Consider the following 53,837-nt stretch of genomic DNA (forward strand, 5'->3'; position numbering starts at 1 on the left):
ACAACAGATCAAACTCAGAAAAAGTTTAAAAATTATATTTGCATTCTTTATGTCTCTTGTCATGAATTCAAATCGATCTAGAATTCATCATAGTACCCTCTGATCACATCTCATCACCTCTAAAAAATTAGAAAGTTCCAAGGCTCACGAACTTGATTAATACTTCTGAAGCACCATTGAATGGAATATCTTTAAGGTCCACTTCATGAATTTAATATCTTTCTGTTTTATCCTTCGAGCAATTTACTTTCCGCCAACATTACAATTTAAGCTTTGTTTTTACTTTTTTTTTTTTGTTAGAAGAATGAATGAATCAGAATTTGAGAAAATCAAAGTTGAACAATAATCACTTATGAAAAAAAATAATCCAAAGTTTATATTTTTTCCTGCTTTATTTCTCACGAGTCTATGAGTTTTTTTAATTTTGTTTTAAACAAAAATTATGGCCGATGAGGATTGGACTATAAATCCTCTAAAAAAAAAATTGTAACAAATGTGAGCAAAAAATATTGTTAAAGATTGGACTTTAAAACCTCTAAAAAAAAGATTAGTAACAAACATGAGCAAAAAATAATGTTAAAGATTAGACTTTAAATCCTCTAATAAAAGATTAGTAACAAACTTGAGCCAAAAAAAAAAGATTAGTAACAAACTAAGCAAAAAATAATGTTAAAAATTGGACTTTAAATCCTCTCATAAAAATATTAGTAACAAACGTGAGCAAAATATTATGATTCAAAATCTTTTAGAAAAAGATTTGTTAGCACTATATTAAATGGACTATAAATCCTCTAAAAAAGATTAGTAACAAACGTGAGCAAAAAATATTGTTAAAGATTGGACTTTAAATCCTCTAAAAAAATATTAGTAACAAACATGAACAAAAAATAATGTTAAATATTAGACTTTAAATCCTCTAATAAAAGATTAGTAACAAACGTGAGCAAAAAAAAAAAGATTAGTAATAAACATGAGAAAAAAATATTGTTAAAAATTGGACTTTAAATCCTCTGATAAAAATATTAGTAATAAACGTGAGCAAAATATTATGATTCAAAATCTTTTAGAAAAAGATTTGTTAGCACTATATTAAAAATATTAATAAGTAGGGTTCTCACAGTTCATAGTTCGTTCCCGCATTGTTTAGTTTTTCTCAACCTCTCTCCGCCCTCTGCATCAGAATTCAGAATTAACCTGTAAGTTTTTTTTTCTTTCATGTTACAACTAATCAAAGTTGATTAATTTTATGGATTATTTGACTTTGCTGGTTTATAAGTGATTATGATTCAAATTATTTACGATTAATTTTAAGAATTATTTGACTTTGTTGGTTTTTAATTGCTTATACAAACTATGATAGTGTGTGTTTTTTTTTTTTAATCTATAAGCACGCCTTTGGGTTGGACTTTTCTTTCCAAAAATACCCTTAATTTTAAATACAAATAGTCAATTATAAAATAATACGTGGATTAATAATCAATGTCACTAATCGTCACTGTTAACCCTCTTTAACCTCTGTTAACCAAAGATCAAACTCACAAAAAAACTAGCACAAAACAACAACTCATGTTACTTTTTTATCAGCCGCTTTTATGTTGTACATCTGTGTTGTTCCCCTCAATACAACCGACAAAGATTGTCAAGTATTATCATATCCCTTCCACAAAAAATAGTATTCCATATTATTTTATTGATATAAATTACTCATCCTTAGTCTTTGATCAATTGTAACAAACGTGAGTAAAAAATAATTGAAAAGATTGGACTTTAAATCCTCTAAAAAAAAAGATTAGTAACAAACGTGAGCAAAAAATAATGTTAAATATTGGAATTTAAATCCTCTAAAAAAAATTAGTAACAAACGTGAGCAAAAAATATTGTTAAAGATTGGACTTTAAATCCTCTAAAAAAATATTAGTAATAGACGTGAGCAAAAAATATGGTTGAAGATTGGAATATAAATTCTCTAAAAAAAAAGATTAGTAACAAACGTGAACAAAAAATAATGTTAAAGATTGGACTTTAAATCCTCAAAAAAAATATTAATAACAAACGTGAGAAAAAAATAATGTTAAAGATTGAACTTTAAATACTCTAAAAAAAATATCAGTAACAAACGTGAGCAAAAAATAATGTTAAAGATTGAACTTTAAGTCCTCTGAAAAAAAAATTTAGTAACAAACGTGAGCAAAATATTATGTTAAAGATTAGACTTTAAATCCTCTAAAAAAATATTAGTAACAAATGTGAGGAAAAATTAATGTTAAAGGGCATACCATTCTCAATGTCGGAATCTATTTTCCACGACATGTTTTCAGTCATGGTCAATTATATGTAGCTTTATCAAGAGGAGTTTCTCAAAATTCAACAAAAGTTCTCATTAATGAAGGGAAAATAGAAGGAGAAGATGGAGACTTTACGAAAAATGTAGTTTTTAAAGATATTCTTTTATCGCAATAACAATGTTTCTTTTACATAAAATGTCATTTATACATTTATGTTATGATGTTACTAATTACTATTAGAATAAACAATAAAAGATCATTATTTTTTCTTTATTTTATATGCAGACAAACTAAAATATGTTGAGTTCATAAATAATTGTTATATAACTTGACAATATTTTGTTTATAAATCAATATATCAATAATTTCCATTAATATTTAAAAATTTAAAAAATTTAATCAAAATTATACAAACAAACATAATAAAATAATCACATGCGTTAGTGTAGTAGAAAGAGCGGACAGACGGGCACGATAGTGCCCGTCTTTCCGCTAGTCATGATAAAAAAATCTATAAATTATTGAATGTCATTTTTTTTAATTCGTAACAAATTTGTCATATATTTAATTTACATTTACTAAAAATAAACTTTATGACGTACATGTGAATTTATCTCATCATGTGTTTCTAATAAAAAACATTAATAAATACATTTCACTTATGAATAATATAAAAAATATAGGAAAAACATTTTAAACCAATACTTCAAAAAACACGGGAAAGAAAAGTAAATAGAAAAGAAAAAAACACAAGAATTATTTTTGACAAAAAATAAAAAGCATAGGACAGTTTCTCACTTATACATATTTTTACATCTAAATTTAATCAATTATATCCAATTGAATGATCACAAATAAGATAACTTTTAGAGAGTTACAAAATCTTTCTCATTTATAAATTATACACGGGTTAGTATTTATTATGAGAAATACAACTACTTTACATAAATTTACACATCTTCAAGATTATTTCTTTTGTATAAATGATTTTCATACATTTTTTGGTTTATCTTAATGTCATATTATAAAATTATTATTTTTAATCGTTATTCATTATTAAGCATTATATCCTTTCAAAGAATGACTATAAAAAAAACACAAGACAAACATTACTCTCTAATTAATTAGACATTAACCAATATTGTTGTACAAATCATACATGAGACAACAATCAATCACATAATAATTAGTTAAATTGATTTTTTTTTTGTATTGAATCTAGGTATGGCAACAAAACCCATACCCGCGAGTACTCATCCGAACCAAACTCAATTTGACGGGTTTTTCCCCGCTTTGACTCAGTTTGAGTTTTCCTCGATTTCAAAATATGGGTACGGGATGAGTAACGGGGATATGGGTATACCCAAACTTGTCCTGAATGTAGAAAATCATTTTATTGCTCCCTTTTATATAAAAACAAACTCAAACCATAAATCATTTCAGTCACACAATCAGAGTCTCATTCTATCAGATGACACTCACTTCTCATAGTTTTCCCTATGTTCGCTTCTCGATAATTTTGAGATATTTTGCAGTCAGTTCCCGATACAATTTTTTGGTCTACTCATGGACAACAGGTTTAGCATAAACAGGTTTTTAAACTATTGTCCATACTTTTGCAAAACATCTTTTCGGTCGAAAATCAATGTGTTTGGGTGGAGATTTTAGCAGGCAATGATTTTACATTCTTTTTGTAATGGATTTTGAGTACGATTATACTTTCTTTAGTAAATTTTTCATATAAAAGTTATATGTATACGCGACATTTTACATATTATTATTGTTTCATTTTTATAATGATTAAAACATGGGAACTTCTACGGTACACCCGCAAATTAAGGTGTACCGGTACTCCTACTTCAAAAATCTTTAAATTAACTATTATTTTTATGGAATAAAAAGCTATTTGTTGATATTTATATTTTAGAAAATGTCATTTCATAAGAAAAAACATCATTTCATTGTTTATAAAAATCATACTAATTTTTTTACATTTTATTGTAAAAAATAATCAAAATTCTCTATTATGAGTACTAAAAATTTAGAAAAATTAAATTTTATTCCGTTGACGGTTTTGGTAAATAAGATTTAATTATTATAATTATAGGTGACAGAAAACAATATTTCTCTTCAAAAAAAAAAAATAACACATTTAACTATTAATTTATTGATTTGGTGTACCAATACACTCAAATCTTTGGGTGTACCATAGAATTTGCCTTAAAACATACATAGAATAAAGAAATGTATATAGTTCCAATTCCAATTGTAGATGGGTGGTGCTATATATAGGGAATGTTTTTCGCGAATTTTCACGAAGCAAAGTTGACTACTTTTTAGAACGTAGGCAACTTAAGATACAAAGGAATAGGTAATATTAAAATGGAAAATGCTAAATCTCGTGACTAAAACAATAGCGAAATTTTCACGAACCAGATCCATGCATTCTCGGCTTCTCTCTGTGTTGAACTTATACCTTTCCGAAGCAACCAACTCCCTTCTTAAAATTGAAGCGCAACCAATTCACTTCCACTGCGCGTGTCTTTGTTTATTGTTATGAATCAAATGATTCCATGGTTCAAGATCAAATGTAATGGATAGGTAAATTGTGCAGTTCTCTCTAGGAGTCATCACAAAGATGCAATTGAATAAAAGATGTGAAATAGTACATAGGTGTAGCTTATTTATAATGATTTGGAGTAACTAACTCCCTAACTAACATGCTTGCTCTCCAAGTTACCTTCTCACTATACTCTAATATTTATCCCATCACCTTCGTGTGTGCATCTTTCATCGATCACGTCGCCATGCGTAGCTTTCCTTTGTTGTCCTTCATCATCATTGTTCGTTTGTCTTCGCCGTCGTCGCCGTTCCTTTATCATCACGTTGTCGCGGTTCGCTTTTCATGCAAATTGGATATTTTTCTTAAGAAAATTTAATTGATTTTTGTATGTTGTGCTCTACGTTCCATAATTAGTTAATTACCACATGCAAGATCAAGCAAAGGATGTTTGCTATTGATTTTATTGACCTTGGAGACATCACATATACTACCCATATCACCATATGTAATAGCATCTAATAATAAGACTAATCTAAATATAATCAAACTAATAAACATTTTTTTGAAAGAAATAAACCAATGTTATATCTATAAAATAAAATTCTAATCAATGATTTATATACTTCCTTTCTCAACAAATCTTGTGAAAATTTGAATGTTTTATTATATTAAAAGATGGACTTGCCGTAGCTCTATACCCTTCTTTTTTTTAATGGCAAAGGTTTACCCTTGAACCAATATCTATTTAACTTGTATCGTAATCCACATGCATTGCACAATTTTCCCCAAAGGACCCAACCTTCATTGAGTAGTGTATTTGGTCTCACAATGGCTGCGACTTCTCTCTCCTTTGATTGTCTTGGTTCCATCATTAGGCAAACTTGTATCAATGTTCTGATCTTGATTTATGTGAACATTTGATTTTGTGTTTCCATCACCTGTTGATTCATCGAATTTGATGACCTTTTCTAATTTCTCCATGTCACCCCAGAAAGTAGTGTAGCATCCTAAATTTTCCGGTGCTTCCCGTGGGATATAATAAGGTCTCTCTGCAAAGTTTAATTTCCTTGTTGTATCAAGTAATATTCGAGTTCAAGTGGCAAATAACTAAAGCTAGTTCTCGAAGTCCTTGTGAGCTTAGCTCAGTTGGTACGAACAATGCATAATATATGCAAGGTCTAGGGCTCAAACCCGGCCACCAACAAAAAAAGCTAGTTCTAGAAATCTGAGAATTACCTCAAACTGATGAATACATCGCGATACACACACAAAGTATTAAACAAAACCAAAATTTCTTATTCAACACCAGCCAATAAAAAATATAACAAAGAACCACAAGATTTTAAATTGCAACAGCTTATCAAGATTTTAAATTACAACGGCATTATGACAATTCTACCACTAATTATTTATCAATCCTACCACTAACTTGACAAAGAAAAGAGAAAATTAAAAGGAAAAGAGCAAAAGAAAAAGAGTTTGACAAAGAACTTCAAGAGTAATCCATGCAAGAACTCAACAATGTAGAAAGCCAAACAAAAGAAAGGGACTAATAACGGTTACTAACTTGATGATGAGGCTCGCCGGCACTGATCACCAACTTGATGTCCACTCATCCCTTGTTCTTTTCTCAAATTAGCCATTTCAAGAAGCAAAAGACAAATAAAGACCCAGAAGAGGTAATTGGAAAGAAAAAAAATAATTCTTGAAGACGGAGTAAAGACAGAATTGAAGAAAATATTACCTAAAGGGCTAAATTCTACTTGGTCCCCAAGTTTTGCGAATATTTTGAAACGCAATCTAATATATTTTAGAATGCAATATGAAATATTTTGGTATGCAATCTAATTATATTTTAGAACGTAATCTAAAATATACTTTGATACTATATATAATATATTTTTGTACTCGTTTATAATATATTTTGGTACTAAATAAAAAAAATTATAATATATTTTGGTATTAAATAAAAAAAATTGAGGGAAAATATAATATATTTCTGTACTAGATCTAATATGTGAATTACATGTTCCAAAGTTTCTCACGTATTAGTTGTGAATTTTAGCTATATAAATAGAGATACAAATAGAGTGCCCACACAGTGCATTCCACACACCGAAGAGTATTCAGAAACTTCGAATACTCTTCTTCTCTCTGCCCCTTTTGACTTGTGTGTTGATAAGTTTTTCTTCTCTTTATCTCCTTTTTCTTTCCCTTTGAAATTAAGAGTGTTCTTAAGACCATAGTCCTTTTTTGATATAATGTCCTTTCAAAATTATGAATGGTCATAATTATGAATGGTCGTAAGTGCATAGCCCTTCGATAATATATGTCCCTTTCGCAATAAAAAGAAAAATATTTTTAAGATCATAGTCCCTTTTCAAGAATAATGTCCTTTCAGAATTAAGAATGATCTTAAATCCCTTTGATATTTTCTTCCCTAGAAGAAGTTACATGTTAGAATTGTGATAACATCATATTTGAGTGATTGAAATACAATATTGACATTTGGAGATGTTAAAAGTTATAATGATGGTAACACCATATTTGAGTGGTCACAATACCATTGTAGCACAATACCATATTGGATTGATTTCAGTGTAACTTTGATTGGTCTTAATTACCATATTTGAGGGTGTAATTCTCGAACGGTTATAGCGACAGTTTAATAGTTAATCAGACAGTTGTAGTTGTGATTGTTTGAGCCTGGAAACGGTGTGGCTGATAGTCTGCCTTGTTCAGTTTTAGACTGACACGAAACGTCTTAAAAAAAGAGACCTGATCGTGACTCATTCTAGTAACAATTTTGGTATATGAAAATTATTTTTCGAAATAGACTTTGGAAATCCAAATAAAACAGTTTGGAAATCCAAAATCCAAAAATTTTAAGATGGAACAATTGTCATTCCAACAATTTTTAAGACGTTTCAGTGTGTTATTTCTACCAAATAAATCATTTATTCAGGTTTAGTTGTTACTAGATACAACAAGGATAAATCATGTTATATAAATACATTTTTCGACTGAAACAATGAAGTGCTTGTTGTTTCAAACAAGGACACTAAGGAATTCACGTATGCCGCTCTGAATCAATTTGAAATTTGTTTTTAAAGATAAAAATGGCATTGTGAATAAGAACTGCAACTGCCACAAGAATGAGAACCCCAAAAAGTTCTTATAATGAAAACCAACATCCACCTTCAAGAAATCAAACTAGGGCAGTCTAACCTGACTAAAGAAAAATTCACTGCTATGACTAGTTAAATTAAGCTAGTTGGTTGAAGTTAATGGTGGGTCAAAATCAGTGTCTGCTATGATTTGTGTTACTGCTGAAAATAAGAAAGTGTTGTTAGAACCTTCTTACACCACTATGGTTGTTGCATTAGAGATGTGGAGTTGTTATTCACGTCGGAAAAGGAAATTATTCTCTAGGGCGCGATGCATGCTATATAAATAAAAAAGAATCTTGTTTACAGATTTCTACTGAATGAGACTGTGTTCACTCAGACTTAAAGAGAGACTTGTGCGCATTGTATTCTTCTTGGGTTATACGACACCACTGAAGGTATGTTCAAAATTAAAATTCTCCTTTTGTTTTTACCATTTGTTTGATTTTAATATTTGTCATGCTGGACATTTTAAAATTATCCTTTTGTTTTTACCATTTGTTTGATTTTAATATTTGTCATGCCAGACTTTTTTGTGGTGATAAAGCATATAATATAATCCCCACATTTTCAATGAGTTTTGTATTTATCATAAAATGAATGGTAAAACTGAAAAGAAAAAATTAGAACCTTTGTTGAGATAGTTGTTTAAATCATACTTAATTTCAACACTACGTCTCATTCTTGAGGGAAATTTTATTAATTGTTTGATTTGTGCTAAATAAAGTACTCAAGTCTAAGAAGAAAATTTATACTTATGAATTTTTTAACAAAAGACAATCCAACTTATCTTATTTTTGAATTTGAGATTGTCTGGCCTATGTTTGGATTACGGACCCCAAGAGGGTGAGCCTATGGATGTGTATTCATTTGAGATTGTAGAATTAAACGATGCCCATTTCTATGAAAATAAATACCCATGCAAATTAAAGAATAGTAGAGACACTAGTGGTGGCAAAATAAATTCCCTATTTAAATTATGAACTAGTGGGCCACTACATTTGATCATTCTAGTAATCAGAAATAGTGATTGAAAACATCAAACAAAATGTCATAGAACCTCAAAGATGTAAGAAAGCAATAATTATTTAGATTTTGGAATGCAATCTAGTATATTTTGCTAAAATATTTTGGAAGGCAATCTAATATATTTTGATATGTAATCTGAAATATTTTGGTATGCAATTTAATATACTTTAGTACTAAATGTGAGATATTTTTGATACTACATCTAATGTGAATAACTTGTTCCCAAAGTTTCTCACATATTAGTTATGAATTTTCTCTATAGATAATAACAAAGGAGGTTAGGAATTCAACAGGATAACATAACATATCAAAATAAGGGTTACAAAAAATTTTGCTCTTCAATGTTGATATTCTTGGTTGCTATTAGAGTTTAGAGACCCTTAGTTGCTATTAGAGTCAGAGAAACAGATACTTAAATTCTCACATTGGTCGCTTCAGGATTTAAAAATAATGTTCTCCTCATTAGGATAGAATTGATATTGATAAAAAAAAGTGAAAATATTTGCATATATTTATTAATTCAAAAGAATATGCATATAAGCTCGATATATATATCATCACCATCATGTGAAAATAACAATGTTACATCTATAAAAACAAAAAATCTAAACAATCGTTTAACCTTCCTTTCTCATCGCCTTCTTGTGTAAATTTGAATGATTTCTGATATCAAAAGCTGGACTTGCCTTAGGTCCCCTTGAACCAATCCATTTAGCTTGTATCGTAATCCACATGCATTGCACAAAGTATTTTTTCCCAAAGGACCCAACCTCCATTGAGTAGTTTCTTTGGTCTCACATTCGCTGCAAATTCTCTGATGATGATTAGGCACACTTGTATCAACATTGTCCTGTTGATTCATTTGAACATTTGACACATTGAAAGATGCATTTTCTTGTGTTTTTCTCTCATCCATTGATTGATCCAATTATCAGATGACTTTTTCTAATTTCTCCATGTACACCATTCCAAATTTTGTAGTGCCTCTTGTGGGATATAATCAAGTTTCCCTGCAAGGTTTGATTTCCTTATTGTATTAATTAATATTCCTTGCAAGGTTTGATTTCCTTATTTGATCAGTGGCTCCTGTATCAAATATCCATCTAATTCTCTTACCATATGTGGGAGATTTAGGAGCAATACTTGAAAGGTTGTTCATTGTCGACACTTGATTCGCAACACTAACCAATTTTGTCTAATCAATGAGTTCAAGTAGCTAGATCATGCAATTGATCTGAAGTCAGGTTGTATGAGGAGGTTGTCTCAAAAAAAGGGCAACCCGGTGCACTAAAGTTCCCGCATACGCAGAGTCCGGGAAGGGGTCTCACCAGTTGGTGTATTGTACGCAACCTTACCCTGTTTTTAACACAAGAGGCTGTTTCCAGGACTTGAACCCGTGACCTTCCAGTCACATGACAACAACTTTACCAATTGCGCCAAGGTTACCCCTCAGCCTGATCAAAATTTGGAATTCACATGTTGCACTCTAGAAAGGGAATTTGAAAAACATTTCTTATCCCCTTGAACATTTACTCGCTTGTGCATGTGACAAATGTTTATGATATGGCCCTTGTAGCCATAGTCATTACCTTTAAGATGTTTTTCAACGATATGTCCAACAGGGTTGCAGCGATCACATTTGAGGTGTGGATACCTTGGTTGATAGTTCATGTTGGAATTTTTTAGTTCATGTGATAGTTCACATTTGGTTCTCCAAGATTCACATCTTGAAGCTTTGAACCTCACCCAAAGACCCTCAACCTTTAGTATCTAAAACCCTAAAAGTTCCCTCCTTTGGTTTCCATGAGATTCACCAAGCTTACCCAACAAAATGGGTCAAAGAATGCTTATAACGTGTTTCAGATCTGTCAAAATCGTGTCACGTTTGTCCGAATCGTGCCACGATTGATACGTACGACCCAAGGTACGACCAACCTTATCCTGAAAACGTGCCCAGCAAGCCGAAAATCGTGTCACGTTTTCCCAAAATCGTGTCACGTTTTCCCTCCAAGACAAACATGCATTCGGCCCTCAGAAATCGTGACACGGTTGCCAAATCGTGTCACGTTTCTTCACTTTTCCAAATCTTCAATTTTTGAGTCATAACACAACATTCTCCACCTTGACTCTAAAATGATGATGATGCCACTTTAACCATCGACCACCATTCTCCTTAACCATGCCTTGAACTATTCCTCAAGACACAACACCAATCAAGTCCAAATCCCCGCTTGAACCTTGATCCACACACCGACCTCCACTTGCATCCAACCACCCTCGGTAGTTCCACAAGCTTCCAAGTCTTATTCCTTGCATCCAACTACACTTTGTAGTTCCACAAGTTTTCTCACCTTTACCTCTTCAAACCTCGAAATGCCTTCCGCTCTCTTGAAGTTCCTTGCATCCAACTACACTAGGATTTTTTAGGTAGTTCCACAAGCCTACACCATAACCTCTTCGGCCTCCGGAGTGATCAAACCCGTCCTCCCGAAGATTCACTTGCCTCCAATTACCTTTGGTCTTTTCCGGTAATCCCACAAGCCATGCCAAACATTCTTCAACCCCTGGAATGCCTTCCGTCCTCTTGAAGAATTCACATGCTCACAACTAGAGCATAACACCCAAGGCCTCCATAGTCGTACCATTCCCGGTGTCATCAACTCCACCTCAAGTTGAGCTTTCTCTACCTCAACTTCCAAATGCGTACTCACACTATGCTTCCACCTTGCCACTCCACCTCAAAGGTTGATCGCGAGTATTCTTCACACCGCCTCTCCAAGCCGAACTTGATAATTGGGAACACACACATCACCGCCATGACATCACCATCATGACCTCCTCTCTTCATACTTTTCCTTCTTCGATTGTGTTAGGATGACCGGCTTCAAAAAACCTCAACCTTCAATGCTTCCATACACTTCCATTGAACCATGCTTGCTTCCATCTCCAAGATGTAACCTTTGGTACCCATGGTGCACACTTGACAAACTTCTCCCCTTGCCCCACGGTGGGCGCCAATTGTTGTGAATTCCGGACTCAAATTTCACACCAATACAAACTATGATGTGTGGAGCAAGTATCAATGGCAACCAACAACCAAAATTAACCACAAGCAACAACAACAATATAAACCTAGTCTATAAACCAAGTGCATAGCAAAACCACAATCCAACCAAGGAATAAACAAGATAAAGAGAGTAAAGAAAAAGATAACAACACCAAGAAATGTTCACCCATTTCGGTCCAACTTGACCTACTCTGGGGGAGAGATTGATCTCTCCAATCCACTATCAATGAGTTCTTACAAAGAGATACAAATGGGTTACAAGAAATTAGCTTTAACAAGCTCACAAGAACAACCCTAATTTCTACCCATTTTCCCAATCTCACCAATGAACAAGACACTCAATGATTTTCACTCACCCAAGGTGTTTACAATTGTTTCCCAACACTAGAATCTAACCCCCAAAAGAGAACCAACCCTTAGCCTTTGATTTCACTAAGGATCTTCTCTTTTGGTTTCACAAGACTCACCCATGTTGCTTACAAAAGACTCTTCACTCATGTGTTTCCCAACCCCATGAATCTTCCCCAAAAGGCACCAACCCTTTTCCCAAGAGCCCCCTCTTTTGGTTCTCCAAGATTCACATCTTGAAGCTTTGAACCTCACCCAAAGACCCTCAACCTTTAGTATCTAAAAGTTGAGGGTCTTTAGGTGAGGTTCAAAGCTTCAAGATGTGAATCTTGGAGAACCAAAAGCTAATTTCTTGTGACCCATTCGTATCTCTTTGTAAGAACTCATTGATAGTGGATTGGAGAGATCAATCTCTCCCCCAGAGTAGGTCAAGTTGGACCGAAATGGGTGAACATTTCTTGGTGTTGTTATCTTTTTCTTTACTCTCTTTATCTTGTTTATTCCTTGGTTGGATTGTGGTTTTGCTATGCACTTGGTTTATAGACTAGGTTTATATTGTTGTTGTTGCTTGTGGTTAATTTTGGTTGTTGGTTGCCATTGATACTTGCTCCACACATCATAGTTTGTATTGGTGTGAAATTTGAGTCCGGAATTCACAACATTTAAGATGTTTTTCAACGATATGTCCAACAGGGTTGCAGCGATCACATTTGAGGTGTGGATACCTTGGTTGATAGTTCATGTTGGAATTTTTTGGTTCATTTCTGACAACAAAATCTACTGCATCCGATGTTACTTGTGAAGAAATGTCTTGTTGTTTTTCACCTTGAATGATGAGGGAAAATACTTATTTGGGGGGGCAATGGATCCATGAGTAAAATTTGTCCTCGAGCTCCAGTTAGGCCACAAGATGCGACCATGCAGATTATTTTTCCTTGCAATTAAACAAGCTTGATACTCATCCTCATGGACCGTGATAGCAATCCTATCACATTTGATCATCGGTTGAGGTAGCTACGATAACGGCATGTCATAAACGTTGTTGAAGGCGTTTGTGAAGAATTTCTTTGTACAAGAGGTCAAATGGGTTCGGGGGAAGATTATTTTTAGGTCGGGATTTTAGATATGCCCAATAAAAGATTACATTTTCGGTGGTGTTTTTGGTGGAAGTGATGGTGGAGATGGTGCTAAAGCGGTGGTAGGTTTAGGCTAGGAAACTTGCAAAGAAGGAAAGGTTTGTAAAAAGTGCTATTTTCCCTATTTTCGCCAAGACAAAACATGGTTTTCAGAAGTTGACTATATTCCTTTGTTCTTTAATTGTTTTTTTTTTTTTTTGACGTTTTGTTCTTTAATTGGTTACATTGCATAATTGTTATTATTATTTCTGCACAAATATGCAACGTTGATTAGCATCGTTGCAAAAATAACTAGGCATTATTTTTTAAAATTGATTTTATTCCTGGAGGATCTTTAGTTGATTACCGCTACGGCGCTACCATATAAATTATAGCTTTAATTGACAATGGAGCCCTATATTTAGAATTGAGAAGCTATACTTCTATAATGGAATTAACATTTTGAAGCAGTGATGGCGGTAACGAGGCTTGTAAAAACATCATTGAGTAGGAAACACTCAAAAACGAGATGGTGGTGATACAAGTCTGAGTTAGCAATGATAATGGAAATGACAGAGAGATATGGTGAGGGATTGAAGTTTTACAATATGCATACGGTATCACAATTTTCTCCAAGACAGTAAACAGAGTATGTTATTCCAGCCAATTACAAATGTTATCGCAATGTGTCTATTACAAGAAGCAGACAATCAGTTATTACGAATCAAGACACTCAACTTTATCGTATGGTAATGGATAATGATGAATGCAAATAAATAATAATCTTGAAAGGAGAAAACACAATGTCACCTCTCATGTAGCTCAGGTCCGGAAACATCCACACACAAGAATTCCAACAGTCAAAGATGACAAACTGTGTCCGTACTTGCGCTTAAAAGAATTTTATCAGGCATAGCACAAAACTAGATTGCGCACAATAAATTAAAAATATGTTAAGTATAATGCAGTTGAGACTTCGTTATAACATCACATGAGTAATAATAACATTAATTTAAAGTATTGGCAGAATCTTAAACCAATGACATAGTTTGAAAATAATAGGAGTTTGTATAATATGGCTTGTGGAAGAATACTTTGTTAAGAATATAGTTACATTTTCAATAATTAATTTTTGTGTATAAATTTTGAGTATAACATATATTTAGATCAATGTAGTCTTTAGGCTTAGCAAGAGTTCATAAATTATGAGTTAATGTGCAATGAAAGTAAAAAATTCAAACAATGTTGTAAAACAAATATAACAATTATTTTATTTAGATTATGTCATGACACTTGGTTTATTGCATGAATAACACTTAGCTTATTGCATGTATTTCTCTTAAAATTTTGTTTGTTGCATGTATTCCTCACGAGTAATGACAATGAGTTATTGCATGGGTAACACTTAGCTTGTTGCAAGCATTACTTTTGACACTTGGAATGCTTTTGGATGATGATTTATATCAAAAATAGTTTACATCGATAAAAGCATAAGATTTGAATGATGATATCTATCAACACTAGTACATGTCTATCAAAGCATAACTTATGCATGATAATGCCTATCAAAGCTACTACACGCCAAACAAAGCATAAAATTTGGATGGTGATGTATATCAAAGTCATTACATGCCTATCAAAGCGTAATATTTTCAAAGCTACTGCACGCCTATCAAATCATAAGATTTGGATGATGAAGCAAATCAAAGCTAGTTCACGTTAATCAAAACATAAGATTTTCATGATAGTACACGCCTATCCAAGTATAAGATTTTCATGATGATGCCTATCAAAACTAGTACCCTTATCAAAGCATAAGATTTGCATGATGATGCCTATCAAAGATACGATTTAGATGATGATGTCTATCGAAGATAATGGATGCCTACCAAAGCATAAGATTTGTATGATGATGCCTATCAAAGCTAATACATATCTATTAAAGCATAAGATTTGCATGATAATGCCTATCAAATCTACTACATGTCTATCAAAGCATTAGATTTAGATGATGATGTATATCAAAGTCAGTACATGCCTATCAAATCATAAGATTTGCATGATAATGCCTATCAAAACTACTACAAGTCTATCAAAGCATAAGAATTGGATGATGAAGCAAATCAAAGGTAGTACACATTTCCTATAGCATAAGATTTTCATGATGATGACTATAAAAGCTAGTACACGCCTATAAAATCATACAATTTGCATGGTGATGCCTATCAAACCTAGTACATGCCTATCAAACTTAGCATGATTTTCAGTCATTTTTAGTAGGTTTTACAACCAGAATAGAGGAGTATTAGAGAAATTGCTTATGATTTTGGGACATTTGTAATGTTTTATATATTTGAGTCTGTAATTTTATTCTTCTCGAAACATAGCAATTTTAGGGTGTTTTGTTGTGATTCACGAACAAATCATGCATATTGGCAAACAAAGACATCTGAAGATTTGTGTAGTCCTTGGGAAGATGAACAATGTAGATTCAAGAGGCCTAAGAAGACATTACAGAGGGTGGAATTTTGTTCCCAAGTTCCAAGACATCTTATATAGAAGCAAATACCCAAAAAGACGAAGAAACGTGCGTTTTTAGCACAAGACGACACTCACATGCGCCCAGAGCACATAGTGGGGTACCATGCGCCCAAGAACACTACAATGGAGTGCATGGTTCTAGGCGCTTGTTCCTTGCGGGCCAAGGTGTTGTTTTGCGACTTTTTGGTGCAAAAATTCCGGTATTTTAGCCCAAGTTCATATGGAAACTCTCCCTATAAATACAATATTCCTCATTCACAATTTCTCATTTCGAATGAAGTGGTTCAAGAGGAAGACAAGCACTAGGAGCTACAAGGGAGCATTTTCTCTCCTCACTCCAGGTTTCTCTAGAGTATGTTTTATTTCTTTTGTAATTTGTCTTTAGTTTCTATGAGTAACTAAATCTTTTTAGGCTAGGGTTCTATGATGAACTTCTATTTTGTTTGTTGGAAAATTATTTAATTTTAAGTCTTTTGTTCAGTTATTTTTTGTTTGCTATTTAGTTTTACTATAGTGCGTAAGATTTGTCTCCTCTGAAGCATAACCCTGACTTAGGCACTTAGAGATGTGACATTACCTAATATTGATGTATAAAAAAAATATTTGTCTAATCAGAAAGTAATTAATTAGTAACTAGACAAACAAATTGAAAGCAAGCGTACCCTGATAGTAAGTACTAAGCGAGATGACATGCCTAATATTGATGCACATCTGTTGAAATCAAATTGTAACAAGTTAGTAATTAAGAAAACATATGACTTCACAACTTAAATCAGCCAAGTAACTCCATTCTTCTTTCACCTTGGTAAAGTAGACGCTGATAGGGCTGCCCATTTGTAGAATTACCGAGAGGGAGAGTATGTTATGTATTTCTAAGATTCATATATGCTGGAACCTTTAGGAACATTGGGAAGTCATGCCGTTAGAAATTTAGCAACGCTAATTTAAGTCTACGTTTCAATTACCTCTGAGCGAGTAAGACCTCCATGAACCGTCACGTGGGTCAGCAGATGCAACTCATTGTACATACTATAAAATGTCCTAGATAAAACAAGAAAAGACTCGATAAAATTCTAATATAAATCATATGATGAGGAGTCATCACCTTCCCTAACCCTAGTAAACCCTGGAGCCCAACTACCATAAAAAAAATTCACAAAAAAATTAAAAATAAATAGCTCTTTACTATCATGAAAGGTTGAAAAGGCAATGAATTTGTTTGAAGGATAATGTAATGAAATGTGACTTATATAATATTCAATTCTTATGATTATCATGTTTATTATATGATCACCTTTCTGACTATGGTAAAGGGTCAAACACAACTCATTGATATACTTAAGAGACCTTTAGTAAAAATTATGATTCTATTAATTCTAACTTTAATAAACATTCTAGTAAAAATTCTAATCAAGATTATCAAGTTTATTATTTAATTATTTTTATGATAGAATGAACTTTATACACTATAAATAGATCAAATACATATCCTAATTTTTAGATGAAAAGAGGAAAAAATATGGCTGAAACTTTTAAATTTGTTTATGTTTTAATTTTATTTATTTCCATATGTTTTGTCATAACAGTATCTGGTTCTATTAATTTGAGAAATCATTCTTGTATAAAAGATAAAGATTGTCCAAGGGTGGGAATTCTTAATATTAGGTGTCGTAAAGGTTTTTGTGTACATATCAGCTGAATGATTTCTCATGCTAGCAAAATCAGAGAACAATGTATCTTATGTTAGAATATTCCATGAGCTTTTATTTAGTTTTAGTGCATGCATCGAATAATTGTATTTTTTCCCCTTCTTTTTTCCCTTATTTCATGATTTTTTTTTTAGTAAATTAATTTCATGGATATTGGAGTTATGATTTTTTATTTTATTTTTTGGTAATTTGGAGTTATGATTTTTACTCTAACACGATTGCAATGAAATGAAATAAGGTACAAAAGAGCTTTATTTATAATGTCTCCTTTACGTGTAATTTTTTAGGTATCACCATGACCTGCAATTATGACATATCACACGTTTTCTCTAACTCCACCACCTGTACAAATCACTTTAATATGTTATAACACCATATAACGGTATCAAAGTATTTAAGATTATCATATCCATAAGGACTGGTAATTTTCTAACCGTTTAACAATTTTTTGTATTCTATGAAAAAGGGTTTGGTTGATTGTTTGAAAGATCAATCATAATATTGAGAAAGATATCAAGTTTAAAAGACTTGTGTTGGGATTAGACTTCATCAAATATTCTTATAATTTATCCTCAAAATTGATTCTAGACATTCAAGGCTTCAACTATAGCTTCACATGTCGCTCATTATCCGTTTTCGTGTTCGAAAAATGGTCACAAGATCCATTGTACTTGTTAACTTCTGACGACTTGCTCAATTAATTAATTTAATGACGTTATGACTCAACAATGTATGTGATTACTCAGAATTTTAGCAAGTCTACTAAAAATGTGTCAAATTTATAAGGTAAATTCTTCTCCACATGGATTGTTATAATTACTACGTAGTAATGTAGCTTTAAAAGGTATGTAAATAGGAGGAATGCACGGGCTATGTTAGTTCACAATCATATATTTCATTCACAAAATGTAGAATAAAATTAGGGGAGTGTTATATCTCCTGAAAAAAATTATCCCGAGCTTTCACGATCATCAAATTTAGTTAACAGCTCCATTTATTATCAGTGGACCATGGCCACAATACATGGGAAATCAGCCAATGAACTATTTCGTTGTTCATTCATGAGGGGAAAATTCGCTTGACAAAGCATTTCCCATAAAATTAATAAACATTTATTACAATAAATGGTCAGATTTTTTGAATCCATGAGGAATGCACTTTCAACTGCCTCGACGCATAAGTCATAACCTGACGATTCTGCATCAATACACCACTAAGACCCATCTTAGAAGCGTCACAATATACGACAAACAATTCCTTTGGATTCAGGAAAATCAGCACCGGCGCTGACGTTAACCTCTTCTTCAACTCTTAGAAACTCTTCTCACACTTAGCATCCCAAACATACGCTTGTCATTTCCAAGTTAACTGAGTCAATGACAACGCCAATTTAGGAAATCCTTCAATAAACCTCCGATAATAACCTGCCAACCCAAGAAAACTTCTGATCTCAAAAATAGACTTCGGAGACTCCCACTGCAACACTGCATCAAACTTCAACACATCCACCGCTATACCACCGTTCGAAATTGTAACGCCCTATTTCTATTTAAGCGATAAAACAAGCGAATAAAGCATTTATTCAAGAAATATACGCTACGTCTTCAACAAAAATTCCAACAACATGCATTTATAAAAAAAATTCTCAATAGTCGCAGCGGATATAAATCATACATCACCAAAGTATACATGTCATAAGATCAACATACATCTATAAATAAAATCTCCAAAAACCCGACAAATGGGCAAAATCTCCATAACATAAATAAATCCGGAATATCGTAAAACTGACACCTAATCAGAGCCTAATCTAAGACTCTAAAGAACCGATAACAGAGATTAGCTCCCGCTATCCAAGAAATCACCAAGCAACTCACCAAAAGCGAACTATTCCTGCACTTCGTCTACCCATTCTAACAAACAGGTAGGCGGTCAAAACCACTGGGAGTAAGCTTCACATCAATCATAATCAACATAAACTGTCATGAAAAATAAGCATTTCGAAGCAATTTCAATATAGATAATTCCACTACATTTATGTGCATATACATTCATTTACATAGTCACAACATTCAACAAGTATATCAATGTACAAATTCACAAGGCACATATATATTTATGACAAAAGTCATCAACCATTCAAATGCATGCAATGTTCTAGGCTCCTCTAGATGCATGTGGTACCATTATCTCCAACGTCTAGGTCGTCACCCATGATGCAACAAAAACATCAAATGTAAGATTTCACTCCCGTCTTACATTACACCGAAGTAAAGGTGCATACCCCTTTACAGCACAAATTACTATGATGCATGGACATACAAGCAAAGACTCGACAATGCAACTCCACCTTATATATAAACAACAACGACAATGTAAGAGATCACCTCCAACGACAATGCAACAAAAACATCAAATGTAAGATTTCACTCCCGTCTTACATTACTCTGAAGTAAAGGTTCACACCCCTTTACAGCACAAATTACTATGATGCATGGACATATAAGCAAAGACTAGACAATGCAACTCCATCTTATATATAAACAACAACGACAATGTAAGAGATCACCTCCAACTACATTGACACAACTCCACAACAATTTCATTATCAAGTATTTACGTCCAGACAACATCAAGTCACAATTCAAATGATAGTCATCATCACATATCATTATTAACATAATCATATCACGATTATCAACCAACATTGCAACAACTCCATATAATTTCTCATAATCCAAGTAAAGGAGAAAATACAACACATTATGATAAATATCATATTCCAACCCTAGCAACCATCCACACAACTTCATATAATCATATCAAACTATCCACAAAAGATTTGCCATGTATTTGGTCTTAAAGATTATATTCGACAAAGTTTGTCTATCATTTTACAACTTTAAAATAATTGAAAACAAATGAATCAAGACCAAGAAACCAAGACCCAATGCCTCAACTTTGTAAACGCCTAGACCACATATGAGTGCAGTAGAGTATACATGTGCGTTTCACCGGCTAAATACAATAGAATCATAGAATTCACCAAGTTCGTCTCTTAATTACTTCATTTCAATGCCAAGCAACATAAGGACTCATTGGGCCCTTTATACAAAGTTATTTCTTTCATAAAAACACCCCTAGGTAGTTATGATAAAGCCCCTACACTTTGGAACAAGTTTGGAAACAACTGGATTGAAGAAAAATGCATTTTTAAGGTTTCTTGTCTGACAAGATCGTGGCACATGGGTCTCCCCTCGTGGCACGATTTTTCCAGGATCAAAAACACTAAAATCCACTACAAAATCGTGTCATGTTGGTCCCGTATCGTGGCACGATCGTGGCCTGACAGACAGCACCCAATTTTCAACTTTCACATTTTCGCGCGTAAATCTCAAACCGTTAATCCATTTTCGATGATGTTTTCGCCTACACGTTCCTAACACTTAGCCCTATCATAATCTACAGAAAAATTCAAGTTTCAACCATCCCAAAATCATTTTCCAAAACCTCACATCAACGCTCATTTTTCAAAACGGTTAACACTCGAATTTTCACACGAAAATCCCATTTCTCTCAAACGACTCGACTAACACAACCTCAACATGAACAACTTCATATATCAAAAGTTCATTTTGGTCATTCACATGAACAACTCAACAAAAACTTCACAAATTCAAACTACAACCTCACAAAATTGAACACCCATGGTACAAATAAGCGATAACAACATATCCAAATCAACAACAACTTCATTTAAACATGAATTCATCACATTCAACAACAACAACACTAATTCATACCCATTTGAGTGAAAACCATTAAAATCTCATATAACCACAATTCAAATATGTAAAATCAACAAAAACAACATGTTTAGTAACAATTTCCCATACCCAAACATAGCATCAAAATATGCACACAGATTTCAACATATAATTTCACAATAATCACTTATTTCAAATAAGCACTTTTGCAAAGAATTAGAGAAAAGATTACAGCTAAGTGATTATGATTGAAATCTAACCCCCTTACCTCAATAAGCAATAATCCTAGCAAAAGCTTCAATTAAGCTCCTTGAATCTCCAACCCTTCTTGATTCTTCAAGCTTCCCTCTTCTAACCCTTTTGCTCTCCCTCTTGCTCTTTTTCTCTCTACCTCTTCTCAAAACTTGTAAAATGTTCTGAAACCCTATCTCTCTACAAAACTAGAGCTTAAATAGTGTCCACACTAATAGGCTTAACCCTTAAACTCTAATGGGCTCAAAACTCTTAAAAACTAACTCTCAAAGTTTCTACCCTCATACGGTTAAAAGTTATCAAATAATTACCGGTTCAAAACTAATTACCACTCCCGAATAGTAACATAGTAAATATAACGGTTCTTACTTGAAACACTTAAAATAACTCTCGCCAAGAAATTACTAGTTTACCGTTGCTCACAAAATGACCAAAATACCCCAAGTCCAAAATGACTAAAATACCCTTCTAGCACCGAAATCTACTAATATCAACCCAAAATACACACAGAGACAATTAATCACATATAAGCACATATAAACACATATTAAAAATAATTAAAAACAATTCTTCGAAAATCAGGTTGTTACAGAAATCACATGACCAAGAAAACTCACTTCCCGCAGCCAAAATTCATATTTCGACAACTTAGCAAACAACTTATTCTCCTTCAAGGTGTGCAACACTATCCTCAGATGCTTAGCATGCTCCTCCTCCGACTTCGAATAGACCAAGATATCCTCTATAAATACTACCACAAACCGGTCCAAAAAAGGATGGAATATTCTATTCATATATTCCATGAAGACTTCCGGCACATTAGTCACACCAAATGGCATCACAAAATACTCATAGTGGCCATATCTCGTTCGGAACACAGTTTTGGATATATCCTCCTCCTTCACTCGTGTCTGGTGATATCCTGATCTCAAATCAATCTTGCTGAACGCTTCCGCACCAACCAATTGATCCATCAGATCATCAATCCTCGGGAGCGGATACCGATTCTTAATCGTCACCTTCTTCAACTGCCGATAATCCACACACAACCTCATACTACCATCCTTTTTCTTCACCAACAACACTAGATCATCCCACGGTGAAACACATGAACTGATAAACTACTTCTCGAATAACTCTTCCAACCGTTTCTTCAACTCACCCAATTCTGATGCAGACATCTGATACGGCGCAATCAAACCGGCGGTATGTCGGTAATGTCGCTACCGGGAAATCGCTAACTCCTTTCTCACTACCTTCCTTCAACGAAGTTAACATCATAAACACACTAACTTCACCGTCTAACGACTTCTTCACTTGCTCTGCGGTCAAGAACTTCCCACGAAACTCGTTTACTTTCTGAGAACGTTATACTTTTGGTTAAACAGTGAATTTTAACACCAAAAGATAGCATCCAGTCCATACTGAAAATCACGTCCATATGCTTCAACGGATGGCAAAGAAGATCCAACTCAAAATCAACATTACCGAAATTAACGGGACACTTAGCACAACCACAGCCACATCCAACTGAGCCTCTCAATCTGAAGATACCTCCCCTTGCCAGACCAACACACCTAAAGCAACCTGCTTCTCCCCCACTATGCTCAAACAAACCTAAAAGAACGGAACACCGGAACAAGTACCGGTAATACTTTCGTACATGTCGCATACAATGGGAAAACAACTAACAGATAAGAACAACGAAACAACAGAACAAGTATCGAAGGTAACTTAGTAACATTCGCATACAAAAAAGAAATATCACCCGATTCTGGTCCGGAAAAAACCGACATGGCTCTGATACCACATTGTAACACCCTAAACTTTAAAAGCGATAAATTACGCTAATGATAGACATATCAAGAATCTAGATGTTACTTCGCCAATAAATCACCAAGCATGCATAAATCATAAGTTCCTCAAAACATAGCAGCGGAAATAAAAATATCATCACAAGTTATGCAAATCAACCATGCTATTCGTAAGTTCACCAAATTTCACCAAGTGTACAATTCAACAGGTATACAAATCAACTATGCAAATATTCACCTAGCACATAAGAACTTATGACACCTGTCAAGTTATACAATGTGCCTAGACACGACTCTATATGCATGTGGTACCGATCACCTCAAGGTCGTCACATTAGATACATTTGTATCATAGTTGTCGCCAATATGAATACAAAATATTTGTCGTCGCCAATATGGTAATAAAATCTGGTCGTCGCGAATATGGATATACAATACGACACCAACATCATGAATGCATGAACATATGCCTCAATCAATGCATATGTTCAACAACAAGTTGTCAACAATCATCATCAACAATTTTCAATACATGCATACACCATCAAAGTCGTCGCCAATTGCATGTAAGAACTCATCAACACAACTAATCATCATCATAATTAATCGACAACAATCAACTTATAGAACGTATGGTTCCAAAATCGCATTCTTCACAAAATACGGCCAATTGGCCACATCACATCATTCATCTAAATAAATACTCAAACATCATCAACTCATTCATATTCTAGCTTATCATTACAAATATAAAGCAAGTTGTAAGTTAACCGACCCAAAAATTCCTATTTTGACAATGGTCGCCTATATTTGCAAAGACTAGTATTTTTCGACAATTCTCGAAAATCAAAGTAAGCAAGTTCAAACGCCTCAACCGAGTATATACACAATTCACATATGAGTGCAGTGTTGAGGCAAAATCCCTAATTAATTTTAAAGATAAAAAACCTTGATGATTAAGGAATTAATGGACTTTGATTAATTCGTTGGTATTTAACTTGTGCTCTTGAGTGGTTAATTAAGACAAGAACAAGTTTCAATTCATACCAAGAGACAAAGAATCAAAGGACATAAAGACTTAAGAACTTAGTCAGAGTTCAAAAAGTTAAAAGAGTTCAGAAGGTTGGACAGAGTTTAGAAGGTTGTTCATGATGAACATCAAGAACCAAGCCCAGATATTTGATGAGTCATAGATTAGTCTAATTTAATGCATTATTTAGTTTAGTTTTATTAAAGATTTAGTTTTATTTTATTGCATTTTATTTCCTTTTAGAATATTTTACTTTAAATTTCTTTTTATTTTATTTTAGGAATGAATATATGGTGGAAGGTGCCTTGGAGCGAAAGAAAGAGGACTGGAGCAAATACAGCGCAAGAATACGAAGATACGGGACAAAAATATAATCCCACCAAGTCAGAAGCTTGGCACGGCTAGTGCCAACATGTGGCACGGCCGTGCCACCCCCAGAAGTCTCTTTTGCTGCTTTTACTTCGGGCCCAGGTTACCCTGTTGCAGCTTTACTGTTTTACCCTTTTAGTTGCTTAGTTTCTAAGTCGATTGTAAAGCTATAAATAGAGTAGCTCTCCACCATAAACATTCACCCTTTACTTTGCTTAGAATATTTCTATTTTCAATAAAAGTCTTTATTTCTTTACTTTCTTTCTCGCAATTTTACTTTACTGCTATTTTCTCTCTTCTTCCCCCATGTCTACGATGAACATGAGTGAGTAGACTTCTTCGTCTTAGGATTGTTGGGGAGTCTAAATGACATAATCCTAAACAACCCAAGCTTAAACCCTAATTTCTATGTAACCCTAATTTCTAATCTAGATTCACCGTCTTAACGTGGATTAACAATTATCAGACTGTGGAAGCGAAAGCGGAGGGTTTGATAATCGTTAATCCATCATCCCAAACATCAATTCATAAAGCGAGAGCGGAGTTTTGATGTTGGAACAAGTGAATCTAGACAATAATTGCAAAACAGTGAAATAGTCTTTGCAATTATTGAGACAAAGAGTAGTTTCAATCCTCTATGCATTTTCTAGTAATCAAGTCAGCGAAATAGGCTTGGTTACTAGAAGTAAACTCTCACCGGACTTTCATCGGAAAGGTGAAGGGGCTAAGGGAAACCGGTCTTTAGAAATTAGTGTGTAAACCATGAAATTAGATGTTTAAGTCTTGTCTAGTGAAGGGTTTGTTATTATGACAAACCAATAATCCTAAGGCTTTTTATTAATATTGTTTTTACCTTCAGCAATCAAAACCTCCCTTTTACTAAACTTTCTCTCCCTCTAATCATTCATTAAAGGTTAATTGAATTAAAACAACTCCCTAGCGGAACGATACTTTTACTTACTACTATTACTTCGATAGGCCGTGCACTTGCAGTTTGGCCCTATCAAGTTTTTGGCGCCGCTGCCGGGGAGTTAACTAATTTAATTAACTTTTTCTTAGTGATTAGAATTCTCTCTTCTTCTTTCTCTTTTCTTTTTATTTTTAACTTTTTATTTTTCTGTTATCGTTAACTTCTTGGGTTCTCAATTTTTTATGCGAAAAACCAGAAATCGAGTTGTAATAATCAACGAGATCGAAAGGTATTTGCATAAACGAAAGAGAGACGCACAAAATAACACGGCCATGGCCAACCGCACTCTCAAAGAGTATGCAATGCCGTCTACGGCTGAGCCACAAGTTGTTATTGTGTACCCAACGGTTGAGGATGACAACTTTGAAATTAAGCCTGCCCTACTTAACTTGGTGCAGCAAAACCAATTCTCGGGATCCCCCACTGAGGATCCCAATCTTCACATCTCAGTTTTCCTACGAATTAGTGGAACCATGAAGGAGAACCAAGAGGCCGTAAGACTTCATCTCTTTCCCTTTTCCTTAAGGGATAGAGCTAGCGCTTGGTTCCATTCCCTCGAAGTCGGTTCCATTACTTCATGGGATCAGATGAGGTAAGCATTCCTTGCCCGATTCTTTCCACCATCTAAAACCGCTAAACTTAGAGACCAAATCACTCGGTTCAACCAAAAAGATGGGGAATCTCTCTATGAGGCGTGGGAGCGTTTCAAAGAAATGCTAAGACTTTGTCCCCACCATGGCCTAGAGAAGTGGCTCATAGTCCACACTTTTTATAATGGCTTGTCTTATACCACTAAGATGTCTGTTGATGCAGCTGCAGGTGGAGCACTTATGAACAAGAACTACACGGAGGCATATGCCTTGATTGAAGACATGGCTCAAAACCATTACTAATGGACCGACGAGAGAGCCATCACTAGTTCTTCACCCTCCAAAAAGGAGGCAGGTATACACGAAGTCTCTAACTACGATCACCTTGCTTCTAAAATTGATACACTAACCGAAAAGCTTGAAAAACTCAATGTTAGTGCTATCAATTCTGCTTCTACTCCTTCTTATGAAATATGTGGTATAACTGGTCATGCTGGTGTTGATTGCCAACTAGGTAGTGCTATTAATGGTGTTGAGCAAATGAACTATGCTCAATACAACCAAGGGATGAGACAAAATCAAAATTTTTATAAAAACCAAAATCCCTATGGACAAATAGCACCACCCGGTTATGCAAACAACCAAAGATTCACTCAGAAATCCAATTTGGAAATTTTGTTGGAAAATTCCATTGCCAACCAAAACAAACAACTTCAAGAACTTAAAAACCAAACCGGATTTCTGAATGATTCTCTTTCCAAACTCAATACCAAGATTGATTCTATTGGTACTCACTCTAAAATGCTTGAATCAAATCGCCCAAATAGCCCAACAAGTGGCTACATCTTCCCAAACACCGGAAGTCTTTCCTGGTCAAACCGAAGCCAATCCCAAAGCCCAAGTTAATGTCATATCTCTTGGGGGTAGTAAGTTAGACGAAACTTTAGCTAAATCTAAAAACACTCGGAAAGAAAATGTCAGGCCTTTAGGTGATAAAGTTGTGATAGAAGAAGCAAAACCACTGGAAGAAAACAAAACTCCATCCCCCTTAAATCCTGATAAGCTTAAACTAGAGGGTAAGTTTGAAAAATTTGTCAACATACTTAGGAAGATTTGCATTAAACTTCCCTTTGCTGAAGCTTTGTCAACATTTTTAAAGGAAATTTTTTAAAAGAAAAGGGCTATAGAGCATAATGAGACAATAGCCTTGGCCAAGGAAACTAGTGCAATTATTCAAGAGGTACCCCCTAAGCTTAGAGATCCAGGTAGCTTTGCCATACCATGTGAAATTGGGAATGAAACCATAAACAAAGCCTTATGTGACTTAGGAGCTAGTGTTAGTTTGCTGCCTTTGTCTCTTCTTAAAAGGATAGGGATAGGAGAGTTGAAACCTACCGAGATGGAATTGAAAATTGCTGATCGTTCTACCATGAAACTTGTAGGATTTGTCGAGGACATACCTGTTAAGATAGAAGGGATATACATCCCAACTGATTTTGTAGTCATTGACATTGAAGAGGACGATGACGTCCTTATAATCCTAGGTAGACCTTTCCTCGCAACTGCAGGAGCTCTAGTTGATGTTAAACTTGGTAGGATTGTCTTTCAAGTGTGTGATAAAATGGTAGGATTTGAGTTGGAAAACGTTATGAAGGGTCCCGCTCTTTACTCTTGTTGCATGCTTAACGATCATGTTGTGAAAGAACGTTTCATAGCGTCATCTACACAATATGATATCTTTGATCCATTCTAAGGACTCGTTCTAACTGTCAAGCTAATGACATTAAAAGAGCGCTTCGTGGGAGGCAACCCACGCATTTAATTGCTTTTGCTTTGTTTTTCTTTGTTTTAAGTTGTTTTGTAAGTAATTGTCCAAGTGTAATTCGAAAAAAAATCAAGAATTGAAAAATTTTGAAGTCCTCCTTACCAGAAGGTTGGCACGGCCCGTGGTGAGGTTGGCACGGCCGTGCCATGGTTTGTGAACAAAAATAGCCATGGAGCCACAGAAAGTTGGCACGGCCCGTGCCAAGGGTGGCACGGCTGTGCCCGATCTCTACACACCCTATAACATAAAAATTTTCTTCCTTCTTCCTCATTCACAAACCACAACCCTCTTTCATCTTTCAAACTTCTCTCTAAACCTCCATAACTTTCAAACCTTCAAACCTTCATATCTCCCTCAAAACTTCACCAATTCACTCAATTCTTTCACCAATCAATCACAAACTTCATTCCAAACACAAACCACCAATCAAAAAACAACTTTAATCCACCCAAACCCATAATTCACCAAAACCCTAAATCTTCCAAAACCTAAACCAAACACCACAAATTCTCAACCAATCTCCATAACTAAACCCATAAACCTTACTTACACATCAACCCCAAACCTAACCCAATCCTTTCCACCAAAAATCTTCCCAAACCCTAAACCTTCAAAACAATTAAAACAAAGGTCAATGGCTTCAAGAAGAAGTGGTAAAGAACCAGCAAGTTCTCAAGGAGGTCCACCCCCAAAGAAGCAAGCACAAGTCAAGAATCATGGAATTAAGTTCAAAGACAACAAACAAAGGGACAGGTATAAAATTCTTACTTTTAAAACCTTACATCCCTCTAAATATCCTGATTCCTATGATTTACAAGTGCTAGGGCTTAGAGATGATGTTTTTAGGTTAATGGGTAGGTTAGGTTGGACTGATATGCTAACACCTATGAGAGGTTATGAGAATTTTACTTATGAATTTTTAAGCTCACTTGTTTTTACCAAAGATAAGTTGAATTTTGATAACCCTAATCATAGAGTTGTTTTCCGGTTATTGAATATTGATTATAATATGTCTCTACAGCACTTTTGCGAAGCCTTAGGTTTTGCCAATGAGGGGTATATTCATGATCATTGGGATGATAGTCTAAAACCGGATAACTATGACCCAGCTGCCTTTTGGAACCGTATCACCGACCTTGATAACTATGTCCCTTGAGCCAACAAAGCTAGCAACATCCACAACCCCGTACTTAGGTACCTTCAGAGGGTCATGGCTTGCACTATTTGGGGTAGAACCGAGCTAGGAAACATTAGAACCGATGAGTTGTTCATGTTATGGGCAATGCTCTACAACCACCCGGTTAACACTTGCTTTTATTTGATTGACTACCTAGACTCTGTAGCTACTAGACCAGCCGGTAGGGGAGACATACTGGTGGGTGGGATCATTACATACATAGCTAGGTGTTTTGGTGTGAGTGAGGATGAAGGGATCAAACCTATTGAGGGAAACAATAAGCTCAATAGGGAAACCCTCATTGCTATGAATTTCATTAAACGACGTCCACCACTCCATTACCAACTCATGCTGAATGTGCCAATCATGTTTTTATTGCCTAACCCACCTCGGACTACCACCGAGGTGGAAGAAAATTGGTTGTATGTTGATGATGTGCAGGTTCTTGAGGAGCAAGAGGTTGATGAAGGAGAAGGTGCTAACTTGCACCATGAGGGAGAACACCATGGCCATGAAGCCGGTGAGCTTAATGAAGACCAAAGATGGACATGGATTCATAATGAGATCGAGAGGATGAGCACCGAGCAACAAAGGCAAGGTGTTGAAATCTCCGGCCTTCGCAATGAAGTTCAAAGGGGCAACCGTGTCAATGATGAAAATAATGAGATGCTCCGTCTGATGATGCAACACCTCCAACTTCAAGGTCCTCCTTACGGACCTCAATAAACAAATGTGAGCTTTCCTCTTCCTCTCTTCCCTTCTTCTTCCTCTTCTTTCCCTAATTCTTCTTCTTCTTCTCTCCCTAATTCTTCTTCTTCTACTCCTTCTTTCTTTCTTCTTCTTCTTCTCTTTTAATTTCTTTTCTTTTTTTTTTGAATCATTGAGGACAATGCTTCCCCTAAGTGTGGGGGGGGGGGGGGGGGGGCTAATAAAGTGTCTAGAGTCGTGGTGTCCAAACTCCCTTGAACTTTATTCTTTTGTTTTGTTTTTATAGCAAGAGGCATGACTAGTAGCTTGTTTTTAATGTAAAATATGGCATAAAAAATTCTGTTTTGTCTCTTCTTTGAAGGTTGTTTCTTGTACATGAAAGTAGTTTCTTGTGTTTCTTATGTTCATGCTATACCCATATCATGTTTTATTGTGAAAAATCTCCAATGAGAAAAGCACCCAGTTGCAATCTTTGAGCAAGTGTATGAATAGGTATTTTAAGGAGCACGTTCTGTCTTTAGTGTTAACTTAGACCCTTTAAAGTCCTAAGAGTAAAACTAGTATAAGTTTGTGTGGGAAATTAATCAAATTGTTCTTAATTGTTATATTCTTCGTAAATTGTTAAAGTTAAATGGGGCGGGAGAATGGCACCAACATGTGGGGGAAAGGACAATCCCTAACTTCCTAATTGTGGTGGTGACTCCCTAATTTGAACTTAAAGTGAAACAAATTCATCAATGCTAGGGGGAAAGGACAATTACATCCAAAAAGACTTCCTACGCGGAGATGAAACAAATAATTTTGCAGCACTGCTTAGGGTGATTTTGAATCTAGGGGGAAAGGACAATTACATCCGAGAAGACTTCCTATGAGGATAGATAGCCCATAAGCATCTGCAGCCCCTTGTGCTTAATTGTTAAATTAATCTAATCTTAACTTAAATTCCCATCACTCTTATATGAAATGAAGAAAGGACTTTTCTCGGTTACTTTAGCATTAAGGATAGAACATGTTCCTCATAATATCTGTCTTATACAGGAGCAAGAAAAGGGTTGGACTGCACACACACACTCACTTGAGACTTGATGTTGGGTAGAATAGGTTCATGAGAAGTATTTGAAATTGTAATTAGTGTACTTGAAGCAAAACCTTTCTTTTGAGACATGTGTTCTTAATATTGCCATGAATAATCTTTTGTTGTTGCTATGTCTGTTGCCTTTTGCTTGAGGACAAGCAAAGATTCAAGTGTGGGGGAGTTTGATGAGTCATAGATTAGTCTAATTTAATGCATTATTTAGTTTAGTTTTATTAAAGATTTAGTTTTATTTTATTGCATTTTATTTCCTTTTAGAATATTTTACTTTAAATTGCTTTTTATTTTATTTTAGGAATGAATATATGGTGGAAGGTGCCTTGGAGCGAAAGAAAGAGGACTGGAGCAAATACAACGCAAGAATACGAAGATACGGGACAAAAATATAATCCCACCAAGTCAGAAGCTTGGCACGGCCAGTGCCAACATGTGGCACGGCCGTGCCACCCCCAGAAGTCTCTTTTGCTGCTTTTACTTCGGGCCCAGGTTACCCTGTTGCAGCTTTACTGTTTTACCCTTTTAGTTGCTTAGTTTCTAAGTCGATTGTAAAGCTATAAATAGAGTAGCTCTCCACCATAAACATTCACCCTTTACTTTGCTTAGAATATTTCTATTTTCAATAAAAGTCTTTATTTCTTTACTTTCTTTCTCGCAATTTTACTTTACTGTTATTTTCTCTCTTCTTCCCCCATGTCTACGATGAACATGAGTGAGTAGACTTCTTCGTCTTAGGATTGTTGGGGAGTCTAAATGACATAATCCTAAACAACCCAAGCTTAAACCCTAATTTCTATGTAACCCTAATTTCTAATCTAGATTCACCGTCTTAACGTGGATTAACAATTATCAGACTGTGGAAGCGAAAGCGGAGGGTTTGATAATCGTTAATCCATCATCCCAAACATCAATTCATAAAGCGAGAGCGGAGTTTTGATGTTGGAACAAGTGAATCTAGACAATAATTGCAAAACAGTGAAATAGTCTTTGCAATTATTGAGACAAAGAGTAGTTTCAATCCTCTATGCATTTTCTAGTAATCAAGTCAGCGAAATAGGCTTGGTTACTAGAAGTAAACTCTCACCGGACTTTCATCGGAAAGGTGAAGGGGCTAAGGGAAACCGGTCTTTAGAAATTAGTGTGTAAACCATGAAATTAGATGTTTAAGTCTTGTCTAGTGAAGGGTTTGTTATTATGACAAACCAATAATCCTAAGGCTTTTTATTAATATTGTTTTTACCTTCAGAAATCAAAACCTCCCTTTTACTAAACTTTATCTCCCTCTAATCATTCATTAAAGGTTAATTAAATTAAAATAACTCCCTAGCGGAACGATACTTTTACTTACTACTATTACTTCGATAGGTCGTGCACTTGCGGTTTGGCCCTATCAATATTCATGAACCAAATGAAGATCATGCAAGGTCTACGTGACTTAAATAAAAGCCTAGTAAAGTACATTGACTAAGATCAATCAAGGAATAAAGGCATTTATTTGATTAAAGTCAAAAAGGGCATCTTCAATGTTCATTCAAGACTATAAACATTTGAAGTACAAAACATTAGGAATATTCCATTAAGAATATCATCCTAGATGTTTTCCATGCTGCACTTCATAAATGTTTCACTATTAGAATGTGATTACATCAAATAAGAGTCTTACAAATCATCCTAAGTGAAACAAAATGAACATTCTGAAATCCCCTGAGTTCAGAAAGTTCGATCCTGCTCCATGCTTTTTCTGACATGAACAGTACATTAGTTGGAAAGTAATAAGCAAATCCAAAAGCAAGATCAAGTCTGATTCTACAAGATTTCGACACATAAGGGAGTTGGTACTGTACAAAGCAAACAAAATCTCCTAAAGCATGGAAGTGAAGTGACAACACCACTTTATGAGATCTTGCACATGTTCCAAGACAGATTTCAAAGAAGATATGACCCTGGAACATTCTGAAGTCGTACAAAGCAAATCTTCAAGTACAACCCAGACATTCATGTGACATTCATCTACAAAAGCCCATATGCATATCTGACCGTTCATCCACATGAACCCAGATGAAGATCATTATGAACACAACAACATTCTGAAGTATTTTCAAGAACACAACAACATTCTGAAGTATTTCAGTTTGCCCAAAATTTCAAGTGAAAGTTGGTGGGTCCTAGGACACGTGGCACAAGACCAGTGGTTTATCTCCAACGGCTACAAAGGCACAAGAACTCTATAAATAGAGATAAAGACCTCAACATAACACACACCTTTGCAAAGCATACAAGAAAACAACATAAGAGTGTTTGAAGCTTTTGCAAAAACATTGATCATCACAAAGATTCCAAGAAGTCTTCAAAAGTGTACATCAATATTTTTCTTATCTTTTTAAAGATAAATCTCTCCCTCCATTCCTCTCCTGTCTGATCTATATCATTCAAACTCCATACAAATTGTAAACAGAAGTCTCATCTAGCTTTAGGGGTACTAAAGTGTTAGTTTGAGCAGAAAGGTGTAAAGTCTAAGTGGCTAAATTAGCAAGAAAGGTGTAAGTCTGCTGAGGCTATGAGAATACAGTTGATGTAATTGTTCAGGTGAACAAGGTTGTAAGGTGCAGGATTTGAGAAGTTATCCCAAGCATCATAGTGGAAAATCTCACAAGTTGTGAGGAGTGGACTAACCCACATTGGGGGGAACCACTATAAATTTCTGTGTGTTCTTCTTTCCTTCTCTTTACTCTTTACTTACAGTAAACCTAACACACACAAACACATTTAATTATTTAAACTGTTTTTATACTAACACTTCAGAACGTTCTGAAGTCTGTCTGTTAACTTAACCATTCCAAGTTTTCGAACTTGAGAATAACTTTTAAGTGGCAGGTTTCATTTTTTAAAGGGTCACAATTCAAACTCTCCCCTTCCTTGTGACTATTTTATCTACTTCAATTGGCATCAGAGCCCGATTCTAAGGGTTTGAACACTTAAACAAGTGTTAGAGAAAAGATTCAGGAAGGAAGTATGTCTAAAGTCAAATACATAGCTGAAGGAGGATCATCTAACAGACCACCACTTTTCGATGGCTCAAACTACTACTTCTGGAAAGGCAAGATGGAACTCTTTCTCAGATCTCAAGATAATGACATGTGGACAGTAATCACAGATGGAGACTTTGTTCCAAAGACCAAAGAAGGAACCATAAAAGAAAAGAGTGCATGGTCAACAGATGAAAAAGCTCAGGTATTATTAAACTCTAAAGCTAGACTCTTTCTATCATGTGCACTACCTATGGAAGAAAGTGAAAGAGTTGATGAATGCAAGAATGCTAAAGAGGTATTGGATACTTTGAGAGTACATCATGAAGATACATCTCATGTAAAAGAAACTAGAATTGACATGTCAGAAAGTTTAAAGTCTTTGAAATGAGTGAGAATGAAACCATGGATGAGATGTATGCCAGAATTACTACAATAGTAAATGAAATGAGATCTCTTGGAAAGGCATATTCCACTCATGAGAGAATCAGAAAAATATTGAGATGTCTTCCAAGTATGTGGAGACCTATGGTCACTGCAATCACTCAGGCTAAAGATTTGAAATCTATGAATCTGAAAGATCTCATTGGTTCACTGAGAGCTGATGAAGTTGTACTTCTAGGAGTCAAACTAGTGAAGAAGGTAAAATCACTTGCTTTGAAAGCCTCTCAGCAAACCTCATCAGTAACTGAAGATGAGGTGCAAGAAACACAAGAAATTGAAGAAGTTCATGAATAAGAAACTGAAGATGAACTGGCACTAATCTCCAAAAGAATACAAAGAATGATGAGGAGAAGAAATCAAATCAGGAAGAAATTTCCCAACACAAACAACAAACCAGATCTGAAGCTGACAAAAGTCAGGTCACCTGTTTTGGATGCAACAAAACTGGACACTACAAAAGTGAATGTCCTGACATTAAAAAGGTGCAAAGAAAGCCACTTTTCAAGAAGAAAGCTATGATCACTTGGGATGACTTGGAAGAAACAGAACCACAAGAAGATGAGGAAGCCAACCTAAGTTTGATGGCTCAAACAGATGACGAGGAAGAGGTAATTGTCTACAAAACTCATCCTTTATATAAAGATCTTGAAAATAAACTTGATAGTCTTTTATATGATTCAAACTTCTTAACTAATAGATGTCAGTCATTAATCAAAGAACTCTCTAATATAAAAATAGAAAAAGAGAAACTTCAAAACAAATATGATGAATCTAGAAAAACCATACAGACTTTGCAAGACTCTCATTTTAAAATGTCTGAACAACAAAAAGAGTTAAACAAGAAGCAAAAGAACATTTATTCCAAACCTTCTGATGTACAAGAAGAAAACACTCTTTTGAAAAAGGAAGTTGAGGAACTAAAAAATGATCTTACATGTTTTATTAAATCTACAGAAACATTTCAAAATATTTTGGGATCACAAAGCAAAAGTGCTGAAAAATTTGGTTTAGGATTCAAAGATCCAAACAAGAATCTCATTAAAAGTGTTGTACCTCAAAAGGCTGAAATGAAATTAAAATGTTCTTACTGTGATAGATTAGGACATGATATTTCTGTATGCTTTCATAAGAATAATTTTATTAGAGAAAATAAAATTAATCTTAGTTCAAAATGTTCTCATCTTAATAGATCTGAAAGTTCACAAAAGGTTGAGAAGGCTAAGATGATGTGTTCCTGCTGTAACAAATCTGATCATACAAGACAGAAGTTTACATTCAGAAAAGATCTCTTAGAAGAACTAACCCTCAAGGACCTAACATTACCTGGGTACCTAAAGTTTTTGTCTTGTCAAATGTAGGTCCCTCCTCAAGGTGCAAGAACAAAGCCATGATACTTGGATAGTGGCTGTTCTAGACACATGACAGGTGACAGGAACTATTTTCTAACCTTTGAAAAGAAGGATGGAGGACTTGTGACATTTGGAAACAATGACAAAGGTAAAATCAGAGGTAAAGGTACTATAGGTAAACTTAACTCTGCTAAGATAGAAAATGTTCAGTATGTAGAAGGTTTAAAACACAATCTACTTAGCATAAGTCAATTGTGTGATAGTGGATTTGAAGTTATATTTAAACCTAACATATGTGAAGTAAGACAAACCTCCTCTAACAAACTTTTATTTTCTGGATCAAGGAAAAAGAACTTATATGTTTTAGATTTAAATGATATGCCAGCTGAATCATGTTTTATTTCTCTTGAAAAAGATAAATGGATTTGGCATAAAAGAGCTGGTCATATAAGTATGAAAACCATTGCTAAACTTTCTCAACTTGATCTAGTTAGAGGTTTGCCAAAGATTAGCTTTGAAAAGGACAAGATTTGTGAAGCTTGTGTTAAAGGAAAACAAGTCAAAAGTAGTTTCAATACAATTGAATTTATTTCAACTCAGAAACCTTTAGAGCTTTTTCACATTGATCTCTTTGGTCCAGTTCAAACTGCAAGTCTAACTGGAAAAAGATATGGTTTTGTATTGTTGATGACTTTTCTAGATTTACATGGGTTCTATTTTTAAAACATAAAGATGAATCTTTTGAAGTATTTCAAAACTTTTGTAAAAGAGTTCAAAATGAAAAGAGTTCAAATATCATAACAGTAAGGAGTGACCATGGAGGTGAATTTGAAAATTGATAGAGCCAAACCGCAAGTGCACGGCCTATCGAAGTAATAGTAGTAAGAAAGAGTATCGTTCCGCTAGGGAGTTGTGAATTCAATTAACTTTTAGAGAATGATTAGAAGAGAAGAAAGCTTATAAAAAGGGGGGTTAATTGCTGAAAGTAAATAACAATAATAATAAAAGAGCCTTGGGATTATTGGTTTGTCATAACAACAAACCCTTCACTAGACAAGACTTAAACATCTAATTTTATGGTTTACACACTAATTTCTAAAGACCGGTTTCCCTTAGCCCCTCACCTTTCCGATGAAAGTCCGATGAGAGTTTACTTCTAGTAACCAAGCCTATTTCACTGACATGATTACTAGAAGATGCATAGAGGATTGAAACTACTCTTTGTCTCAATAATTGCAAAGACTATTTCACTGTTTTGCAATTATTGTCTAGATTCACTTGTTCCAACATCAAGACTCCGCTCTCGCTTTATGAATTGACGTTTGGGATGACGGATTAACGATTATCAAACCCTCCGCTTTCGCTTCCACAGTTTGATAATTGTTAATCCATGTTAAGACGGTGAATCTAGATTAGAAATTAGGGTTACATAGAAATTAGGGTTTAGGCTTGTTTTGTTTAGGATTGAGTCATTAGACTCCCCAATAATCCTAAGACGAAGAAGTCTACTCACTAACGTTCATTGTAGACACGGGGGAAGAAGAGAGAAAACAGTAATATAAAAGAGCAATAATATAAAAGTGAACTTTTATTCCAAGAACAAAAGATGAATGTTTATGATGGAGTGCTACTCTATTTATAGCTTTACAATTGACTTAAAATCTAAGCAACTAAAAGGGTAAAACAGTAAAGCTGCAACAGGGTAACTTGGGCCCGAAGAAAAAGCAGCAAAAGAGGGTTCTGGATCGGGCACGGCCGTGCCACATGTTGGCACGGGCCGTGCCAAGCTTCTGGTAAGGGGGAAATGTATTTTTGCCCTGTATCTTCGTATTCTTGCGCTGTATTTGCTCTAGTCCTCTTTCTTTCGCTCCAAGGCACCTTCCACCATATATTCATTCCTAAAATAAAACAAAAGACAATTTGAAGTAAAATATTCTAATATAAAATAAAATGCAATAAAACTAAATCAAATCTAAAATAAAACTAAACTAAATCAGGCAATAAATATGACTATCTATGACTCATCAAAAATGCATCCTTCAAAACATTCTTTGATGAAAATGGTATTAAATATAATTTCTCTTGTGCAAGAACTCCACAACAAAATGGAGTTGTAGAAAGAAAAAAGTAGAACTTTACAAGAAATGGCTAGAACAATGTTAAATGAATCAAATGTTGAAGATTATTTTTGGGCAGAAGTTATAAACACATCTTGTTACATTTTGAATAGAGTTTCAATAAGAAAGGTTCTTAATAAAACCTCATACGAACTCTGGAAAAATATCATACCTAGCGTATCTTATTTTCACATATTTGGCTGCTATTGTTACATTCTGAACAATAAAGAAAAATTGGGTAAGTTTGATCCTAAATCTGATAAAGCTATCTTTTTAGGATACTCTACAACTTCTAAAGGTTATAGAGTGTACAATCTAAAAACCCAGACAGTTGAAATTAGTATACATGTCATATTTGATGAATATGATGAACATTCTCAACTTTAAGAAAGTGAAGATTCTGAAGTACCAACACTTCAGAATGTTACATGTAACGCCCTCCTTTTATTTAATTATTTTTATTAAGTTAGAATCTATTTATGTGATTTATTTATATATATGAGTTGTTAGTATTTTATTATGTGACATTATTCTATTATTTATTAGAATATGAGAATTATTAGTGTAAGTAGAATTGGAGATTAGAATAGAAAGAAGAATAAGTTATTGGGCCTAAATAGATTTAGGAAGAGTGATTAGTATTATAAATAAGGAAGCTTAGGTTAGAAAGAGTTTTTACGTTAAACCGCTTTTTGGAAAAAGAGGAGAAAGAGGATAACTCAGAGAGAGAGAATCCTAGGAACGAAGAACGCTGCTTTTGATTTTAGAAAAACAATCTAAGGTAAGGGTGAGATTATCTTTCACTAATATTAGGTCTGTGAATCATTAGATTGCATCTAACATGTTTTAGGATGAGTTTGTAAGGGGGGAGTTTTGTTCATCGTAAGGGTGTTTTATCTTGGTTTTCCGGGTGTCAAACATTGATTACGTTTGAACCGTTTCAACCTTTGATATCTTATTTTTTCTTGGGAAGGGAAAAAATAAGCAAAACCCTTGAGAATCGAGGTCCGGGAGTTGTTTTCGCTACGGGAAGGTGTTAGGCATCCATAACGACTATAGTATCCTATAGGAACCGTCTTTACTTTCTACGCGCGCGCTTTATTTTTAAATGCTATTTGAAAAGTGATATTTACACCTAAGAGTTTACTAAGTGAAGAATTGGAGGGAGAAGAAGATGTTTGAGTTTTTATTTTATTTGAATTGAAGGAATTTTGATTCCTTGCCTACGTACCCTTTTAAGGGATCAAATCCACCGTAGTTCTCTTCCAAAAATGTTTTTGTTTTTGTTGGTTGATTTTAAGTTTGAAAATGGGATTTTGAAGAATAGAAAGAGGCCTCAAGGGCATGAGATTGTGAAAAGAGTGAGGTGGGATTAGTTATTTCGCAAAAAGGTCTAAGTATGATTAGAATTCATTAAGATTTTGTTTAAGAAAATGAAAGGAAAATCAATGGGATTTTGATCCCAAAGTTTATTTAGAAAATCATTTGAGTGATGTTGTTTATATTTTTTGGAAAAGAGAATTTTTCTAAGTATCGCGTCTCCTAAGCATACATCTAAACATACATTCTCTATCTAAAATATCCATGTGATGTGTGTGCATGTGTCGGTGCTTGTGTCGGCGTACATCATTAGAGTCCATTGTCCTTTACAGCATGCCCTAGTTACATGCTATGGTCTTGCAAGAATTTAAAAGCATAAAGTAAAATACAAGAATTCCTAGGTGTTACATTCTAATTTTTGCATGAATTTTAAAGTGCATGAAAATAAAGACCAAGAATATAAGATAGGGAATGAGATGCTTATGGAATGCATGAAACATGAAATGAAAGGGTTAGTAGCACAAGACATAATAGGCTAGAAATTATAAGCAAAAGAATCACTAAAAAACTTGACAAAAAGTAATAAGACTCCTAACCTAAAAGTAGCAAAGTATACCTAAAATTTACCATAACATCAAGGCAAGTATATGACTTGTAATCCTCACATCATGTCAATTTTCTAAAGGTTTTATTACAATTAGTGATGTGAGGATCATAAGAACATATTCAAGTCAAGGACCATGACATGTTTTAGATATATTTGACACTTTAAATTCACAAACAAACATTAAGTTGCCTTGTAAAGCAAGTAATTAGCCACACATATTCACATACAGCAAGAAACACATCCAAACAGTGGCCAATCCATCACCAATTCACACATCACAATTTACAAACATGTATCAAAAAAATGGAATCAAAGTCATGCACATTTTCACAAGTTTTAACATAAAATCCAAGAACTAAACAAGAAAATGTATCAATGTTTTTATAAAGTTTTTTCAGTGCAAAACCACCATAAGAACATCACAAAAATATCAAGAAATTTCTATAAATTTTTAGAGAATTTTCTAAAATATTCTAAGCATGTCAGGGGTGCAGTTATCAAAAGGTAGTGTAAGAATAGCAAGAAATCAAAGGAAAAAACAGAAGCTGCGCAGGAGAAGGCCCAAACCCAAACCCAAAGGATCCAGAAGGCACAGAGAGCTTCAGGGACCGTTGGATTGATCCAGATGGATCAACCCTAGATCCAACAGTCAGGGTGCAAAGGGGAAAGAACCAGTTGAACCAGACCGGTTCAAGGGCTTATATAAATGCCTGGAGACCAGTTTATTTCATTCTTCACCTCTCTTTCTCTCTCTTCTCTCATTCTAGTGAGAGAAGCTCTCGCTTCTCTCTTCCCTTGCTCATCTCTCCACCGCCGGTTTCTGGAATGAAACGGCTGGAGATGATGAAGATTCATCGGAATCTTCATTGTCACCGCCGTGAATTCCAGATTCCGGCAAGACTTACACTACTCCGATTTGTATGGATCTAAACCCTAACTTGTTCTATTTTCCATGCTAATTATGAATCTGAACTTAGTTTTGCAAAACGAACGGTGAATCTTTGTAGATCTAAGTTTGAAGCTACGGTCTCAACGTTTCAAAAAAAATTTCAGAACATCTTCAAATGAAACCCTAATCTGAAATATTTTCTATGCTGATTTTGAATATGTGCTTGGATTTACAAAATAAACGGTGAATCTTCGTGGATTCGTATTTTAGGGTTTCAGTTTCAAACTTTTTCGAATCTTTTTCAAAGTTCTTTCGAAGAAAAGTATTTCTAATTCATCGATCTACTATGATTCACCGTTTATTTGTGTTATAGACCTTCGTTGAGCTTTTTTGCGATGAAAAACGAAGAAGTTTTGTGGTTACCTGAGTTGAGATGGAGATTCGAACAAAGATCCTTAAGAAAGCTTTCTGGTAAGTTGAAAACCGAAAATAAATCGGTGTTCTTCTCTTCTTCTTCTCCACTGGTTCGAAACCTGCTTCGATTCTTCTTCTTCTCTTCTTCAATCTTCTTCTTGTGATCGCCTTGAGCTTGAATTGCAAGAATATAGTTCGATGATGATGATTCTTTGATGAATCTCTGAGAACTATTACGAAATTCACTCCAATTTTGGTCCAATTGGTGATTCTGGACACTTAGGGTTTGATGAATTGGGGATGAATTTCTGGAGAATTGTTGTGTTTGATCGTAACTGTCAAGAGAGAGAAAAGTGTGATTGTTTCTGTGACTGTGATGATGTGTTCAATTCTGACTGGGATTGTGATGATTGGATCCTTTTATAGCTTGACATGTGTATTTGATAGCCAATGGGTGCTTGCCACGTTGAATTGGACACTGGACTTGACTTTGGACCATTCTGCAAATGATAAAATTAAAAGGACTATTTTGCAATTAAGTGAAAGGACTAAAAAATGAAGACTTGCATAAAATTTGAGGGCTGAAATGAAAAGGGATCATTCTGTAATTTTAGAAAAAGGACTAAAAAACAAGTTTTAAACAATAAGGACCTGAATGCAATTTTCATAATTTCGAAGGACTAATATGCAAAAAGGACTAAAAAGTAAAATTAAAAATGAATTAAAATTGGTAATTGAAAAAAAAACTTAAAGTGAAACAAAAATAAAAAACACAAAAAGGACTAAAATGAACCAACTACTTAAATGAGGTACTTCAAAAAAACCTCTCTCTGTCAAAATTTCGCGTGAAATGACCAAAATGCCCCCTAGGGACTGAAACGACTCAAAACGACTCAAATGCAATTTTATACTGGTTTTTTAACAGGGAATTAAATCAAGAATTTATACAATCAAATTAAAAGACTCAGAGACAATTTCTAGGGATTAAAAGGAGTTTTAACACAGGGAATGACTAAAATGCCCCTAGGGGCTAAACTGACTCAAAATGACTTAGATGCAATCTTTGAAATGGATTTTGACATGGAGTTAAATAAAAACTCATTCAAACCAATTGAAAGGACTCAGGGACAACTCTTCAAAGATTGAAAGAAATTCTAACATAGGAAATGACTAAAATGCCCCTAGGGGCTAAACTGACTCAAAATGACTTCAAATGTAATTTTTTGAAATGGATTTTAACATGAGAGTGAAACAAGGACTTATACAAATCAAATGAAAAGACACAAACAATTTTCAAGGACTAAAATGAATTTGAATGCAGGAAATGACTAAAATACCCTTTTTCATGAATTTTGCAAATAACATTGAAATAAGATGCAGAGGAAGGTGCAATTGATCAAGGAAAAATTCAAATGACTTGAAATGCAAGAAAAGAAGAATTGAGCTAGTATTTTTTGGTCCAAAATTAGGGTATAACAAAGGGTTGTGTACTCATGTGGGTAGTAAAGAGCTGTTAATTTTTGTTGTTTTCTTATTCCTTTCATGAATCTATAATTAAATTTGTGTCCTTTTATGTTGATGTAATTATTTGTTGATTTATGTTTCTGAAATTGTGATGATTTCATGTTAAATTTATATTCTCATATGTTGATTTGATTATATGTTTTGTTTTACTGTTATTTTGATCGATCAAGAATGATCTACTTTTGATTGAATAGTTGTTTCTGTTTTGTTCATGGATTGATGCGTTTCATACATGCTTATATGCGATTTGTACATGATTTGGTACTCTCTTCATCAAATTAATTTTCGATGACTCTTTTGCTTCTTGTTCCGAAACTACATTAAGATTGGACTGTTTTTTTGTAATCGTATATACATGTATACCTTCTTCATGCCAACTCTTTAGTGATTGAGATTTTGAAACTTCTAATAATGATCAAGTTACCCTTGTAAGTTATCGAAGCTTGCTTTAAGATAAGTCTTCCCAAAACATTTTTCTTTTCTTTTCTTTAGAAACTTATTTGTGACTTTGGTTTATCAGTAATTGCCCTTAAACATGCTCCAAAGTGAAGTCAATTGATGATGTGTAAATAATAGAATATTTGATGACGTGTGATTTAAAGATGTGTTATTTGGAGATGTGTGATTCAAAAATGTGTTATATAAATATGTGCTTTTTTTTAGTTGTGTGGTTTAAAGATGTCTTATATAAAGATGTGATATTTGAAGATGTGTGATTTAAAGATGTTGTTGATTATCATTTGATGCTGTTGTACTATGATGCTGATATGAAATGAATTATTTATATGCTGCATATACTGCTGAGTCTTATTTAAGATGTAAGTGTCGGTCTAAGTCAAGGAGTTATAAGATGTTCATGAAGTTCTAAGACGTAAGATGTTGAGTCCATGCATACTCATTCAAGTTGAGGGCTTGATGCCCTGGAGCTTTTGCTCAATTACGTTGGGGGCTTGATGCCCTGGAGCCTTTTTACACTCAATTACGTTGAGGGCTTGATGCCCTGGATTGGTACCACATGCATTTGCATATCAAGATGATATAAGATGATTTTTAGAAGTTGAAGTTGCATAGTCGAGTCGAGTTGTTAAGAGGTTAAGATGTCGAGTTGTTAAGAGGTTAAGATGTCAAGTTGTTAAGATTGATTTATAAGTTGAATACGAAGTTGATGTTGATGTTTGATTATGAAGCTGACCATGAATTTGATTATGAAGTTGTTATGATAATGCTATGTTTGATAATGCTATGATGTTTATGATTAATATTTGACGATATGTGATGATGTTTGTGATTAATATATGTGATGATGTTTGTGATTATTATTTGATGATGTATGATGATGTTTATGATTAGTAACTGGTGTTATATGATGATGTTTATGTCCATGATTAACATGATATATGATGCTATGATTAAGATGATATAAGATGAAGTATATGACTAATGTAGGATATTAATGATGCTAGTTAATGAAGTTTAAGATACGTTAATGATATTTAAGTTGTTAAATGTAATTTATGATTTATAAGCTTGATATTATTGTTTGAGAAATCTCACCCCTTTTGCTTGAAAATGTTGCTCTTCGTATGGGTAACTTGCTGGTAATCAAGATTAGCTGCGGTCGTGGGTAACTATCTCTCACTGTGTCCTTAGGTGCTCTGATACGTAACGGGATGGGGATTTTGATACTATTTTCTGTTCCTTTACGTATTGCCTTTTTGAAGTTTAAGAATTATTATTGAACTAAGAATTTATGAGATCATTTAAGATGAGGCCTGCGTGCCAAGACTATTTTATATGTTGAATTAATTCCGCTGCGAGATATTAAATAATTTGTTGATTGAATTTGAAGGATAAATATTTATTTATTCCATTTATGATTTTTAAGAAATGTGACATTCCGTTTTGTGAAGAAAAACTCTGATTTATTAAGAAATTTTTATATTGGGAAAACGGGGTGTTACATTACAAACCAAAATACTGTAAGTATAGTAGAGAAAGAAGACGATCAAAATGATCAAGATTCAAAACTCCAAATTCCACCTAGAAGTTGGAGAATGGTAGGAGATCATCCTGCAGATCAAATCATTGGAAGCATAACTGCTGGTGTTAGAACAAGATTGTCCTTTCAAGGAAACAACATGGCAATGATTTCTCAAATGGAACCTAAATCAATCAATAAAGCTATAGTTGATGACTCATGGATTGAAGCTATGAAAGATGAACTTTCTCAGTTTGAAAGAAACAAAGTTTGGAATCTAGTTCCAAATAATCAAAGTAAAACCATCATAGGAACAAGATGGGTTTTCAGAAACAAGCTTGATGAAGATGACAAAGTTATCAGCAACAAAGCAAGGTTAGTTGCCCAAGGCTACAACCAACAAGAAGGCATTGACTATGATGAGACCTTTGCAGCAGTAGCAAGGTTAGAAGCTATCAGAATACTTCTTGCATATGCTGCACATAAAAGCATTAAACTTTTTCAAATGGATGTGAAAAGTGCAATTTTAAATGGTTTTCTAAATGAGGAAGTATATGTGAGTCAACCTCCTGGATTCATAAATGAAGAAAAACCAAATCATGTTTTTAAACTAACTAAAGCACTTTATGGTCTTAAACAAGCTCCTAGAGCTTGGTATGACAGACTTAGCACGTTTTTAATTGAAAATGGTTTTTCAAGAGGAAAAATAGATACCACACTTTTTAGAAAAACTCATCACTCAGACTTACTTATTGTCCAAGTTTATGTAGAAGATATCATTTTTGGTGGAACCAAAAAAAAAATGTGTGAAGATTTCTCCAACCTCGTGCAAAGTGAATTTGAGATGAGCATGTGATGGGTGAACTTGGTTTTTTCCTTGGTCTACAAATCAAACAAGATCCAAATGGAATTTTCATAAGTCAAGAAAAGTATGTTAAAGAGATTCTTAAAAATTACAAAATGAATGAGGCAAAAATCATGGTCACTGTAACGCCCTACTTTTATTATTTATTATTTTATTGAGATTAGATGTCTTTTTATAATTTAGTCGATTTATTTTGATGAGTGAAATTTTATGTTATATGTTGGTATTTACTAGTATAATATATGTGTATCTGGTGTAGAAATATATTTGTTATTTTGTGTGGAAATATATATGTTATTTGGTGTAGAAATATATTTGTTATTTGGTGTAGAGATATATTTGTTATTTGGTGTATTATTATTATTAAGTTGGGGAGAGATATATTTAATTTAGAAATAAATAAGATTATGAGGAGAAGAGTAGTTTTGAGGTGTAAGAGAAATTAAGGTTTTAATATTAAAGAGTCAATAAGAGGTAGAAGTTAGAAAACATAACGCGTACAAGAGTTTTGGGAGAAAAGGAGAAAGAGGAGAAAGAGGAGAGAGAACCCTAGGAACGAAGAACACTGCTTTTGATTTCAAAAAAACAATCTAAGGTAAGGGTGGGATTCATATTCTCTAATCTTAAGTATGTTTTTTTGAAATTGGGTTTGACAGAAGTTGTAGGTTGTGAGTTTTGGGGATTAGGATTAATCTTATGTTGTTGTTCATAGCTTTGTTGTTTGAGAAATTAGGTCTTTGAATTATGAATTTAATTGTTGAAAGTGCATGAATTTCCCATGAATTGCTGTGTTGAATTGATGTTCAGGTCTTAGAATGATCATATGCAATGTTCCCTATCAAATTTGGGGTTTGGGTGATTGAAAATTGGGTTTTTGGGGTGAAAAATGGTGTAAAAATAGTAATAGCCTGTGCCAAATCGTGCTCCGATTTTGTCAAATCGTGCTCCGATTATTTACGAATGAAAATGCTAATTTTGACCCAGAAAATCCTGCTTCGATTTTCCAAATCGTACTCCGATTTGACAGCATCCCCTGTTTCGCGTTCTTGCGTCTTTTTCACCCATTTCTGTTCCGAACTGGCTTTTGGTGTAAACATGAAAGTTGTAGATAATTGAGTTAGCTTTCTAGATGCTTTGGTTTGGCTTGAAAATGAATTTTTAGATCTTAAGATATGATGAAAATACTCTAAGGAGGTCTTAGTGAAATTTTATGAAAACTAACCTAAAACTTATGGATTGTCTTCAAACTTCAAAGCTTGAGTACTATGAGTTTAATTAAGATGTTTATAAGTATTTAATATATGTTGTGATGAATCTAACTTGGTTTGATATGTAAGTAATTGATTAATGTATATGTTGTTGGAACAAAATGTGTTTAACAATAAACCTAAGAGTTTTGATGATAACAAGGTATTAAAAATTGTAAATTGGACTAGCTAATATCTGTTCAAGTGTACATGACCATAATTTAATTTTTACATCATTAATTGGTTCTGAATGAGAAAATAAAGAGGAAAAGAAATCAACCAAATTGAAGCTTAGGCGCTCCTGAAGGCAAAGTGTTCCTGAAGAGAAAAAGCGCTCCTGAAGTCAAGCTGCTCCTGAAGAGAGTAAAGTGCTCCTGAAGACTAAAGCGCTCCTGACGGAATAGTGCTCCTGAAGATTAGTGCTCCTGAAGATTAGAGGACCAAAAGCGCCACGTCATCATCAGAAGCTGCCTCATCAGAAGCCATTTCACCAAGAAGCTGAAGATCAACTGAATTTGTGAAATTCAAGGATTCAAGAGTTGTTTCACTCGAAATTCATCAAAGGACAGTAGAAGATTAGTGGAACTTTTGCAACGGTCATTTCAAAGGTGTTTGAAGGCATGTGTTTGCAATTTGGACGAAAGCGTTGACATTGTACTTTTGTACGAACTATACAACCACCTTCTCCACTACTCTGTTTTGTGCCACGCTACAAGACAAGAAAACAGCTCCAGAATACGGCTTCGCCTGCAAAGATGTTCCTTTGGATAAGGAATGGATTTCAAAGTTGTTCTTCATAGGAAAACAACCAAATCAGGCAAAAGATCATTGGTGAAAGATCAAGCTTCAACAACGACTCTTTGATGTGCTGGCAATTTCACAACGTCTCTTTCACACCTCTATATAAAGGAGTGAAGACTTAGGGATTTGGCAATACTGAACGAAAGACTCACAACATTTTTACAACTGCCAAACCTCTGCTGAAATTGTTCTGCATTCACTTAGAATTTCTGTTTCTCAAGTTCTTATCTTAGAAATTCTTAAAGTTATTGAGTCTGTATCTGATTTGTATTGTGAGCACCTCTTATTGTATATCAAGTGTTCAACCCCAAACAATTTTCTGTGTAATTTTGTTTGTCTAGAAGTCTCTTGCAGTTGTGCTTGAGCATAGAAGTCTCTTGATTGTGTTCTTGAGCATAGGAAGACTCTTGCGAAGTGTGCTTGAGCAAAGGAAGTCTCTTGCTGTGTGATTGAGAAATTGTAATCAGATATTACATTATAGTGAAATCTCCTTGGAAGTGCAAGGGGGACTGGACTACTTCCGGATTGTGGAAGGAACCATTATAATTGCTTTGTGTCGTTCTTCTTCTCTCTCTCTCTGTTTTATTCCGCTGCATTTAGATTCTGATTATCACTTCAGAAGCTGTCTCACTTAGCTTCTATCCAGTGTGTTCAGTTTTTAGGAGAAAACAAGAATTTTCTAAAACACAATTCAACCCCCTCTTCTTGTGTTTTTCTCACCTTCAATTGGTATCAGAGCTTTGGTCTGTTGTTTAACACTTAACCGTGCAACAGTAAAAGATCTGAGAAAAACATGTCTGGTGAATCTTCTACTCCTGGTCAAACTAGCTATAATAATGTCTCACATGATTATAGTGATAGTAAGAAATCCAGTGTTGGAAAGATTCCAAAGTTCAACGGAGATGCTGAAGAATTTTCTTGGTGGAAAACCAACTTTTATAGTTATATCATGAGCTTAGACGAAGAACTATGGGATATACTAGAAGAAGGAGTTGGTGACTTGGTTCTTGATGAAGAAGGAGCTGCTGTGGATAGAAAGAAACATACTTCGAAGTTGAGGAAACTCTACAAGAAGCATCATATTATCAGAGGAGCTCTTGTCAGTTCTCTCAAAGATCTTGTTAGTTCTCTCAAAGTTCATAAGTTAAGTCTTAATGAACATGAGTCTACTAAGAAGAGTAAATCAATAGTTCTTCCATCCAAAGGCAAGTCATCAAAAGCTCTTAAAGTGGTTGAATCTGAAGAGGAAGAACAATCAAGTTCAGATTCTGAACCAGATGCTGCTGAAATGGCCATGCTCTCCAACAGACTACAGTATCTGGCCAAGAAGAACATAAAGTTTCTAGCCAGAAGGAGCAACTCCAGAAGCTCAAGGAAAGAAGATAAAAAGGGATGCTTCAATTGTAAAAAGCCTGGACACTTCATTGCTGATTACCCTGATCTTCAGAAGGAAAAGTCAAAGGACAAGTCAAAGAAGTCAACATTCAAACCAAGCAAATTCAAGAAACAGATTAAGCAGAGTTTAATGGCAACCTGGGATGATTTAGGAAGTGAATCTGGATCTGATAAAGAGGAAGTTGATGAAGATGGAAAGGTAGCTGTTGGGTTAGTTGCTACAGCAACTTCAGAAGCAGGATCAGATTCAGAATCAGAAGATGAAAATGAGGTATATTCTAAAATTCCCAGAGATGAACTTGTTGAGTCACTTAAAGAACTTCTTACACATTTTGAAGTAAGAACCAATGAGTTGAAGGATTTAAAAGAAAAATATGCTGATTTGGTAAAACAGCAAAAATCAACTCTATTGATCTGAAAGCTTCTGAACAAGGACTTAGGGGTTTTGACTTCATGTGTAAAACTTATGAAGATCAGCTCAGGTTCTTATGTCAGAAGCTACAGGAAAAGTGTAATGAAAAACCTTTAAGCAACCATGAAATTGCTTTTGAAGATTTTATCATATCTGGCATTGACAGAAGTAGAATGGCTTCTATGATTTATAGCATTTACAGAAACAAAGGAAAAGGGATTGGTTTTTCAGGAGGGAAACCTAATGAAATCAGTCTCAAAGCATGTTGTGAATGCATCATGGAAGGTCTGAAAACAGTTTTTGTACCTGAAGGTGCTGAGTTGGAAACTGTGGTTTAATCAGAACCTGAGACTTCTAGATCTAAGGCTAAGATTACTTCAAAGCCAAAGAACTTTAAGCCAAAGGCTATGATCAAATCTGATTTCAAGACTTCAAAGACCAGGATCCTGAAAAGATCAGAACCTGTTCCTCGGAGTCTGGTGAAACCAAAATCTGAGGTTCTGAAGTCTAAGTCTCAGAAGAAGACAGTTACTGCTTCTGAAGTACCAAAACCTAAGGTGATGGTTAATCAGAAGCAATCCAACTCACAACACAAGGTACAGGAAGTGAAGAGTAAAGCCTCAAGTACTAACCTTTCAGGACGCATAGGACAATGGGTACCTAAATCTAAAAATGTCAATAATGCAGTTATGTCTAAGAGCAGTGCCAAAGCAAAGATCATGGTACCTAGACAGCGGTTGCTCAAGACACATGACAGGAGAGAAGTCCATGTTCCTCAGCCTAACAATAAAAGAGGGAGGAAATGTGAAATTTAGAGGCAACCAGTCTGGCAAGATCATAGGTACAGGAACTATTGGTAATTCCTCTACCTCTATTAATAATATATGGTTAGTAGATGGTCTTGTCCATAACCTCTTGAGCATTAGTCAATTTTGTGATAATGGTTATGATGTGCTTTTTGAGAAAACCAACTGTGCTGTAATCAACAAGGAAGACAAATAAATTGTGTTCAAGGGAAAGAGAGTTGATAATGTCTACAAAATCAATTTTTCTGAACTGGCTGATCAGAAGGTGATTTGCCTTCTATCAGTGAATGATAAGAAATGGATGTGGCACAGAAGGTTGGGACATGCTAACTGGAGATTAATCTCTAAACTTAGTAAGTTACAACTTGTCAAAGGGCTACCAGACATTGACTATCATTCAGATGCACTTTGCGGTTCATGTCAGAGAGGAAAAATTGTGAAATCATCTTTTAAAACCAAAGACATTGTTTCAACCTCCAGACCCTTAGAACTACTCCATATTGATTTATTTGGACCAGTCAGTACTGCATCCTTATATGGAAGTAAATATGGATTAGTCATTGTTGATGATTACAACAGATGGACTTGGGTGAAATTCCTAAAGATTAAAGATGTTGCTTGTGATGTATTCAGTAGTTTCTGCACTCAAATTCAATCTGAAAAAGAATCAAAGATTTTGAAAGTCAGAAGTGATCATGGTGGAGAGTTTGAAAACGAGCCATTTGAAGCTTTTTGTGAAAAACATGGAATTGTCCATGAATTCTCTTCTCCTAGAACTCCAAAACAAAATGGGGTTGTAGAGAGAAAGAATAGAACTTTACAAGAAATGGCCAGAACCATGATCCATGAAAACAATTTATCAAAACATTTTTAGGCAGAAGCAGTGAATTGATAGGCCAAACCGCAAGTGCACGGTCTATCGAAGTAATAGTAGTAAAATAGAGTATCGTTCCGCTAGGGAGTTGGTCAATCTAATTAACTTTAAAAGAATGATTAGAGGAGGTGAAAAGTTATAAAAAGGAGGTTTTATTTGCTAAAGGTAAATAACAATAATAATAAAGAGCCTTGGGATCATTGGTTCATCATAACAACGAATCCTTCACAATCAAGCCTTAAACTTATAATTTACGTTATTCTTAATTTTTAAAGACAAGTTTCTCTTTAGCATATCAAAGCTTCTCTCGAAGTCAGTGAGTGTATCCTTCCAACAACCACACCTATTCTCATGGGTGATTGCCTTTGGGTTCCTTGAAGATCGAAACTTTATATGTCTCAAGGTTTGCTAGACTATTCTCATGTTTCGCAACCCTTGTCTAAATTCACTTGTTCGAATATCAAAGCTCCGCGTTCGATTTATGAATTGATATTTGAGATGATGAATTAACCATTATCAAACCATCCGCGTTCGCTTCCACAGTTTGATAATAATTAATTCATGTTAAAACGGTGAATTTAGATTAGAAATTAAGGTAACATATAATTAGGGTTTAAGGCTTGGATTGATTTGGATTACGTCATTAGACTTATCCAACAATCCCAAGACAAAGAAGCCTACTCACTCATGTTCATCGTAGACATGGGGGAAGAAGAGAGAAAGCAATAAAATAAATTGCGAGAAAGAAATAAAAGAAAGAAAGAAACTTTATTAAAATAATTGTTGCTAAAATAAATTCAAAGAGTAAAAGGTGAATGTTTATGGTGGAGAGCTACTCTATTTATAGCTTTACAATTGACTTAAAAACTAAGCAACTATAAGGGAAAAACAGTAAAGCTGCAACAGGGTAACTTGGGCTTGAAGAAAAGCAGCAAAAGTGGCTCTGGAGGGTGGCACGGCCGTGCCACATGTTGGCACGGGCCGTGCCAAGCTTCTGACTTGGTAGAGACATATTTTTGTCTCATATCTTCGTATTTTTGCACTGTATTTGCTCCAGTCCTCTTTCTTTTGCTCCAAGACACCTTCCACCATATATTCGTTCCTAAAATAAAATAAAAAGCAATTTGTAGTAAAAGATTTAAAAAGAAAATAAATATGCAATAAAATAAAATCAAATCTTAATAAAATTAAACTAAATAATGCATTAAAATAGACTAATTAATGACTCATCAAACTCCCCCACACTTGAATCTTTGCTTGTCCTCAAGCAAAAGGCAATGGACATAGTAGCAATCAAAAGATTAATTATGGCAATGCAATTGAAAACAACATGTCTCTTTGAAGGTTTTGTTTCAGGTACAATAATCACAATTTCAAACATTCCTTGTGAACCTATTCAACCCAACATCAAGTCTTGAGTGAGTGCGTGTGTGCAGTCCAACCCTTTTCTTGCTCCTGTATATGACAGATATTATGAGGAACAGGTTCTATCCTTAGTGCTAAAGTAACCGAGAAAAGTCCTTTCTTCATTTCATATAAGAGTTATGGGAATTTAAGTTAAAATTAAATTAAATTAACAATTAAGCACAAGGGGCTGCAGATGCTTAGGGGCTATCTATCCTCACAGGAAGTCTTTTTGGATGTAATTGTCCTTTCCCCCTAGATTCAAAATCACCCTAAGCAGTGTTGCAAAATTATTTATTTCATCTCCGCGTAGGAAGTCTTTTTGGATGTAATTGTCCTTTCCCCCTAGCATTGATGAATTTATTTTACTTTAAGTTCAAATTAGGGAGTCACCACCACAATTAGGAAGTTACGGATTGTCCTTTCCCCCACATGTTGGTGCCATTCTCCCGCCCCATTATAACTTTAACAATTAAGAATATAACAATTAAGAACATTGATTATTTTCCCACACAAACTTATATTACTTTTACTCTAAAGACTTTAAAGGGTTTAAGTTAACACTAAAGATAGAACGTGCTCCTTAAAATACCTATTCATACACTTACTCAAAGATTGCAACTGGGTGCTTTTCTCATTGGAGAATTTTCACAATAAAACAAGAATGGGTATAGCAAGAACACAAGAAACACAAGAAACCACTTTCATGTACAAGAAACAACTTTTAAGGAAGAGACAAAACAAAAATTTATGCCATATTTTACATTAAAAACAAGCTACTAATCATGTCTTTCACTATAAAAACAAAACAAAAGAATAAAGTTCAAGGGAGTTTAGAAACACTACGACTCTAGACACTTTATTAGCCCCCCCCCCCCCCCCCCCCCCCCCCCCCCCCCACACACACACACACACACACACACACACTCTTAGGGGAAGCATTGTCCTC

The 53,837-nt window shown here is 34.5% G+C and overlaps 1 long non-coding RNA gene, 1 other non-coding gene and 1 pseudogene across 3 annotated transcripts; 1 reads left to right on the plus strand and 2 right to left on the minus strand.

The window, feature by feature from the left end:
- Window positions 1–12,910: 12,910 nt before the first annotated feature.
- On the minus strand, window positions 12,911–17,224 carry LOC146906508 (uncharacterized). Of its 2 annotated transcripts, XR_015019387.1 has the most exons (4): window positions 16,917–17,224; window positions 16,778–16,826; window positions 14,385–14,497; window positions 12,911–14,264 (listed from the first exon to the last, which is right to left on the minus strand). It is a non-coding gene; the product is annotated as an uncharacterized LOC146906508 (long non-coding RNA). The 2 variants fall into 2 exon arrangements; XR_015019386.1 differs by having other exon boundaries at window positions 12,911–14,497.
- Window positions 17,225–26,661: 9,437 nt separating this feature from the next.
- LOC146906509 (small nucleolar RNA R71) lies at window positions 26,662–26,768 on the minus strand. The gene has a single exon (XR_015020752.1). It is a non-coding gene; the product is annotated as a small nucleolar RNA R71 (small nucleolar RNA).
- A 7,660-nt stretch (window positions 26,769–34,428) lies between these two features.
- On the plus strand, window positions 34,429–36,602 carry LOC146906510 (uncharacterized; annotated as a pseudogene).
- The last annotated feature ends 17,235 nt before the right edge of the window (window positions 36,603–53,837 follow it).

Source organism: Medicago sativa, chromosome 7 (assembly GCF_051527215.1).
Source record: "Medicago sativa cultivar Bolivia chromosome 7, Bolivia_mono, whole genome shotgun sequence".
Taxonomy (NCBI): domain Eukaryota; kingdom Viridiplantae; phylum Streptophyta; class Magnoliopsida; order Fabales; family Fabaceae; genus Medicago; species Medicago sativa.